We start from the raw sequence: 70716 nt of genomic DNA, 5'->3' as shown, positions 1-70716 counted from the left end.
AGGGAGGGGAGAGAGGGCAGGGCAGGGCAGTGAGGCGGAGTGCCTGCCTGGGAGGCATGCCTCTGTGCCCTGATCCCAGCCTTGCCTCCCTGCAGAATCCTCCAGGGCTCACCATCCTCGTATGGGCGGTGTCACATTCATCCCAGCCAGACACCTCAGACCTTCAGAAACGGCCCTCTCTCTCTCTCCCTCTCTCTCTCCCTCTCTCCCCCTCTCTCGCCTAATTACAGAGTCCTGGAAATACTGTTTCCAGCTCTCTCGAATCCCTTCTTCTCTCCTCTGCTTCCACCTCCCTGTTCCGAGTCATCATCTCTACAGCGACAGCAAATCCACCAGCCCCAGTCGGGTTCCCTTCAGTCCGCCCTCAACTTGGCAGCCAGAACTGGCTCTGCTGACCACTCAGCCTCGTCTTTACTGCCCCCTCAACTTCCTTCCAAGAGCCAACCCCTCCGGGCTCTTTTTGGCCCCACTCACCCCTGGGCCTTTCCCCATGCTGTTTCCTGTCAGGAATACACTTCCCCACCCCTCCACCTGTCTGACATCTATCCAACCTGCAGGTCTCACTGAGACACCATCCCCTTTGGGAAGCTGTCCTGCCTGCCCTGACCGGGTGGGGTGTTGTATGTGTGTGTGTCCCCTGCAGAATAGCCCCCAGAAGCTCCCGTCACAATGGCCTGGTTTACTAGTGTACCTTTGGTGTCTAGCGCAGTGCCGGGCACACAGTCGATTCTCAGGAAATGGCACGGGAATGAATGAATGAGTGAATGAGTGAGTGATTGGATTCGTCCACTACTGGGACAGACGTCGGCCCAGGTGACCCATGGCATGTCTGTGTTTTCCCACCTGAGATGAACGACCCTAAGCAGGATCGAGGCTCAAGGAGGAACTCTCCAAAGGCCCCTGCTCCTCCCGGGCAGGATCCCACAAACCCGGGACAGTTGCTCTGCGGGGAGTGAGAGGACAGGATCCTGTAGACGCAGGGCCTGGGGGGCGGCTGTGCGTGGCAGCCCAGCCTGTCACCAGGAAGTGTCTGCCCCTGAAACCCCAAGGGCAGTGCAAAGCTGGGCCCTTCTTGGGTGGATCTGGGTTGCCTTCCCGGGCAGTGGCCATATCCGACCCTTTGCTTTCTGGGGTTTTCTGGTGGGAGGGGCAACCCAGTTGCTGGCTCTACAGCTGGGCGCCGTGGCTTCCCTTTGTGGTCAGAATGTGTTTGTTCTTGCTGCGCATAGGTGGGGTGCGCTTAGAACACCTGGGGTGCCGATCCTTCACCCACCATATTCTGCCCCAAGCAGCCACCCCAGCCACCAGAAATCCTCGTCCAACCCATTACACATCCGGCTTGAAAAGAGGTTTTTTTGTGTGTGTGTGTTTTTAAGAGTTTTGATTCTTGTAAACCTGCCAGGATGAGTCTCCTCCTTGCCCTCCTCCACCTTCCTGCTGGCAAGGGAGGAGTGAGGTTGGAGATGTGTATGAAGGCCATCCCCCAAGGGGGGGTCCTTCCACAGACGGGAAGTTGTGAAATGGAAGAAGTATAAGCGACAAGTTGGTAAGAAGAGCAAAACCCACTGGGAAAGAAGGAAAATTGAGTTCCTAAGCGCCCCTGACCAGTCCCCGTGTGTCCGTCCCCCATGGGGAAATAGGACAGGAACCTGAGCCATTCCCTGCCAGCACCCCTCCCCAGCACACCGTCTTTTCCTCATTCTTGTTCTCTGATGGCTGGTTTCCTGGGTTTGAGCCCCAGCTCTGCCACCTACTAGATGTGTGAACTCTCTATGCCTCAGTTTTTCCATCTGTGAAGTGGGGGATAATAGCAGCTCTTTCAAAACTTGTGGTGAGGATTCAATGAGCTAATGATAACAACCACCCACCCCTCCCCCAGCCCAAACCACCCTCAGCCCACAGCCCATAAGCCTCTAGTGGTGGCTGAGCACCGGGTTCACCCTCGCTGGTACCCTCCTGGGAGTGTTATCTGAGGAAGAACGCAACGGGGGAAATGTGCACTTCTAGTCAAAGCAAGTTCTAGCTCTTTCTCGAAATGAGTGTGAAGCCAGGTGCTCAGCCCCGGCATCAGCCTGATGCTCTTTCACCTCACGGGGCCTTGGTGATCTCGTGGGAAACGGAAACACCTTTGGACTTATCGCTGAAGTTAATGCAAAATGCTTGGCAAGTGTGTTGCTATCATTGCTGCCATCCGGGACAAGCGAAGCAGCCAGAGAAGTGCCAGTCCCACCCAGATTCCCACTGTTCCTTAGAAAGAAGAAAGTACCTGTCTCACTGGGGTCCGCAGGGGCCTCGGCCATGCTGACAGCAGTTGCTGGAAGCCCCGGGTGGCTTGGTAGGGGGACTGGGGGACAGCTGTAGGCTCCTGTACTGTGGCCTTGAGAGGGTGAGTCAGATTGGGGCTGGGTGTCCTCGTGTGGTGGAGCCGGTGCTTATGGCAGCTGTGAAGGGAGGCCAGCTCCAACCAGACAGATGTCAGCTCCTCATATCACGGAAACAGAAGCCTAGCCTGCCCACATTTGTCAGCTTTGTGGAGGAAAAGAAAATGAAACGGGTGTGTGTGGCTTTTGAAAGAAACAAAACCGAAAGCAGTATTGATGAGCAAGAGGAAACCTGTGACTAGACTTTGGTGGGGTGAGATGAGCTTGGCCAGACGAGAGCATCCCCTGGGGCCCGGGGCTTCCCCGAACTTCTGGGTGCCCATTGATGCCCACCCTGACCCCCCCAACACACAGGCCAAGATTCCTGGGTGGGTGCCCGGACATTGTGTGAGTATCAAAATGACAGCTGTCCTTCATGAGCACCTACTGTGTGCTTTCCAATCTCATGTGCCCTTCTGGCTCACCTACCGAGTAAGGACTAGTACTGGCCTGTTTTCTCAGAGGGGAAACCGAGGCTCACATTGGTGAGGTCACTTGTCAAAGGCCAAGAGATTCTCGGGTTCTAACCCAGCTCCCCACCCATTTACTGGCTGTGCGACCTTGGGTGAGTTATTTAACCTCTCTGTGCCCCCGTTTACTCATCCGTAAAACTAATAAAAGCAGCTACGTGAGTGAGGAGGTCGTGGTGAGGACGAAGGGGTTAATCCAGCTGAGAAGTCAGAGCCACCAGTGCCATCTACAGTCATGAGCACAGTTGGGCACCCACATGTTTCTGGAAAAAGGACCCATTGCTTTCATAAATTTTCAAACGGGCCGGTGACCCTCAAGCAGTTCAGGGCCACTGTTCTCCTTCAGGTAATAGAAGGGGAAACAGGCCTACAGAGGAGCAGGCTTTGTGTGAGGTAGGCAAGCGGGTCAAGAACTCAGCTTCGGAAGTCCCTGGGCTCAGAGTCCCAGCGCAGTAGCCCAGGCGGGCTCGTGGATTTCCCTCCGGGGACCGTGGCTCAGCATTTCTGCAAAGGGAGGGGCTAGGAACAGCGATAGCTGCGAGGAAATAAATGGGTGCTGGACGCTCGGCTCCAAGCTGCCTTTGCTAAGCAAGCAGGGAAAGTCCTGATACCCAGGCCACAGCCAGACCACTTACATCTGAACCTCTGGGGGCGGGGCCGAGCGGCTCAGGTGCTTGTTATCAGCCTGGCGGGGGGGTCGGGGGAAGTGTTGGTCAACACAATAAAAACAGGAAACCACAATAATGCTTTTGTATCTGTCTTATGTGAAACCGAGGAAATGTGTATCTCCATGTGAACTGACGATATTAATTTTAAATGCGAGGTAGTTGCGGGTGTTGAGGAAGATTGTGGGGCCGCCGGTCCTTGGGGTGGGGGCTCCGGCTGAGCCCCACAGTGGACGCAGGGAGGCGCCGTGCTCGGCCTGGCCACCAGGTGGCGCCCACTGGCCACCCCGGCCCACCTCTGCCTGGTCCCTCTCTGCTCCCACCTGTCACCCTCCCCACCCCCGGGAAACCCCGACTCCGTCTGGCCCGACACCCGGCTTCTCCCCCTTCCTCCCCGGCCGCTCCTGCTCAGGCTTCTTGCCTCGTTCCCTGCGAGCCGCTGATCTCTTTGTGTGGAAGGGGCCTGGCCTGGTGGCTTGCAGGTCAGGCTGAGGGACTCAAGCTTGATCCTGAGGGTCAGTTCGGTTTCTGGAAATACCACTTGTGCTTCAGCGGTGAAGGCTGGCCCCCGCTTGGCCATCTGGGCAGTGTGTGGAGGGCGCCTTCCTGTCCCCAGTGTCTCTCTGTCCTGTCCTGAAACCACGCGCAGCACTGGCTGTCTGAGTGGTCCTCAGGGACCCGCAGCAGGAACCACTGTGCTGGAAAGGCCACGTACCCCGGGAGGTGCCACCTGGACAAAGATTCTGCCTCGTCGCCTTCTTCTCCAGGGCAGGTCTGGTCTGAGCTGCCACCTGCTCCTCCCTAGCTGTGGGTCGCTACCTCTCTGAGCCTCACTTTCTTTCACTATAAAAGTGAGATGGTAAAAAAGAAAAAGCATATCTAGATGACACTTAGTTGGTGCTCACAAAATTTGCATAAGTTAGAAAATGTGACGCATCTCTACAATACAACTTTAGGCCCTAGACAAAAATATATATATAAATTAATAAAAAATAAAGAGGGAGAGAAAAAATACAATTGAATGTGGGTGGGATCCCCCTCCTGGAGCATTCCACAGCTGTCTGGAATTCGTGGAAGCCATGAACCTGCTGTGAGCATCTCACCTCACTGGGGGGGACCCTCGCTTTTAAAGATTTAGATTATCTTGTGTTTCTCTTCTCAATTTAAGAGACTTTCAAGGTAATTTTGACTATAAGGATTGTTTTTAACCCAAATATCAGTGGCTTAAACAGTCCAGATGCTTCCTTCTTTCTCCTCTAACAGCCTGGTAGGTGGTCCAGTTTGGCGTGGACACCACGGGATTAAGACCCAGGCCCTTCTATTTTGTTGCTCTGCCTTTTATGGCCTTCACTCCCAGGTTGGCCTTATGCTCTAGGATGGCTGCTCAAGCTCCAGCCATCACATCTGCATTCCTTCCAGCAGGAGGGAGGAAAAGGGAAAAGGACAGGTATCTCCCCTTTAAGAATAGTTGCACGTTGCACACACATTCCGTTGACATTCCATTAGTTTCATGTCCGGGGAAGGGAGGCTGGGGAAGATGGATCCCAAGGCACCCAGCTAAGATTGGTGGTTTATTACTTAAAAAGTAGGGGAACAACAGATATTGGAGGAGACCTGACTGTCCCTGCCATTGCAAGGCTCTGTTGTTCCCCCCAGAGACAGAGTGAGGACATCTTCTTTGTGCCTTTAGGTACGGTCATTCACTGGGGCCTATGTATTGAGCAGGTTGGAGGCTGAGTTCAGAAGCACTTTCCAGGCTCTCAGAGCCTGCTGTCCAGTGTGGAAGGCAAAAGGGGAGAGGAAGGGAGGCGAGGATGCCGGTGCCTCTTACTCTGTCTGGGAAGGAGCTCAAAGGCCACAGAGGTTCCAAGATGGCATCCCTGTTTGCTGGAGCCCAAATCTCTTTTCGCTTTGGAATGCACTCCCCATTTTCATAGCTTGTGTTTTTCTGGAAACCATTAGAAGTCTCCGCCCAAACCAGATGATAATTGCATGTTACTGATCTTGAGTCTTTAAATTTCTCTCTCTCTCTCTTTTAAAAGAGAGATATTTTTACTGCACATTGTATTGGCAAACCAGTTTCCTTTCTACCAGGCAGCCTGGATGTTATTTTTGACATTTCTTCTGTGAATTCACAGGGGTGGGAGTGGAAAGGTCAGAAGGCACCAAATGTGGATAATAACGTGTCTTTGGTCAGGGGCAAAGGTCAAAGAACCAGAGGTGGCCAGAGAGACAGGGACAAAGTTGCAAAAGCCATCGGCAGAGGGAGTGAAACAGTCCAAGCGCAGCTGCTGTGCGGAAGGCAGCAGACTCTGGGGCAGCCCCAGTGGGCCTGCCCTGGCTCTGTTCACCACCTTCAAGGCAGAACTCGGCGGGCCTCCATGGGTCACCCGTGTCCACTAGAGTCAGACAGACCTAGGGCTCTGGTCCTGGCACCCCACCTTTAAGCTCTGTGTCTGGAGCGAGTCCCTACTCTTTCTGAGTCTCAGTTTCTCCCTCTGAAAAGCTTCCTTATAACAGAACCTACCTCATGGGGTTGTTGCAAAGGTTAGAAGAGGTCAGGTACCAAAGGTGCTAGCAGAGCACTGAGCATGTAGTATGTGTGCAATAAACAGGAACTAGTCTTATCATTATGTGGTCTCCAGCTGTGCCTCTCCGAGGTGACAGAGCAGTCCCACGTATTCATCTGGTCATTCACCAAATAATTCTTTGTGCCTTCTTTATCTCAGGGCGCATGCTGGGGTCTATGGACGGCGGCAAGGGGCCGGGGAGCAGGGGAACGGCCCCCTCCCTGGTTCCTGGCTCCCCTCCACTCCAGCTTCAGAAGAGGCCACACTGCCCAATCCAGGGATTGGCAGATGGCTCAGGCTGAGTCCCGGATCCACTACCACTCCCTGTAGCTCTAGCCAATAAAGGGGACCTGGGTGGGTGGAAGGTGAGTTGGGGAGATGGACAGGGGCCAGAGCATTGAAGGCTGTGGTAAAAACTTGAAATTTTCCCCAGGGGCAAAGGAAGGGCCCCTGGAGGACTTTCATCCTTGGAGAGATGGGGATTTGGAAAGGTGACCCTGTGTGCTGAAGAGCAGGTGGCAGGAGACGGTCCTCAAAGGGAGAGGGGACGTGGCCAGCGCTGGGCAGTTCTCACACTCTTCCTTCCCCACCAACTCTTTTTGAAAAGGCCTTCTCCACATCCCGACAAATATATTGAAATCAATTCACATCTAACTTTTATTTTTATAATCAAATGATTTTTTGATAATTTTGTTTGCTGAATTATTTACCTACAAGAAATTCATTTAATTACAATTGACCAAACATTCTCCACTGAGTGTCCAGGATTCTTGGGAATTCTTGCAAAGTGGGACCATTTCACCTATAAATTTGTTTCAAATATAATTAAGTGTAATGAAATTTTTATGATGACTAAACGGGACAGTTAATGAACTTGACATAATATTAGGTTTTTAGACTTTTAATTAAACATTCATTGACTCTGATTTTGCAATGCTTTTTTTCCCCCTATATGTTGGAACTCAAACATTTTCAAAGGCATCTGGAAGCCTGAGGTGCTAAGACTTCTATGCCCAGAAGGTAAAATGAGGAAATGAGGACACACACCTCATAAGACACAGGAGTCCCTCAGGATGTGGCTGGGAGTAAGTATGGGGGGGTGTTTCAGAGCTGGGGGTAGGGGTTGGGGCAAGAGCAAAACACTTTTACATTTTAACTTGTTACTTCTTTTCATTTTAAATGGGTACCCTACTCTAAAATTCAAAGCAAGGATGTTTCCTGAAGGACATAGTAACTGAACAGCAATTGACATTTATTTAGAGCTTACTATGGACCCTCTTTCCTGAGGTTTACATTATTTCATAGATTCATTCGGACAATCTTATAAGATAGGAAAGTAATATTGAATCTGCGTTTAATAGACAAGAAGCTGGAGTTCAGAGAGGTTACTAAGTAAACTGGTCAAGACGGCAGAGCTAGTGAGTAGAAGAGATGAGGTTCCAACCCAGGCTCTCAGGCTCCAGAATCTGAGCTCTTAGCACTCATCTCCATTGCCATGAGCAGGTATGTTGCCATGTCTACAGGATAAGAAGCAGTGCGTTCTCTGCTGGACGATTCTGTGCTATCTCGTATGAATTTTCAGGACTGTCCGGGTAAACGTGGATATTGAATTGTTTTCTAAGGTTTCTTGGATTGAGTGTACCTGTCTTAGTCAGTTCAGCTGTTGTCACAAATCAACACAGACCAAGTGGCTTAAACAACAAACATTTCTTCTCACAGTTCTGGAGACAGGAGGTCCAAGGCCAAGGTGCCATTTTGTGGCAGGAGGTCCAAGGTCAAGGTGCCATTTTGTGACCGCCTCCTTCGTGACCCCCACTGTACAGTTTGTTGCTATGTGAGGCTGTGTGCCCCAGAAGCACATCCGAGGCAGTAATTTGTGTTCAAGTAGTTTATTTGAGACGTGAGGGCAGGAAACACTGGAGGGCCATGGGGAGGTAGGCCAAGGGAAGTGTGGAGACTAATGAAGTGTGTGCCATCAAACAAGTGACCTCAGTGGGCAAGTGGGCTCAGTGCCTCGGGGAGTGCTGGGACCGCTGGGAGCATGTGGAGTATTATCTCAGGGTCCCTTACCAAGGACAAGGGAGCTGGGGTGTTCATCCCCCACTCCCATCACTGGAACAGCCTACTTACTGCCAGGAGCATCAATTTCCAACACTTCTAGCCTGCTGCATGGTGAGCAGAGAAGCTTCCAGAAGCCAGAGAAAGCCTCAGGTAGCAGGACACATGTGCTTCCCGCTGGAGGTTGGACCCAGGTGGACAGACATGGAAAGGGAGGGGATGTGGGTGGGATGCCCACGGCATTTGTGACAGTTCTGCACAAGTTACTCTTCTTGGAAACTGAGGCCCTGAAGGCCTCAGGAAAGACAGGGTGGTGAGGGATTCCAATCTAATCAAGTGACTACAAAGCCAGCCCCAGACCTCACATTTTGTGGCTTCCCCTGCATCTGCCACACCTATAAAGAGAAGGCAGGAGTCTAACTTCATGAATTTCAAGTGTGTTTTTGAACTTTATCAAGTTAGATGCTTTTGAGGACAAATTTATTTTGGGCTCAATAATAGACTTTTAATAAACTGAAGATCATGATTTCAGCCCTCTGCTTTCAGGGTTATCAGTCATGGCAAGAAGGGGGTGCAAAGAGGAGGGAAGGGGAGATGGGGGAAGGGATGTGTGCGAGGGGCTAAGGCAAAGAATCCCAGCACGCATGCACACACACGCACATGCACATGGGCACACACATTCACATGGATGGATATTTGTTTTAAAAATGTATTTGCACATTTAAACCCATCATTTGTTCCAAACTGTCTGATTGTGAAGCTTTTATAATATTTTGTTATATTTTTAGAAACAGTTCTTTTACTTCGAGACAACTAACTGTACAAAGTGTTAAAGAAAATGAGATGCTGATTTGGCACAGACTTCCTGTGTGTTCTGTCTCCCTCGTTGGCTCACACATTCCTCCTCACTCTGAACGTTCCATCTATGCCTGCGACAGGAAGCCAGACACACATGCTGAAATAATTTCAACAAATATCAACTCAAAACCAAATTGAAGTAGTCAAAAGCATGGCGCTGGTTCAGGTACTTCTGCCTTCCCCTCTTGGTGCAAAGGAGAAGGCATGGTCTGTACCCTGCAAGAGTGTTGCAGTGTTTATAAAAAGCTTTCTTTTCTCAGTAGTAATGCATTTACCTGTCCACTGTAATGGCATCTGCTCTTATTAGCTACCTAGCACCTAACCACTTTCTTCTGTTAAAATCACCCCAATTTTTCTTTGGAGCATCACCTCTCTCCTTTCTCAATCCATGTGAATGAGAGTGGGTAGCTGATCCCACCTCCAGGTCCAGGGCAGGGCATGTGACCCAAACGTGGCCAATCAGAGCCCTTTTTTCTTGTGGCTGCAGTGATTGGCTCAGGGATGTGCACATAACCTAAGCCAGGCCAAGGAGATTCAATTCTGGGACTTTGGGTGGAAGAATTGGGAACTCCTTTCTTCCCTCTTGATTTAGAGCTGTCAGGAAATGAAACTGGAGAGAAGATGGTACCAGGAAAGAGGAAACTGTAGACAGATGAGCAGGTTGATAGTAGAAACAGACACCGTCCTAACATCAGGTGTGCACATCTGGACTGGGTGGTGTGGAGGGTAGCTCAGCTCTAGCCTGTTGTTTTTCAGTTACAAGAGTCAACAATTTAGACCTAATAAACAAGTTCAGCAGGGTTGTAGGATACAATATGATTACATATAATAAAAATCAACTGTATTCTCATCGACCAGCAATGAAATATTCGGAAGTAAAATTTAGAAAACAATTTCATTTACGAAAGAATCAAGAAGAACAAATTACTTAGGAATAAATTTAACAAAAAAAGGTGTAAGCCTTATATACTGAAAACAACGGAACGTCACTGAAAGGAAATTAAATGTAAATAAATGGAAAGGCCTCCTGTGTTCATGGATTGAAACACTTAATACTGTGAAGACGGCAATATTCCCCAAATCAATCTACAGATTTAGTGTAATACTTTTTGAAATCCCAGCTGGCTGTTTTGACGAAATTGAAAAGCTGATCATCAAATTCCTATGAGTTCCAGAATGTGCAAAACAATCTTGAAATACAGTAACAAAATGAGGATACTTCTTAAAACTTACGGCAAATTTACAGTAACAAGGACTGTGTAGTACAGACATATAGGGATAGACATATAGATCAGGGAAATAGAATTGAGAGTCCAGAAATAAACCAATACCTTTATGGTAAATTGGTTTTTGACAAGGATGCCAAGACAATTTAATGGGGGAAAGAATAGTCTTTTCAACCAGTGAGACAAGGAAAACTGGATATCCACATGAAAAAGAATGGATTTGAACCCTTACCTTTTACCAAATACAAAAATTAACTCACAATAGATTGGAGACCTCAATAGAAGAGCTAAACTTAAAAAACGCTTAGAAGAAACAGGTGTAAATCTGTATAGCCTTGTATTTGGCTAATGCTTTCTTAAATATGGCACCAAAAAAAACACAAAACAAAACAAAAATCAAACCACCAAAGAAAAAAATAAACTGGAATTCATGAAAATTAAAAACTTTTGTGCTTCAAAAAACACTGTCAAGAAAATGAAAAGACAACACCAAAAAATGGGAGAAAATTTCCACAAACTGCATGTCTAATAGGGATCTAGTATCCAGAATACTTAAGTAAATATTGCAACTCAATAATAAAAAGACAAATCACCCAAATAAAAAAATTGGTAAAGGATTGGAATAGACATTTCTCCAAAGAGGAGCTGCACATGTTCAATAAGCGAGTGACACCATGTTCACCATCACTCGTCATTAGGGAAAGGCAAATCCAACCAAAATGAGATACTCTCACACCCATTAAGATGGCCTTAATAATCATCATTTTTCAAAAGGGAAATAGGAAATGTTGGTGAAGATATGCGGAAATCGGGGCCTTCATACAATGCTAGTAGGACGTAAAATGGTGCAGCTCGTAAGGAAAACACTTTGACAGTTCCTCCAAAAGTTAAAGTTATCATGTGACCCAGCCAATTCACTCCTCTCTGAGGTTTACAGCCAAGAGAAATGAAAACATGTGTCCACACACAAACTTGTACATGAATATTCATGGCGGTATTAGTCATAATAGACAAAAAGTGGAAACTACCCAAATGTCCATCGACAGATGGCTTGATAAACAAATGTGGTCTATCCATACAACAGGAAGTTACTCAACCAAAAAGAATGTATTGATACACGCTATAACTTGAATGAACCTTAAAAAACATTCTGCGAAGTACGAGAAACCAGACACATAACACAAGGAAAAGGTTGCATAGTGCATGACTCCACTTACATGAAATGTTTTAAGAAGGCAAATCCATCGAGACAAGAAGTAGATTCGTGGCTGCTGGGAGGTGGGGAGAGGCAATGAGGGTGAGACTAATGGGAGTGAAGTGTCATTGGGGATGATGAAAGCGTTCTGGAATTAGATAGCGGTGATGGTCGCACAACTTTGTGACTAGACTAAAAACCATTGAACTGTACGTTTAAAAAGGTGAATTTTATGGTAAATGAATCTTATCTGATTTTTTAAAAATGAGAGAGAGAGAGAGAGAGAGAGAGAGAGAGAGAGAGAGAGAGAGAGAGAGAGAGAGAGAGAGAGACAGGGAACTTGTTTTCAGTTCTGACATGCAAATAGCCTGGAAATCATCACTCTTATCCTTACAAGAAGAAAAAGGTGAACAAACTAAAAATAAACTTTTCTTTCCCACCAGAGAACTGAGACCGCAGGACAAGCCTCCACCCTGAAAGCTGCAGAGACAATTGAATCCAGACGGTCACAGCTGACCTGTGTCCCTGGAGCCGGCGTGCTGCTGGCACACAGTGGGTGTATGATACCCGCTTATCAAATTGGCTGTAGGTGGAAACTATGGCCCTTCTCCTAGTCAAGTCATGATGCGATGTTTCTAATCACTGGACTTGCCTGTGCCCCACCCCTTCTCAGGCCATGCCCACCACCCTTCCTGGCTTTTGTGCAGCGTTTAAGTGTCTCAACCTCCCCTCCATCCTTTTGCCGTGCTGGGCAGGAGCCCTGAGAGGTCCTCTCATGACCCGTGCTCATGCTGGGGCCTGGTTCACCCTCTCCCCTTCTTTTCTTCCTAGTATCTCTAAGCTCAAAATCCAGCCTTCAAAAGCCTCCCTCTCACTCCTAACAGCCCACTCTTGCCCTCACCATATTTTGTGCTGTGGTGCCAGGGCAGTTCTTTGAGGTCAAGGGTTGAGTCTGATGCCCTGCCACCTCCGGCAGCCATCCCAGCGACCAGACAGCCACCTTCAGTCAAGAGTGTGCTTGGCACCGAGTAGCTGCTCAATAAATGTTAGCCGTTCTGGTTTCAGTCATTACTCTGGACTGACACAGTTATATCTGCTTCAACTGTACTCAAAGGGGGTGGGGGGAGGTCGCCTTTCTATTAGAACCCAAGACTTTCCTGTCCTGACTACCTGGGGGAGGTATGCTCTGCCCAGGACCTGCAAATTGGTCCAGAAGCTTCCAGGGGCATTTGATTATATGAAAACCCTCCCTGGGAGCAGTTAACATTTGCATATGTCAGGCACCCTTTTGAGGACTTACAGACATTACCTAATCAGAAGCCAGGTGCAACCAGCTCACAGGCTCACCATCAATCCATTCTACAGATGAGGTGACTGAGGGTCAGCCAGGGAACAACCGCTAGTAAGAGGTACTCAGACTCCAGAGCCAGGCTGGGGCACAGCAACACAGTGCCTGCCCTGCCCTCACCACTGAAGAGAAATGAACTTCCTAGATTTCTCCCCAATTTTTTGTAATCTCTGCGGTTTTTCTGCACCAGAGAGGGAACAGATGTGTTCTGCCCAGATCCAGTGTGAGGTTTATAAGCCTCTGTGATCCAGGAGCTCATCCCTGTGGGTTAGTGACTCTGTTTAGGCTGATTTTTAAAAAGTCTTTTATCAGACATTAAAAACGTTCAGCAGAAGTAAATGTGTTCCTGTCATGGGTGCCCCACTCAGACCCTCTGGGTTCTGTGCTCCATTCCTAGTCTGTCCTCTTCCCAGCTCCAAGCTGTCTCCTCCCCTGGGACACAAGTGTGATACATCCGTTCAGACAGGGGCACAGGTCAGAGTTTACTTCTGGAAAAAACCCTACCTCAGACAGTTTCTTGCAGACCTTATCAGAGCTTTCATCATGCTATGGTGATGAATGATTTTCCAAAGAGGGAAGAAAAGGAGACAATGTTTTGGGAATTCTTTTAACCCAAATACCACCCCTCATATTAAAACCACTTACCTGGCCGAGTGTTTTCATTGGGCTCCCTGCACTCACACAGAGAGATGCGAAGAATTGCTGAAGGTCACATAGCAGCTCTGGGGGATCGCTTTCTCCCCACTAAATGAGTCCTGGGGTTGTTGCTGAGGGACATAGGGGCAGGAGAACGACCAAAGAAATAAAAAGCCTCATTCCAAAGAATTGTAAAATTTATTGTATAAGTATTGCAGCTTTTCAGAATGTCATCATTGCCACTAATGATTATTGATACACAACAAGCGATTTCATCAGGCCTGTGGATTGGCATCCAAATACAGAGTCTTACGCAGCAGCGACGTGCCACGGAAAGTTTACATAAGTTTAACAGAACTTGGGGAACAGGGCTGCAAAGGAGGGCGGTCCCAACACCAAGAACGCCACAGGAAAGCGTCTAGCCATCCTCAAAACCGCTAGGGGGTCAGGCAGGCAAACGAGAACCCAGCGTCCTTCTCAGCTCTATAGCACAGCAAAATTTAAAGCGTGGATTTCGGGGGCAAAAAAAAATTCTTTCCTTATCATCGGGATGCTTTATGGACCTGGAAGCTTTATGTTGCACAGAGGGAGAAAAAATCTGAAACGTACAATTCACAGAAAAGACAAACAAGAACAGGGAACGGCATCACTGGGTGTGGGGCGGAGAGAGGAGAGGAGTCCCTTTCAACTCTTTGACAAAACACGGGGCTTTTTGGGGAACATGGATGAAAGCTTTTAGTGGACTTTTCTAAGTCCTGCAGAGACCGGGGCTTTGCGAGCAGGGGTGGGGTGATGATTGACAAGTAGAGAAACAAGGAAGCAATGAAAGGATTAGAGAAAGCTGAGCTCTGCCTCGTGTTCTGAGCCCAACCTGGTCCCCCACTCCAACCAGCCACTTGTGAAGACCCCCCAACTTTCTACTGAATAAAGGGGGCCTCCTGAGAGGTGCTCAAAGGCTTCTCAAAGATAAGGGCATGACAGCCAACACCCAAAGGAAAGAGTGCGCCCCCAGAACTCTGGGGTCCACAGAGACACCAAGAGCTTCATTACGACATACGTTTCCAGAAATACACACCACCGCTTTTCTTGGGGTGCACCCTTGCCACTCCACCATGAACGTCTGCAATTGTCATCTGCTGGACATGAAGCAGATTGCAGCATGGTGGTCTGGGCTGCAATGCTGGGGCGTGATCAGAGAGGGGCGTGCTCTGCCCTCAAGCCAGCTGAGGTCAGTCGCACACTCCTGCTTCCTTCTCACTCGCTGCAAACAGAGCAGACACAGAGCACACCGCCAAGCAACAAGGTTCAGAGTTTGGCTCAAGAGGACCTCGGGAACGCTGTGGACTGGCTTTTGGCGGACGCTACACACAAATGAGGCCCACTTCTAGGTTTCTGAGCCAGATGGGTGTTAAACACAGTACTTGACACGGGAGGCTGGGCGGGTCACCTGACCGAGCCAGGCTCATCCAAGGTGGAGGGCAGCTGGGACGAGACACGAGAGGGTGAGGGGGTGTTTGAAAAGCAGCAGCAGCCCTTTGCTGACCAGGAGCGGGAAGGCCAGTCCCGGCTGAGCCAGGCACTGTCCAGGAACGCCTGGCCCGGTGACAAGAGAGTCGACCGCTTCCTCAGTAAGGCACTAGGGAGACGCTCCACAAAGATATGGTTCTTAAAAAGGTTATCTATAAATGTGTCCCTGTACCTTTCAGGACAAACTACATTGATTTCTCTGCATGACCTTTGAAAAGAATCCTCTTTGAGAGAGAAGTGAATTTTAGGCTGAAGACCCCACGGAGAGGCAGGTTTTATTGTTAAGGTACAAACACTTTCTGCCAGACTTGGTCAGCGGACCCTCAAATGACACGTTCATCTGTTGGTCACCACGTTCTTAAAATGTGTATATAAATAGAGTTCAAATGGTCAGAACGTCAAAACTGTTCTCGGGTTTTTGTTTTTCAAGTAATACAAAAGTTGCTTAAAAACAACAGTTATTGCCTCTTATACCTTTTTCTTACGTTAGTCTGCTAGTTGGATTCTGCCGAAAATGAAGACACCTCCATGGGGTGGCGGGGGGTGCAGGGTGGCGGGGCTGCTCTTCCAGCTGGGGGGGTGTCCCCCACCCCTGGGATACTAGCAGGAGGATCTCCTGCTCCAGCCTTTGTCCCAGTGGATGCCAAGGGACCTCCCCACTCCACTCTTCTGTCATATACTCGCACACACGAGTGCCCACTCACGTTTCTTCACCTGCACGCCACCAAGGGATCTCGCCACACCCAAAACTACTCAGTAAAATCCTGGTAAACAAGAGTTGTGTCTGAGAAAGATGCTTATGAAAACACACATAAATAAACACATCAAACATGCCTGTCTCTGGGGGGAGGGACTGAAAACGGAGAGAAGGTAGAGAATTCTGCTTTTAAAGCATCCATCACAGGCTTGCAGTGGGTTTGACCATCTTTCTCGTCTCAACCCTTTCGCGTGTCCTGGGAGAAATCTGCGCGTGTCACCTTTTCATCTCTGGTCTTCTGTTTATTGGCCTGTTAAGTGAGAATCGATACATAAAGAGAAGGACAGGGACAAGGTCATATTCCTAATACTTGCGGGCCTTTCCTACATGCCAGTGGACTGCACCAACCTTGGCTGACCAATTCTGGAGCCAGCGGACTCATCACCGAAGCACTCCACACATACAAGCTGTCTACACCCCTCCGGTGTGTCTCTGCCAACACAGCAACAGCTTAGTCCCTTCCTACGGGGAGACCTTCAAGGTTAAAAAAAAAAATAGAAGGAAAAACTAGAATTCCTTAACAGTTTATTTTCATTTTGGGAAAGGCAAAGCCACTCCACCTAGAATTTGGTGCCTCGAGTAATTTTCCTACGTTTGCGATCCAAAGGCTGTTCTGGCCCAGAGGGAAAAAAATGTATCCCCCTCGGGAGGGAATGTGTAACGAGGTAATAACCTATCACTAGACAGAAGCTTCCACTTCGTAGCAAAGCAGCCGGGCTGGAAGCCTCTCTCCAAACTTCATGTGGAACCCGCCCTCTCTGCCTGACGTCAAAATGCGACATTTCTCCCTTACAAGTCTCAACAGACATGATAGAAGTTTCCATCAAACAAGCACTGACATATTTATAATAAAAAATAGTGCAAAAGCTCAACATTTATATAAATAACTCTAAACCCCTGCTTTGTAATTCTTTTTCTTTACAAGGTAATACACACTTTCTGACTTGGCACTCAAAAATGGCCATTTTCTCTTCTAGTTCAGAAAACAACTTTTTTTCTTTAATAGGACTCTTCTAATACAAAAATACTCCTGCCCTCGCACATACAGTTTCTCTTATTTTATATATATTTATATATATAATATTGCAGATCTTTAAACAAAGGTTTTGTGCAAATATGTCTTTAAAGTTAAGTGAAATCATCATAAACAAACAAAAGAAAATAAGCATTCACGCACGCAGCTCAACTAGAAACAAAAGACTAGGGGAGGATTTTTTTTCTCTTTTGCCTTCAAGACAGGGCTCAACAAAGAAACATGTTTTTTTGTTGTTGTTGCTGTTGTTTTGCAAGCTTTCTTAGCTTGTGCATTCAGACCAGACAGAACATGTAAATATTTATACACAGAGAGGTGGGGAGAGGTTGGTGATACGCGCCATTTCCTGGGTGTCACCCCGTCCTCCTGTCTCTTCTAAGAAGTGCGGAGTAGTTCTCCTCTTTACCCACCGCTGCCCCGGCCCCGCCTCCCAGGATCCCTAGAGAGGGTGTCCTTTCTGTTTCTCCTTCTCTTGGCTCCAGGCAGCTGTGCTCTCCAGGGGTGAGATGTGTGCGTGGGGGAGACGGGGCCCCTCCAGCAAGGAGGAAGGCCCGTTGCTCTGCTGGTGTTGGAAGGAGGAAGACCCGGGGTAGTGACCGATGACCTCGCTGTAGGTGGGGGGCGGCCCCTCCATGCGACCGCCGCCCCCGTAGCACGTGGCGCTGATGCCCGAGTTACTGCTGGGGGGACAGGGACCGCCCAGCGTGGCACTGTCCATCAGGTCGCTGTCAAAGATGGTTCGGTTAGGAGGCGCACGCACCGACTCCCGGTTCAGCTCCAGCTGCTGCTCGGGGTCCCGCAGCTGGAGAGTGCAGGGGCCCTGGTAGGGTGGGGGCTCCTCCCCGTCCGACAGCGAGATGGTGGGTGGCAGGTCGATCTCATGCTGCAGGTAGGGGTAGGTGGGCTGGAAGCGGTGGAACCGGTCCCGCTGGGTGAAGGGGGGCACGGACAGGCGGTCGGTGGGCCTCGGTGGGGCATAGACCTGTGGCTGAAGGGGGCAGAGCAGAGTGAGGGCCCCCCCAGAAGCAGGGCCTGAGGCAGGGACCCCTGCGTATGACTCTATTCTCTGCAGAAAGGGAGACAGGGCAGCGAGCAGGGCCGGCAACGAGCAGAACCTGGAGCCCAGCCTCAGCCTGACCACTGGGAACCCTGACTGTGACCCCACAGCGTTGAAATAGGGCGGCCTTTGGCCTCGGCGGTAGCAGATACTGTGGGCTGCTTCCTGGGAGAGCGGGGGAAGGGGAGGATCAGGAGTATATACCATCCAGGCAGGGAGGGTCCTAGCAGCTAAGGAGTTCTTCAGAGAAGGACACAGGTGTGGCCCTTTAGCAGCCACACTGTCCAGCTGTGGGGAGGCACCTCTGTCCTGATTAAGGGGACCTGTTGGTGAAGGGCAGGGGGACTTTGGGTTCACTACAGACGGCCTGGGGGGCAGGTGGGGTCACGGGGCCAGGAGCCAGGGAGTGGGGGAGGGAAGGCAGCGCTGGGGCTCACCTCTGGGATTCCACTGCCTGACACGCTGCTCTCCGGGGGCCAGAGACATCCTTCCTGTGTGGGGAGGAGAGGGACAGGTCACTGGGATGGGTCGAGATGGGGGAGCAAAGGGTCCACCTGGAATTAGATCTTGTACCATCCACTTCTCTCCATCCCCACCCACTGCTCCGGCCTGGGCCCTGGACTCCCCCGGGACATGATTACAATCGCCTTGTCACTCGCTTAGCTCCCACATCTGTCGCTCTCCAAAACATATAGCTGATTCGTGGGGCCCTCCTTCTCCAAACCCTCCAGCAGCTTCTCGTGGGCCTTAGAATAAATTTAAATTAACTGGTGAACCGGCTGATAAGGAAGTGTGGCCCGACCTTGCCCTCCTGGCCTTGAACACCTTTTGCTCGGTGTGCCACCTTGGGCAATTTACTTAATTCTAGAGCTTAAGGAGTGGAGCATACAAAGCACCTGGAGCGCACATCGCCCTCAGGGAGCATATGAAAATGTCAGGTGCCATCACCACTCTCTCCAGCCATGCTGGCCCGCTACCTGGAGCGTCAGAAAGCTAACTGTGTACCTCAGGGCTTATGTACTGGCCACCCCACTGCGTGGCCGACTCCTTGCTTTTCAATTCCAGTGTCCCCGGAAGACTTTCGCTGACACCATTATCTAAAGGGCCCTCTCTCATGAAATATCCTGTCATCTGATTATTTCCTTCACAGTGTATCTGTTGTATCTAGAATCATCTTGTCTACGTATTTATTTGGTTCTTTACAGTCTATCTTGCCCTCCTCTTGTGAGCCCAGTTTATAGGTAAAGAAATATAGCAGAGCTACTAAGCGAAATGCCCCCACGTAGCTGCTCTGCCACGAAACGATTCAGTCAGTCAACCAGCGTGGCTGTGGCACCACTTCTGGGCCAGGCTCTGGGCCAGGCGCCGGCATGTGGCTGCTATCTCACACCCTCCGTCCTGAGATTCCAGGCGAGGCCTGTGGCTGCCCCCAGGAGTCTAGGGGCTGGTGCTGGACTTGAACCTACCCAGGCTCCGTGGGGGAATGTGCGAGTTCCAGCCACAGTACAGGCTCCCTACCCCCATTACCAGCCCTGCTCAGGCCACCCTGACCTCAGCCTGGGCCACCAGATGGAGCTTGGGGACAGTGATCCCACCTCGCAGAGGGGTCCAGGGGACAGGAATCAGCGTACTCTGCAGACATCAGGGCCCTCATTTTGCACCAAGCTGGAAACCCTTCCTGACGCTCCAGGCACCTCTCTCAACTGACGAAAAGACTGACCCCCCTCCCCTCCACTGAGATTCCCATTTCACGGGAAGAGACCTGAGGGTCAGCAAAGTGGGACTCCACACCAGGATCAGCTCATCTGAGGGGCAAACCCAAACACTGGGCCTGGGAAGAGGGCGATGTCTTCTTTTAAATATGAACATTAGCTTTATTGAGCTATAACTGATATGTAATAAGCTGAACATATTTAAAGCATACAGCTTTGGCCTATGTGTATACCAGGAACCCATCCCCACGATCAAGATAAATACATCCATCATCACATTAGTTTCCTTGGGGGCACCTTTCCTTGAGAGTTCTCAGCTACTAAGACAATTTAAGCGCCGTCTGGGGAGGAATTACTTGGCAGGCTGCAATTTCCTGTATGGCTACTAGGGGGCACTGTGTCTCAAAACGGCCCCATCAGGAATGCATTAAACCTTGAAGACTCATTGGGGTCTAGTGTGTTCCCGGCAGGGGGATGCAGAGAGCAGACGTCCATAGTTACTGGTAAGATGGTCATCAATACATCCAATGGCCTTTTGGTTACTGATATTAGTAATGCTGCGTCAATTGCCGCCTTGGTGTCAGGCACAGTGCTAAGCTCTCTGAAGCACTATCTCAAGTCCCCCGTGAGGCCAGCGGAGGTCAGTTAGCCGAGCCGAGTTGGCCCAGGAGGTAAGAGGTTGTGCTGAGATCCAAACCCTTGCCCACTTGCTTCCCGATGCACTTGGGTTCGGCTCAGGCCGGTCCTGGCAGGCTCTATGGCCCCTCACCGGGACCACGTGTGTGCCCGAAGCAGATGGGGTACATCTACCTGCTCCCCAGCGGATTCGGGAGCCCTGGGGAGGGGTACAAGCAGCCAAGGCTGGCTTGGGTGAAATGTGACCCAGCCAAGCCCCTGCCTAAATCCCTCCTTATGAGGCTCTCTGTCCCAGGCCCTACATGACATGCTCGCCAACAACCTCTTCCCACCACTGCTCACCCCATCCCTTGGGCCCCACCCAGCCCAGGGGTTCTCCGCCTGGCTGCACAGTGACACTGCAGTGGCACCACCCAGGGAGCTAAAGAAAACACCAGTCAGTGAGTGCCTGGGGGCCGCAGCATAGACCCCAGCACCATCCAGCATCCTCATCACATGACTACCTTCAACTCGCATACCTGGAGGTCACCTCCTCCTTCAGAGAGCCTTCCAGGAACCACTGACCAGGTCAGATGCCCCTCCCAAGGCTCCCACAGCATCTTGGCTCCTCTATCAGCTTGGCCCTGCCGCACAGAAACCCAACGTCCAGCTGGCTGCACTGAACTCAGTTAGAACCCTCCTCCCACAGAGGCCGTGTCCTACTCACCATATTCCCTAATTCAGTGAATGGCCCCTGACATCCTTCCAGGTGCAAATGCCAGACACCCCCCTGGTGTTCCTGACATTCCTTCTTATACCCTCCTTTCCCCGACATTCCAGGCGCCACCTGGCTCCTTCTCTAAAAGCGTTCTTGCTCATGGTAAGCTCAGCCAGCCTGCCATAGCTTCCCCATCTAGACCAGGGTCCAGGAACTGTTTCCTTACAGAGCCAGAGAATAAAATAGTGTCTACTTCGTAGGCCAGATGGTCTGTCACACCACTAACAAAGCTGCTGCAGGGCAAACGCCATGGGAATTATACCACAGAAATAGGTGTGGCTGTGTGCCAATAAAACTTTATTTACAGAAGCAGGCAGTCAGCCCCTGGTCTATACCTCGATGGCGCCCAACCTGCCTTCAACTCCAGACCTACACACCCGCTCAGCAGCTCAGACAGATGGTACTCTCAATTCGTCCCCTAAATTCCCCGGTGACACTCTTCCTCATCTCAGTGAACGGGACCGCCATCCACCAAGCTTTGCAAGCCAAACACTGCGTACTCATAAGTAGTCACTGAAAGAATGAAGTAGCGGGATACTGGTTAGGACCCAGCCTGACACAAAGGGCACGGGGGAAGCTGTGTGTCCTGGAGGCCATGGCCATAGGCCCTGTGGGAGCTGGAAACCATATAGGGATGATTTGGTGACAAAGAGGACAAATGGTTGCCCCATCCAAGGCCTGGCTAAACCTCTGGTCTGATTCTGTGCCTGCCCATGCTGAGCAAGCCTCATGCACAAACCCGTCTTCCCAGGGTGCTGCAGCCAAAGTGACCATCGCTGTTCCAGACACATAATCTTTTGGGGGAATAATTAAAAGCTGCTAGCGAGAGGAAATTCAAAGCAGGGTCTGTCCAAACTGGCGCCTGAAAGCAAAACTCAGGGTCCCAAGAGCAGCCCAGAAATAGTCAGGAGGCTTCCTGGTTGAGGCTTGGCTGCACCTGTCCACCTGTGCCCAGGTAGAACGGTACCTGTCTTTATAGGTAACACCTGCCTCACCTGCCCACCCAGAACAAGCCCCTTCAGACCCCGGGTCTGTGCCACTGCAGTGGCTAGGTCGTCGCTATAGTTACCATTATGCAGCATGTCCTTCCTGGCTTCCCTGGGGGAAGTGACACCCCAAGGCCGCAGTGTTTGCCTGTACTGGAGTCTCACCCTCCAACAGACGAGGAAACAATCTCCCAGGAAGTCAGCCTGAAAAGGGGCCATGGCAGGACAGCCATGCCAGGGGTGAGCCCAGCCCCAGGCAGACAGCAGCCTGGTTTAGGTCTCTCTGGGAGGTCACAGGGCCCTGAGACTCTTCAGATGTGCCCTGTCTGGTGGGGGTGGAGAGATCCTCAGGGAAGCTGCCACACTTAATTCAGGCCTAACAAGGCTCTGTGTTTACCCAGCCAGGCATTCCCAGGAGCCTGTGCAAGTGAGTGGGTAGATTGGGGCGGGAGAGGGGGGCTTTCTTTTAGCATCAGGTGTCGGGGAACCTGAATCCTGACCTCCGTCTGAGCACGAAGTCCCAGGTGCTGCCCACCGGGCTGCCTCCCCTACCGCAGAGGCAAGGACACCTCACGCTGGAGCCTCTGCCATCTCCCCCACACTCGCGGCTAATTCATCCTCCCGTGACCACACGAGACCATAGTGGCAGGAGAAAGGCTAGCTCCACCCATCCTACCGCTGCACACACTGAGGGTCCGAGGGGAGGAGGACCCACCGTGGAGCACGTACTATTGGGGGGTGTCTTCTCCTTGGTGCAAAGTGCCCTCACTTGCCCCAGCAGGCGGGGGAGGACAAAACTGGCCATGGGCTCTTCAAACTGCCACTTAAAAGCCAGGTGGCCTCTGGCTAGTGTTCCCGCCTCTCTGAGCCCCCATTCCCCCTATAAAATGGGGTCCCTAGGCTGCTGCAAGTGCAGACATGTGCTCGTGGCACTGCCCCTGGGCTAACAGCAGCGACAACTAAACATACGGGGGAGCCCTGGAAGTGGGCGCACGATTCCTTCAGAGCAGTTGTGCCCTCAGGATGTACGTGGAGCCTCGGGTGGGGCACCTCAGCTTGGAGGGACCAGAGTGGATGTTCCTCGCCCTGGCAACCAAGTGACATCCTGAGGCCGTTGGCCTGGCGCAAGTGGAGATGCCCGAACCTGCCAGGGACGTGGCTCAGCCCCACGGCCTGAGCTCCACCGCCAACCACAGGTGTCCCCTGGAGCGGGGAGGCCTTGCCCAGCATCACCTCCTCATCCTGTCATCATCCTCCCATTGCCCAACAAACACGGGCTCAGAGATATGTGCCTACCCACAGCCCTGGGGCCACCCACATGCCACCTTCTCCAATTCCCAACCTGCACATTAGACCACAGCTCCTGTCCCAGGCTGTTCAATTAGGCATCACGGGTGCGGAGAAGGAAACCATTTACCCCTCCCTCTGGCCCATTTGCTGAAGGAGAAAACCTAGCGCAGGGCAGGGCTCGGCCATGGAAGTGCAGGGAATCAGGAGGACCTGTGTGCTGAGCCCTGAATTGTCTGAGAGGAGGCACCATCGCCGGTCCCTTTCACACAACACACAGGGACTGAAGCCCCATTTTGTGGATCAGGGACGGGTCCCAGGGCACATGGCCAGGAACGTGGAGCCGGGATTAAACTCAGGCCCCAGGAAAGGCCTTTCCCTAGGTGACCTGCTACCTCCAAGATGCTGTGACTCTCTGGCCCAGACACCTGCAGGGCATTGTCCTGGGGGAAGGGCCCCGCCCTTCTGTCTGGGTCACGAGTGCAAGACTGGGCACCTCTCCCAGCACCCTGCCCCGTCGGGCCAGGACCTAGAACACCTCCTGGTCGCCTGCCCAGCTGCCTCCCTGCTGAGTCTCATCCCTCCCGTTTCTGAGAGCCATCGAGGACGCAGGACACCACAGCCCATGAATGAGGGGTGGCCCCCCACCCCGGGAGCGCAGGGTGCAGAGCAGAGGGGCGGGGCACTTACTGAGGAGAGGGCGTCGTCTCTCCTCCTGGCCTGGCTGTGCCGGCTGATGAAGGAGCGTGCAGACAGCTTGTAGTGGCTCAGCAGGCACGTGATCACCACCACCATCACCATCACCACCAGCACGATGATGGTGATCTCCACAAACTCCAGCTCCGCTGCAAGAGCAAGGGGCCGCGTGAGAGCTCGAGGGCACCGACGCCCAGCCCTCACCCCCCCACACACACCCGGCACATAAACACCCAACGCTCCTACACACACATACTCACCCACCCCCAGATGACACACACGACTCACACACACACACACCGCCCTCCACAGGACAGGGTGTGTGAGGACCTCCCACCTCCCCCTTGGCCCCAAGTGAAGAGGCCTCAGAAAAATCAGTCTGGGGGTTGCAGATGCTGCAATTCTCATTGCTTTTTGCTGGTTTTGTTTTTTGCTTTTCCCCTCAAAGGCGGAAAAACCCTCAAGTGCTGGAAAAGGAAGGAGGTTATTTTGATCCTGCCAGAGCTAGGGAGGTTTCTGCTGACTCAGGCGGGTCCATGCGGAAGGGCTCGACAGCTGGCCGTGGCCGGTGCCAGCAGAGCCCCCGGCAGCGGGGCCCGGGGTGGGGGGTAATATGGCAGAGGAGGCGGCCGGCAGGGGCCAGTCTACCCCAGCCCAAGCAGGGCCATGTGTCTCCCCTGACCCAGATGGGGGCAGGAAGACCCCCCAATGCAGCAGGGCACTAATGAGCAATTAGCTGAGGGCCCCACGGCACAGGTTCAACCTCAGGGCCACTGACTCAGCTCTTCCTCCTCCCAAACAGAACTGCAGGGAGCAGGGCGAGCAACAGGCAGTGTCAGGGCCCTGCCCCCCCCACCTCGCAGGACCTGCCCCTCACGCCCCTGCCTCAGTTTCCCTGAGGCTTCCAGTGGGAAAGCAATGCTGCTGCTGGTGCAGCCGTAGAAGCTTCTCCACACAGAACCCACATCCTCTCCAAAGCCCTGGCCCCCTTCTTCCCTCCCGGGCTCTCTGGGAATCGCTGTTCTCACGCCACATTCTACATTTGCCCAACTGCCAACTTTACCTGATGCCATTAGTAAGTAGGGTGAGTCTGGCCCCCAGGGGACACGTGGTAATGCCTGAGGACATGAGCAGCTGCCACAACTGGGGGCGATCCTGGCATCTAGTGGGTGAGGGCCGGCAGTGCTGCTCAGTAACCTACATGCGCAGAACACCGCACGACAAAGAATAATCTGGTCAACAGTGGCAGGCGGAGCATTCCAGTGCAGGGCTGAGTATGTACGGGGCACTTTTATTGTCCCATCTCAGAGGTCAAGTGACAGCCTCATGGAGCCCTAGGGCCCAACGCTGGTGGCTCCTCCCACCTGACCACTGGACATCTGCCTCTGCATCAGGGAATTCAGTCTGGAGCTGGGCCTTGGCTCTGGCCTCTGGGTGGGACTGTGTCCCCATTTCGCTCTGGAGAGGCCAGGAGGGAGGATGAACTGGTCAGGGACGTTAGTGAGACACTTCTGAGCCCCGAGAAAGCCAAGGCCTGGCCTGGTGGGAAATCAGGCAAGCCTCCAACTGCCCTCCAGACACCCTCGGTTTCCTAACAGGAGGGCAGGGCCTGGGTTGGGCAAAGGACAGGCCTCTGGCCTCGGACCCAGTAACTGGCCACACCTCCTGCCTCCCCAGACAGGCTGGTCCAGGGCCTGGGCAGCCTGGCCTGATTCCATAGGGCCCAGGTCCTGTGTATTAGGACCCGGGATAAAGCCACCCATTCAGGGGACACACAGGCCTGCTTTGTGCAACACCCACGCCCTCCCTCCTCAGAGGGGCCTGCAATTCCCTTCCCGCAGCCCAGTGCACTCTTCACCCCAGCCGTACGGTGGTGGTGGGCACCCCTCCGCCCCCTCCCCCTGGTCTCCAGGAGCCCTGGCCACGCCAGGCCTGGAGGGAGGGCGGTGTGGGGCTTCCTTTGTCCCTGTGCCGGGTCCCGGTGGCCTGCAGAGCCACGGCTGGGCCAGTGCCCTCCTCCTGGTGGTGTCTGGGGTGCAGATGGTGGCAGCAGGACAGTGGCTGAAGCAGCAGAGCCGATGGCGGCCCACAGGGAGCAATGGGTGAGGCCCCAGCAGGCCGAGAGGGTGTGAAGAAATCCCCCCACAGCTCCACTGACCATATCAGGCAGGGCCCAGAGGGCTGGAGGATCTGGTTTCTGGTCTGGGGTACAGAGTGAGAGCATCACCCCCAGAAATGAACACAGGCCTCCTGACAGCAAGGCTGTACCCACACAGGTCCCTGGGCCACAACCCCATGAGGACCCAGGAAACCCACATGGTGGGAGGAAGACGCAACTCTCGGAAAGAGGGAACGTGCGACTGATTTCTGGGCCACGTCCTGAAAGCCACAGAGCAGGATGGGGACTCAGGAGGGCTGCTGGGCCTCTGCTGTGGCTCAGGGACGGCACAGCCGCTATGTCACCCTGGACTTCACCGGAGTCCGTCCAGATGCCTGACGTAAAGGGAGGAGACGAAGGGCGCGTGCCCCATGCAGCTGTTGTGTAGTGACGTGCTTGGCGGTCGGGGAGCCCCTCGCTTGAGGTGACCGCGATCACGGGGGGGCTGACCCCAGCCACAGCAAAGCCAACAGCCCGAAGAGACAGGGTTAAGCACAACCATGCTGGATACTCCAGGCCACGCCCAGGCACAAAGGGCTGGAGGGTAGGAACGCTGAGGGGGGCAGGAGAGGCCCCCCACCAGCAGTTGACTCACTCAACCCACATGGCAAAGAACACACTGGGCTGAGTGTTTTGGCCTTGGCCATGGGGTAAGGGGCTATGGTCTAACGACAATAGCCCCGCTCCATGCACTTTCACAACCACTGCCTTTGGGGGACATGAACCTATTTCTTCAGAAAGTGAACCCACTTCTTCAGGAAACGCACCGTGCAAGCACCTGCTGGGATAGACTGCACACTGGAGGCCTGAGGACATCTGCATCCATAGTGGGCGGCCACCCTCTTTACACAGGCATGTGCCATGTGCTTGGGCCCCATCTGGGTCTGTCATCTGCCCGGCCTCTGTGGGCAGCCTGGCCTCAGCACCCGTGCCTGACTCCGGCTCCCACGGCAGGCATCAGCAATCGAGCAAGAGCTCCCCCTCCAGTGCACACGCCTCTACACAGTGGGCCAAACAGGATGGCGCCCCCGGCAAGCTGGCCCAGTGTGGCCACCCCGCCCGATCTTTCCGGAAGATAGACTGTGACACTGCCCGGCCTTTCACGGCGGCAACACAGTCAAGTGTTTTAAAAGCACTGGGCAGGCTACAGCACAGAGCAGGAGGCTTCCGGACTTGACCAGGAGAGGAGCCCCAGGTCACTCAGCTGCCAACTGCCGAGGTGGAGCCGTGCCTCAGTTTCCCCAATCTGACAGACCTCCCCTTTACCTGGACATGAGGCCGAGTGCCCTGCACGGTACAGTGCAGGGCTTGGGTCCTACCACTGCCCCACCTCCACCTCGGTCCCAAAATCTCCTGTGAGTACCACAATCTGGTCACAGACAAAGAGTGACGGAGTGAGAGGGGACGATGGGTGGGCTGGTCCACAGCCCAAACTCACTGTACTCATGGTAACTACTCGCCGTAACTATGGTAATGATTCTAACAGCTGCAACATTCACACCAGCACAGTTCTGAGCCCGCCTCCCCCATGGCTTCGAGGTGGGTGCCATCACCACACCCAATTTGCAGACAAGCAAACTGAGGCTCGGGGAGACACGGCCATAGATTGTGCATCTAGAAATAACAGGGCTGGGTCCTAAACCCTCAGCCTCCCTGAGGGAGCTAAGATAGGGAGAGGACCTTGCTAGCTTTCCCTCCCCACAACCCAAGCACTTCTGAGGACACCCTGTCCTGCCTGCCTGCATCTGCCAGCAACCAGGTGTGTGATCTTGGGCGTAGGCACCTCTGTGAGCTCCAGTTACAACCTGTGAGGTGCTCAGAACAGCGCAAGAAAATGCGAGTGCTCTACATCACCATTGTACAACTCCTGACGTCCCTCTGGAGACAAATGGCACCCCTCATAGGGGCTAAAGCCCTGGCAATGCTGGGTGTGCCCTGCAGGCCACTGCCCCAGGGTTGGGGATTTGGGGCAACATCAGTCAAAGAAAGGTCACCCAGGGTGGTGGCTGGATCCAAGGCCACCAGGGACACTGCTCCCTGCTCTGAGGAACTGGCTATGGCAACAGGAGCCTTTGGGAAAGAAACATCACATTTCCCTCATTTTGTTCTGGTGTCTAGTCTGCTCGCCATGGGGAAGGTGGGGGAGCAGCTCTCATTTTTCTTCATAATTTCCCCCCCGGGGTAGGTGATGGATACGGCCGGTTCTCAGGGGTGACCAAGCCCATCTTCCACATGCAAAATAAGGTCACTCTAATTTAATTTAGCATCCTCTTTCCTCGTGAATAATTTCAAATTAACAAGTCTGTCTGCCTCACTGGAGTGGCCTGACCCTCCCTTTTGTCTTCCCCACCGAAGACACACGCAGTCACTCTGAGATGTGTACACACACATCTCTGATCCTTCCCACCCCATCTGATAGAGACAGTGGAGCAGAGTGCCCCTAAATCCCTTACCGATGTCATGTTATAGAATCCTCACTGTCTTTCTGTAAAGTAGATACTAACACGACACCTTCCTCCCCCCACCCACTTTACAGATGTGGAAACTGAGGCTGAGAGAGGTAAGGTGACTGGCCAAAGGCCCAGACCCCACGCGTGCTGTCAGGGCCAGGTTAGGCTGACCGCCCCACATCCAATGGTTCTGAGGAGCTGACAATGAAGCCACTGAGCTCCAGGATATCAGAAACAGCCTGGCCACCAGTCGAGATCAGGAGAGCCTACAGTACCACCCAGCACACCAGTATCTGAGGCCAGTGGTGCCCACCTCCCCGCAAACACGGAGGAAAGTCACAGGATAGTTAGGAAGGAACCTCGCACCTGGCCCTCCGGGAAGCTGTGGGCCCTGCCCAAAGCAGTGCATAAAAGACACCGACAGCTGCCATCTCCTCTGCCATCACCTGGGTGCCAAATGTCTCACCAGGACAGGACTTCCCTCCCTTAACTGCCACAGCACCCCGAGGTACCGCATCGGCCCCACCCAAGGCCAGGAGCCGAGTTGGGGAGCGGCCCCGAACCCACGAGTCCCAGGCCCAGGTTTTTCACCACTTCCTTGCCATGGTACCCCCGGCAGCTCCCTCAGAACATGGCTTTTAAACTAAAATGAAATGAAAATAAAATTGTGGCTTAAAAAGGAAGCCAATTATTTCAAAACAGTTATGAAACACTCAACCAGATTTGGGCTGTGGGAAGAATACACAGGACTACATTTGTGTTGGGGATATTGTCGCATTACCCACGACCTGGCAGATTTCAATGCGACAGGAGACCCGTGGTTTCCATTGGAGACCACGTTGCAGGTGCCACTCTGGTTTGCAGCCTGCATGCCTGACCAGGTCAGTTGAGGTAAAGAGGGGACTTTGGCGTCCGAGGTTATAGCCCCCGGTTCTTGGTAATGGAGCTGCCAGCTGACCCAAGTGCGGGAGCCTCAGTTCAAACCCGTCTGGCCACTTCCCAGCTGTAAATGGGGAGAACACTGCTGTAGACTTCGCTAAAAAGAACAGGCCTTGTCCGTACCGGTATTTCCAGTGAGTGCAACTGCCACTGTCTTTTTGGTTAATCATCGGAGAAGCAGTCGGCGTGGAGCTCATTTCTGAGCTGGAGAGCTGGGCCAGAGTCCACCTGGCTCCTGCCAGCCCACAGGAGGTTTTCAGACCAGACGATCCCCCCCCCCCACCCCCTTTGTGTCTGCTCTCAGAGGAGCCGCCGCGCTCCCCGGTTAACAAGCAGTCCGTGCAGGCTGCCCTGTCTGGCCTCCTGGCCGCTCACTGAGGAATTAGGAATTGGCACTGTCTGAAATTTATGAAAATCTAATCTTGTTAGGCCTGCCTGGATGAGACCCGCCAAGGCAGGCCTCATTGTCATTCCGCTGAGCCCCGGCCTGCCTGGGGTTCCAGCCATTTCATTTACAGCCCCTCCTCCCCCACCCACCCCCACTGCATTTGAATGAGAACGCAGTTTCCATTCCCCCCACCCCCACCCCAGATTTTCAAATAAAATTGAACCAGATGTCAAAGGAAAAACTTTCTGATCGCTCTCCTGGTGCCATTTCAAACACCCACAACAGCACATTTACTTCTTGTGGGTGAGACCACACTTTTTATAGGTTAAAAAAAAATGGATGTCTTTCTCTAGAGGTTTGGGAGGTGGGCAGCAAATCTAGGCCAGTTTTCTCATTTTTAAAAACAGACTACACCACTTACCAAGTGCTCACTGTGCCAAGCACACAGCTGGGCGTCTGGCACCTGTTACCTGTGCTCAGAAGCCTGAGATACTATCCAGTGTTGTCCAGTGTCCGGGAGGAAAGAAGTCACATGTTGGCTAGGGAGGGGGTGGGGACCGGCCTGGCATCCCGGCCCGAGGCTCCCTGCATACATTCTGCTCATGGCAGAATGTAGGGTACAGGTTAAGAACATAAGGTTTGCCTCTAAGGTTCCTAGGTTTGAATCTCAGTTTTGCAATGTACTGTGGGACCTTAGGCAAATCATCAAGGTCCGGGGTAAGAAAAAAAAAAAAAACAAAAACAAAAACAAAAAAAAACAGGAAGGATGACCCAGTCCCCACTTCACATGATTGTGGGGAGAACTACATGAGTTCATCTGGAGCCAACGTTTCCAGGAAGGAGCCCCTGGAACGAAGAACTCCAGGCCCTGGGCCGGGGCCATTGGAATCCATAGCAACTGGAGGCAGCCCCCCAGAATGGGTGCCCTCTGCCAGGGCCGGAGCTAACAGACAGTGTGAACTGCAAGTTTGTACCTCCACAGAGCAAAATAGTCTCTCGACCCTTTCAAGTACAAAGCCTTGACCAGGCAGATGGACTTCTGGGCATTAATCTCCACATGTATTTCTCTCCCTTTCACTCCTACGTGTTCTGTAAAAGAATCAAGCACAGCCCCACCTCAGGGCCTTTGCACGTGCCTTTCCTTCTGCCAGGAATGATCTTTCCCCACAGCCACACGCTTGCTGTCCGCCTTCCTTTCAGGTCTCTGTTCCCACGTCACTTCCCCACGGTGCGTCCCTCAGCACTGTCTGAAACAGTGCTCTGCCCCCAACCCCAGGACCGTGGGCCTGTTCCATTTTCCTCCGTAGCACTAATCCAGAATGCTATTTGTGACCCATCTAACCATTCATTTCCTGCCTCTCCCTCCTAGGATGTTAGTGTCACCAGAGGTGACTCTGCTTATTCTCTGTGTCCCCAGAACCTAGGACAGCGCCTTCCCTGGAGCAGACGCACAATAAATATGTTGAATAAACGATCACACTTGTTCTCGTGTGCACACATGAGCGCCGAGAAGGCCCACCACAGTGCTGCATGAAAGAGCAAAACCACTGGGAACCACTTCAACATTCCCCCAAAGAGGCCAATACAACAAGGACAGCACAGCCAGCAGGTTTGCGTGCACTGGTGCAAAGAGACACCCCGATGAGAGAAAGAGAAGCCATCAAATGGGATGAGCCCGTTTTTGTTTTAAAAAGAACAGACGTATTTATATTTTCACACAAAAGTGAATCTTACATATATACCTATGTCTATGAGTCTGCACAGACCAGGGGCCAGCGGGCCACACACGAAACTGGCAGGCGTGGTAGCCCTGGGGAGGCCCCTGGCGGGGATGGCCCCTCCATGTAACACGCATGCGGCACACACAGCATTTCAAGCACGTATAATTACCGTCATAGTAAAAGAGACCAAAAAAGATGTAAGCAGCATGTGGCAGTATCCAAAACAGACAGCCACTTTCCAGGTGGCATCCCTGCAGAGATGTCATCGTCCTGTGTCTGGCAGCACATCTTGGGAGAATGGGGGATGGGTGAAGGCCTTTAGCCTTGTAGGTGGTGGAGTCCAGCCATCAGGTGGCCTCTGACTGGCCCTGGGGACGCCCTTAGTGGGGTAAGGAGGGGTGCTTGACCACCCCATCAGGTGTCCTTGGCTGGGGAGCCCAAGGTGAACCCAGGTGTCAGATGGTGCCCTGGGCCTGCTCTTCACTTGCCTGGAGAGGGGCAAATGCATGTGGCCAGACATGGAGCTCGCTTGTGAGACAGTGACTCAGTCTCTCCTTGACAGGGGGCTGGACTGACGACCACTCCAGGGCAGAAGGCGTCCTCTCAGTCTGCGAGGACAGGAGGACAGAAGATAGGCCATTCTCACACTGCCTGGAGGCCACTTCCAGCCTTTCCTCACCTGGCTGCCTCTCCCTCCCTTCCTCCTTCTCTCCCTTGTCACACACACACAGGTACACGTGTACACACACGTGCACACAATGCACTTCCCTGCTGGGCTTGAGCCCCGCCCCCCAGACTCCCAAGTACCTGGGCATCACCCATTGAACCCTTAACTCAGCCCCCCCTCTCTGCTCGACAGTATCTCAGGTTGGGGATGTCAGCTCTGTATTGCCCCAGCCCGAGCCTAACAGAGACGCCTCCACACTAGTGTCTCCCAGTGGAGATGGAAGCATCCAGAAGCCCAAGGGACCATACAGTCAAGGCACATGGATTGACAATAACATGGGGCCAGGTTGAAAGGATTTTGAAGATAAATCATTAACTCCACATATCCTGTTGCGTGCCTTGCCCAAGTTTGGGAAGGGCCCCTCACAACCGCCTTCTCATACCCAAGTGGCAGGTGTGAGGAGCCTCATTCACTTCTGGGGCTTCACTCGCCGCGTCCCAAGGTCATCTTTCAGGTGGGGGCCTCGGAGGGGGGTGCAGCTGTGGCCACGGGTCTGAAAGCTCGTGTGGGACGGGATGATGGAATAAGAATTCAGGGGAGTACAGAGGGCCTGTGTAATCATTTTAGAACCCATGATTAAACGCTCCTTCGATAAGAAAAGACAAAGCAGTGCCTTTTATCTTTCCTGCTATTATCCAAATGGGAAGAACTAATGGGATTTTTTTTTCTATTGTCACCGACATCGAACATCTTTAAACACCCACTGTCAGCAAAATATCAATCACCGTTCGAGAGTTATTGACAGAATGGAGTGAACTCACGGTGAGCGATCCAGTTCCATCAATGGGCCCGTTGGAGGTGCAATGGCAAGTTATTTAAAATACATCGAATGTGTTCTGTTAATTGAGGAGCATAGGGAACAAATGGGGAATGGGTGGGCACGGCTGAGCGAGTGGCCTGCTCGTGGTAGTGTGACGGCCAAAATCTTCTTGGAGGGCATTTTGGCAGTGCCTATCCAAATTAAAAATGCACGCTATCTTTCAACCCAGCAATTTTAGCCTCCATGATTATATCTAACAGAAGATTCACAGAAGGGCTGGAAAGCATCTATGCAGAAGGATGTTACGGCAGAGCTTTTATTTTTTTTTAAAAAACGTGAACAACCAGAGCGCATCGAAATCCCAAAAAACACACCCTGATACATCACATTATGGACTATAATGGGGCCACTAGAAAAAGATGCATAAATCTATAGAAGGGCCTCTCACCCTTGGCTCTACTGACATTTGGGCTGCACCGTTCTCGGTGGTGGGGCCGTCCTGTGTCTTGTGGCATGTTTAGCAACATCTCTGGTTTCTACGCACTAGATGCTAGGCACACCATCACCCCCACGTTGTGACAACGAAAAATGTCTCCAGACATTGCCCAATGACCCCTGGGCGGCAAAATCGCCCTCGCTGAGAACTACGGAGCTATAGGTCTGATGATGGATGGATGTGAGCAAATTATCACTGAGCAGAAATAATGAAGCTGGGACAGTACATCGAGTATGGACCCGTTTTTATAGTAGACATGGGGATAAATATCCAATTCTTACGGTTGAATGAGGGCTACTTCTGGAAGAGGGGGACTGTATTTTCACTTCTTGTATTTTTATATTGTTTGCATTTTTATAACAAGCACCGATCACTCTGATTTTAAAACCATTAATTAACATACCAGAAAGACTCAGGCGTGTCTGTGTGTGTGTCTGTGTGTGTCTGTGTGTGTCTGTGTGTGTTCCTGGGTGTGACTGACAGTCTGACACTCACACTGGCCCCTGCCATTCGGGAGGCACTGTGTATGCCTTGGAAACCAGCACATGTTTCTCTCCATCACCAATTTTCAAGAGCCTGGTGTTTCCCAACATGAGCGCAGACGGCAGCGCCAGGAGAGGGAGGTGACACGGGCTCCGTTTCCTCTCGGACAAAAAGCACCACTCTGAAGTGGGCGCCACAATGCAGCCGCTGTTCCCCAATAGCTCCTGGATGAACAGGCCACGTGCTGGAGAGCCTCTGAGGGTCGGCCTGCCGTGCACCGTCTGGAGGGGGCTCTGTGCTGACCCAGGGGAGCCCCTTCCTTTCAGGATGGAGAGGGGCCCAGCTACTTGCATCTCAGCCAGGACAGAGGCTGACAAGCAGATTGATGGCCAAGGTCAAGGAGAGATGGGAGAAGGCGGTGAGGGCTGGACACTTCCTTGGGCTCCAGGAATTGAATTCGATTCTGTAAATACTTGGAACAGGGCATTATTGGTCCAGGGGTTAGCACAGCCCTGGAGCTGGTCTGCCTGGATCGAAACCCCAGCTCTGCCAGCGGCCAACCATGTGACATGACAAAGTTATTTCATTCTCTGTGCCCCAGTTTCTTCATCTGGAGAAGCAAGCACCACTAGCACCCACCTCACATCGGAGGAGGAAGTGGGGTGAATACTCTCCCAACTCTGAAGGAGAGAAGGTGCCCCTTATCCACCGAGGTGTTCTGGCAGCGAAGAAACAACTAGCGGTCAATACAGGGTCAGCCAAGCAGCGAGGAGCCTGCTACACCCAGGGCAGTGCAGGGCTCAGGGTGCACAGCTGGACACAGCACGCTCCTCTCCAGCTTGTCCCCCGCCTTCAGACCCCACGGCCAAACTGCCTCGCTCATGGATCCGATGTGAAAATCCATGGAAAAATGGCTCTCCCCACCGAGCTCACGGTTAACCCTACAAGTGACAGCTACTCTGCGGGCTGTTAACTAACAGAGCAAGTTGCAGAGCTGGCAGTTGTCACCTACCTTCCCAAATCCTCCATCTGAATCAGAAGGAAAGGGGACCTTGTGTTACAGACTGAATGTCTTGTGTGTCCCCCCCTCTTCCCCCAAATTCATATTGAAGCCTTAGCCCCCAGTGTGGCTGTATTTGGAGGTGGGGCCTCCAAGGAAGTCATTAGGGTAAATGCGGTCAGAGGGTGGGGCCCGGATCCCACAGGGTGAGGGTCCTGACAAGAAGAGACTGGCACACACGTGGAGGAAAGGCCATGTGACTACCTACAAGCCAGGAAGAGAAGTCTCACCGGAAACTCAGCGTGTCAGCACCTTGAACTTGAACTTCCAGCCTTCAGAACTGTGAGAAAATTAATTTCTGTTGTTTCAGCCATGGTGGTCTGCGGTGTTCTGTTATAGCAGCCACGCACACCAATGCACCCGGAACAGACAGAAGGAACTGGATGGAGGCAGGACACCTACAGGATGGAGGCAGATGGAGGCAGGACACCTGCCCTGGCGGAAGGACCTATGGCAACACAATGCACCTCCTGGGGACAGAAAGGCAGCCAGCAGCCTGCCCTCGATCTGCATGCATGAAGCCCAGCGGTGCCTGACTTTATTTGCCACGACAGACACTCTCTTCTGTCATCATTGTCTATCCCCAGGGACTTCTCAGACCCACCATTCATTCAAGCCGCATATATCTGGTGCACTCCTACTGTGTGCCAGGCGCTGGGGGTTCTAGGCCAGCCCCAGGAACTGAGATTGCCCAGGGCAGCGGAGGCACTTTCAATCCTCCCACGATTTGTCCTCTATGGCAACAGGTTTCGAATCTGTGCCCCGGGCTGGATTTATTTCTGGGATAGCCGATGGATGACCTAAAATCTCCCAAAGCCATTCTAACAATGCACGGCCGACAGGCACACACGCACTTGCCCTGTTTCCTGCCCCGAATCGCAAGTCTCGGTCATCTCACCAAACCTTCCAAGCGGTTCTCCAGCAGGGTCCTATTCCTACTGTGCCCCTACGTTAGGCACAAGGAAGCAGGCCGTGAGAGACGAAACACACGCTGGAGCTCACACAGGTTACGTAGCCAGGCCGGGGACACTGAAGCCTGTGTCCTAACCACCATCCGCTCTTGTCGGAGTGGACAAGCGTTAATACACAGCCATAACCACTGCCCCACCGGGCCGCCCCGACGGCGAAAGCAGGCCCGACCCTCCCTCTCCTCCACCTCCTCTCATTTCTTAGAAAGAGCAACACACAGCAAGGCCTGAGTCCCTCGGACGCCAGGCTGGGCTGGAAGGTCATCTCACCGTGACACAGGTGCTACCTGCTGGTAACCATCCTGAAGCGCCGGGGGTCTTGGGCTACGGCACCGCTCATCACTTTACGTGGGACTCGGGGTGGAGCCCTGGTCCAGGAGGAGGCATTCTTTACGGCCAGTTTGACAGTTTTGTGGGGGAAGGTTCTAGGGAGCAAAACTGGACACACTGACAGGGCCACTGCAAGGTCCCCCTGGCCGGGCAGGACAGACTGCGAGGAGCCAGATGGGGTGACGTCACCCCCGCAGGGCCCCCAAGTAGGTGGGACAGAGAATGTCTATAGCGGCCTCTCTCTAGGGTCCCGAGAGTTGGGGTCTGGCTAGGGACATCTCTGTGCCTATCTCCCCCTCTGACTGTCTGTGTACGTGTGCTGTTTGTTTTTCTGAGTGTCTCACATGTGCACGGGATTGTTTGGGGTCTTTTCCTGAGACCCCGTCTGAGTCTCTTTTTGTTTTTTCAGACAACAGGCAAAATGAAGAGCCACAAGGCAGTTACAAGCCTCCCAGACACCAGCGCCTCTCCTGGTCCCCACCCCACAGGCGAGGCTTTTCCAGCCGTTGGTATCATTTCGTTTTGAAACAACACCGTCCAGAAGCAGCAAATCCCAAATGTTGGAAAGACCAAGGTTCTGACCAAGTCCTCACGGAGAAGCACAAGCTCAGCGAAGTGTCTGTTCTCTGAGCTCCAATATGGGGACCTGGCAAAGCTATGGAAAGTGAATGGTCGGCTCTGGATTCGAATCCACGCGTGGCCACTTCTGCATGTGTGACCTTGGCCCCTTGCTTGGCTTCCCCATCATAAAGCAGGGGTCAGTAACAGTATGGCCTCCCAGGATTGTGGAGCTCTCACGGAGCTGGTCGATGGCATTCACGCTCCCAGCACCAGCTGGTACACAGTAGGGGCATAATAAGTGGTGGCCATCATTAGGTTACAAAGCAGGCAGCCTCGCCTGACAGGGCAAGTCAAAGGACTACCCTACCAGGGTACCAGGACGTCAGCGCACATTTATGAATGATCTGGATTGGCTAAAACGGAGTAGCTAAGTTCAATTTATATGCTCACAACTGGTTGGGACAGAGGGAAAAGAGAGAAGCAGCAAAAAAAAATCAAGACACCAGAAACATCTACCAGGACACAGACCTACATGGGAAAATAAGGTCCAACGACAGATGTGCAAGGGAGTGGCTAGCTGGGGGTCCTTTCTCCTGCCCTCGCAGGGCAGAGCCGTGGGCGACCCACTCAGGCGGATCCAGGCATGGGGAGACCTGGCCCTTTGCTGTGTTCCAATGGGAGCTGATCACCCACATGGGGACCCTGCAGGGGTCTCCCCAGGCTGAGGCTGGGGAAAACTTAGGGGGTCGTCCCTCGAGGGCAACAGGTTTTCCTCCATGTCTTCCCCATCTCCCTGCTTCCTCCATTATACTCTAACTGCTTCTATTCTGCACTCAGCAGTCACAGCAATTTTTTAAAAAAACATCAATTGAATCACTGACTCACCCTCAGATTAAACACCTACGAGGCCCACTCAACCTCATTTCTGTGCCTCCCACCTCCTTCCCCTGCTCATCACACTCCAGCCGCACTGGCCTGTTTCCTGTTCCCACCCCAGGACCTTGGCATATGCAGCTTTGTCCTGGCCCACCTCAGGGAGGCCTTTTGGTCATCCTATCCCAAACACTCACTGGTCACCTCAGGCTCCATCTCCTGGCAGCCTGTCTTGGCCCGGACGGACAATGCAGTGTATAGTTAGCAGCCCAGATCTTCCAGGCTCTCAGGCTCTGTCCTCTTCTGGCTCTCTGTGCCTCTGCTTCTTTATCTGCACCACGGAGAAAATGCGAGCTCCACCTCCACGGCCTATGTGAGGATTGTCAAGTACCCAGAAAGCACCTGGCATGTAGGAAAGCTACATTTACGTGTATGTATCCGCTATTACGAGAAACCATTTCTTTATTAGTGTGCGTGCCTGTTTGCTGCTGATCTCACCTCATCAGCAAGAAAGTTCCATGCGAGAGCCCTTGTTTAGCTTGTTCTCACTGTGCCCCTGATGGGTAAGTTACACCCTGCCTGGCACATACGCTGCCCTCCGTTAATACCGAAGGAGGAAGGAATTCATGTTCAAGGCCCAGTTGCCAAGACTCACATCTCTACCCAGAGGTCACAGGGTACGAGGGTAGTGGTGAAAGTGAATGGCCTTTGACAAAACGAAACATGCAACGACCACATGACCCAGCCATTGCACCCCTGGGATTCACTCCAAAGAAATGAGACCAGTACGTGGATGTTCACAGCTGCTTTAGCTGTCGCAGCCCCACACTGGAAGCAACCTGATGTCTTCAATAGGTCAAAGGGTTTCTTCCATCCATATAGGAATAAAAAGGAATGAACTGGCCTGCACAGAACCGGGCAGGATCTTCAGAAAATTCTGCCAATCGCAAAAGGCTGCGTACTGTATGACTGCACTTACATAACGTTCTCAAAATGACAAAAGTGCAGAGCTGATCAGATTACTGGTCACCAGGGGTTAGGGTGGGCGTGGACATGAAAGGGTGGAATGAGGGGTCCTTGGGATGGGAAGGCTGCGTCTAGACTGTGGTGCAGTCACATAAATCTACACGTGATGAACCTGCACAGAACTAAACACACACACGCACACGTACATTCACGCACATGTATGCACTCACTCCAGTGAGTGCATGCAAACTGGGGAAATCTGAATAAGGTCTACGGATTATACCAAACGTCGATTTGCTGGCTGTGGGAGTGTACTATCGCCGTGTTAAGATGTTACCACTGGGAGCGGCTGGGTGATGTGGACAGCTCGACTATTTCTTACAACAGCATGCGAATCTACAGTAATCCCAAAATAAAGTTGTTTTTTAAAGAGTCTGGAGGGCCCTGTCCCTTGGGACCCTAGCATCCCCCTGGCAGAGGTCACTGCCAGCAGCCTCAACTGATCTGTGGGGCATGGCCCAGGCCTGGCACGGGGTGGGTGGCTTACTGTAGGGGGAGGGTAAGAGCCGAAACAGAAACTGCTCCCCCCTCTGCCAGCCTCCTCCCGTCTCCCGCTCCCAGCAGCTGCCATCTGGCTGCTGCAGCCAGCCAAATGAAACCATCTCTAGGCTGTCATCTTTCAACTTGCAGGTCTGGCTCCCAGGTTTGTTAAATTCTAAACATGCCATTTGAACTTTAGAAAAGAAGAAAGAAGATTTTAAGTAACCTCGAAGCATTGGCTCCTAGTGGCTGCCCCCTAGCAAAGAGCAAAGAACCTCCAACTTCTTTCCCAGGAGATTAGCTGGGCTTTCCCCAATATAAAGTATCATGGTATCCCAATACAATCAAATATCCTGATACAATATATCAGAGTCCTTGTATCATTGTAAAGTATCAAAGTGTCCTTGTATCATGGTAAAGTATCAATGTATCACCAATGACAAAGTGACCACAAACTCCGCGGTCAGTGGCCACCGCAGGCACAAGAGTCACGAGCTGCAGGGATCTTCGAAGGACACGGGTGTCTGAAGACACCTGAGTGTCCTCCTCTCAAACACCGCTCGCCTGTCTTCTCAGGTGAGCTGGCGTTGATCTGTGATGCGTGCTGGTCTCTCCACATCTGGGGGGGACCATAGCCAGGCCCCATGCTAGCTCAGGAGAAGCAAGTGTCAGCCCCCATGGTGCTCAGGTCTGCAGGAGGGCTGGGGCAAAACTGAAAATGCACAAATAAGCACCAAGCACCAGTAGCTCTCAGGGCTGGGAAGGTGAGGTAAGAGGGTGCTGAGCAGAGTGCCGGGAGGGGGGGCTCCTTAGGTGAGGGGTCAGGGATGGCATGTCTGAGGAGGGAGCCTTGAAGCCAAGACCTAAAAGATGAGGAAAGCTGGGGGAACACTTCTGGCCGCCCGAAGGCCAAGTGCAAGTGTCCTGAGGTAGGAACATCGTCACATTCCAGGGCAAGAAAGAAGATCGATGCCTCCGGGACACAGAATGAGGGTAGAATAAGGAGCTAGCTGCTTTGGGGGTGCGGACAATTCCTGGGAGTGCCTGGGGGAATGTATGCGAGCAGAGGCTACGCAGAAAGGTGAGTGTGAAAATGATGGCAGGTATCACTTTCCACTGTGAGTTTCCAAACAAGGCCACATGTCAGGATTGTCCTGGAAGTTCCTTAAATGCAGCTCGCTGAGCCCCCTGTCCCCTAGGTCCCACAGACTGAACTGACACCTTTCAGTCTCGGGTCCAGGAACCTGCAGGATGTGGTATTTTTTTCAAGCGCCCTTCTGTGGCTTAGCTGATCTCTACCAGGTTTCCACTCCTTTAGTGGACGAAGCACTGGTGAAAATAAACTCTTACGCCGAAGTCCCAGATGTGAACGCAAATGCTGGAGTCTAATATTTAAATTCATTATGGTGGAAGGGAGAGGAGGGGGTGGGGTGGGCGCCTGGCAGCTTGAGTGGCTCCGAGATCCCTGAGGCAACTGGGGTCATGCATGAGCCCGGGAAACGAGGAGCCAGGTCTCTGGGGGAGGCAATAGCTTGGAAGCCCCCGACATGGACCAGATGCAAAAAACGATGGGACCAGAGAGGGAAAGGGAGGTGCTCGGAGTCAGTCACCCAGACAAAGCTGGGGGCTGGTGCCACACACTGGTGTCCCTCGTCAGGGCCAGCGTGAAGCACCACCCAGAGGGTAAGGGCCATGGCCTTGCCCATCTTTGCCTGCTTCAGGCTCACCACAAGCCCCAGGAACCCTGGTTAGACGAGTGAATGGAGGACTGGCGCCTGCCCATCAGACACACAGCAGGGAGAGTCTCAGCCACTGTGGTTTGACGAGGAGGCCGTGCTGAGAGATCTAAGAGCATTCTATCATTCAAGGCTCCCAAGCAGCCACCGTGGGGAGTCCTGTCATCACCTACGTTTGACAAATGAGGACGCGCCGGCCTGCCCACACTCAAAGGCTACGTCAGGGGAAGGCCCGCGGGCTGAAAGCAGCGGTTCTCAGGGAGGACAATTCTGCCTCTCAGGGCACGTCTGGAGACATCTGTGCTTGTCCCATCTGGGAGGGAGTGCTACCGCACTAGTGGGTGGGGGCCAGGCAAGCTGCTACACCCCCTGCAGTGCCCAGGACCCCTCCCCCAACTGAACGATCCCGTCCCAAGGTCCATGGTGCCCAGGCGGAGGGCTCTGGAAGCAACAAGACAATGGAGGATATCTAAAGCAGCGCCGGGTGCTTAAAACCTGCTCCGCACGCACTAGCAGGCACAAGCGATTCCTGATGAGGCCCTAATATGAAGACAGTAGCAAAGACACGTGACTTGTTCAAAGAATAAGGACAACCCCGTCTAAAACTCTGATTAGAAAGCAGACAAATTAGGGAAAGGTGCCCGTTCATTAACCCCTTGGAGTATAAACGTCTGAAGGTTGGAGCTGCAGCCATTACTGATCGTGGAAACATCGTCTGTGCCAGGCACACAGTAGGTGCTTAAAGAATGCTTGTGAAATGAGCATGTGAGTGAGTGAAAAGTGAGGGGCAACAGCCCATGTCCCCGTAAACGTTGTTTACAGGCCCTTCTCGAGGAAGGAGAATGAAAACCAACCATTTGTGGGGCCCAGGTCAAAGAGGGAGATAAAGGATTTGTGAAACGGCGTGTCAATCTGTAGGAAAGCCAGGGTTTGTGACCGCTTCTAGCTTCCAGCTTTTGTGCACGGTCTGAGAGCCCTTCTACCCAAACACACAGTAGGTGGGAAGCTCCAGGGCCTCTAAGCAAGCAAATATCTTCACTCAGTCTTTACAGAGAGCTGCCATGGTGCTGGAGAGTGGCCTCCAAGCGGCAAAGCTGTGTCTTCTGTCTGGGGAACTCTGCGTGGCTCTCTTCATTGCCAGTCCTCCAGGTTTTCCATAAGCCCTGGGCCTGGGAACGGCTGCCCACACACCACGGTTCCACCAGAGACAGGGGACAAGGCTGTGTCCAGGCCCACAGCAAAGTACGCTGTGATTGCTTCGTGATGTCTGCCCACGGTGCAGCTATCAGATGGGTTTGTTTCTGACTTCAGCACACGTCAGCCATTTAAGTTGAACAAGCACAGGAAGTAATGGGAAAGCCTAGCCTCAAAAGAGCTGCCTGCCTGAGACCCAGGCGGCATCCTGACCCTGGCAGGCACCACAAGGGGCAGCAAGCAAGCTGCCCAGAGACTCCAGTTCTGGCGCCTACAATTTGCAGGTGAAGACGGGAGAGAAGCTCTCCAGGGTTTTCTCTTCCTGAGCTACAGTGACAGTAAGGATATGAAGGGACCGCTTGTGGCTCCTGGCCCTGTACCAGGGTGGTCCCAGCAATGAGGAGGGAAGCGGCCTTCCCAGACCTTTCATTTTTTTAAAGAACATTTGTTTATTCTGAGATAATTGTATATGTCCGTACAGTTCTGAGAAATAGGATAGACTGTACACCCTCCACTCAGTTTCCCCAATGACAGCGTCTTACAAAACTGTCCTTTATGGCTCTCCCAGGAGAGTCAGAAACTTCTGTCTTTTTTGGTTAAACCTCGTTTTACAGACGAGGAGACTGATACCTGCTCAGTCCCTCCTCCAGGTGCGACAGCCAGCAGCCCCCCCCCCCCCACACTTCTTCCCTAGGTCTCCCCGTGGCTGGTTCCACCTCATTTTCACCAGCACAGCCACAGGCATGGTCACATGACCGTGGTTTACGTCCCCTCCCTGGCACTTGAAACTACCCTGTTTCCCCGAAAATAAGACCTACCTGGACAATCAGCTCCAATGCGTCTTTTGGAGCCATCATTAACATAAGACCCAGTCTTATATTATATAAGACCTAGTTTTATATTATATTAAAATAAAGCCGGGTCTTATATTAATTTTTGCTTCAAATGATGCATTAGAGCTGACTGTCCTGCTAGGTCTTATTTCCGGGGAAACACGGTACGTCTGCCGTCTGCTCCCGCACTAGAGTCTGTGCTCCAGGAGGGCAGGCCCAGGCCCTTTCATTCACCACCATCCACCTCCAGCCGCTTCAATGGCACAGGAGCTCAAGTATTTGATGGACGAACAGGCCATGTCACCAAGCACCGGGCCCACCCTCTTTCCTGCATCAGTTGCACCCCCTGTACATACACGGCTGCATTTAGCTGGAGGTTACAGGGCATTGAGGCTGCAGCTGGAAACGAAGGCCCGAGAAGAATCTGAACAGTCAGGGTCATTTCTGGGCCCTGCCTCGAAGGCAGGAGACCAGCTCCACCATCAATTTGTCGCATAACCTCGGGCAAGCTGTTTCTTTAGGAGCCTCAGTGTTCTTATGCATAAGATGGGGCAATGACCCCTACGTTGCCTTGCAAACTGAAGCACAAATGCCCTACTGACTAGGGTTCCAGGTCCTGGGTCTTCCTGGAGTGTCAGGGGTGCCAGCTGCTTGCCCAGAGGGGTGCCCCCAAGTTCACCCTCTAACTGCCCCTCTTGACAAAGAGGTGCTAACAAGATGGGAAGATGGCTCCTTAGCCAGCACCCCACACACTCAAAAAATGAGAAGACCCACTGAGGGGTGAAGCACAACTGCTCTGTCTGCCTGGGATCCCTGTTTCTCCATTAAAAAGAAAACAACATTTAAATCCACTGCCTATCAAGAGTTCATGTCCCCACTCGCCAGCAGATACCAACTCCTCCTGGATGAAGGGAAGTTCAGTGGATGAGCTATAAATATTCTGCTAAACGCTGCTGGGGGAGCTGGGCTTTCTGCATGGGCAGGCCACACCGAGAAGTGGGGCACTCACCGGGTTTGTTTAGAATTATGAAAATAGATGTTGTCTCCCCACCACACCTGTTTTGCCTGACAAATCAGCAGCGATTCGCCTTCTAAATAAGACAGCGCACCAAGGCTGTCTTGCAACTCTGGCTTACTCCAACTCTTCAGAAAAGAAAGGCCTCCCAAATTGCAGCTTTAAAAAGGAGACGTTTTCCAGTCTCGCCGCTCAGGCTCTGGGCTCTTGGGGGCATGTGTGTTGTGCCCGGCTTTCAAAGCTCACATCTCCCTGGGGGAAACCGAAGCCACTGGATTAGAGGGAATGGGGTGGGGGGTAGGGGATGTCTCTGCTGCTCTGGGAAAAGAAAAAGAGGACCAGGAGATATATGATCAATTATTCAAAAGGCAAAAAAAAAAAGTCTCCCCAAACTCAAGCCAAGGATGCATTTTTGATGTGCTGACAGGGACCAACTTTTGGAGAAAACCCAACACTGATGCCATTCGTTTCTCTATGCCACACCGGCGTGGTGACTGGGTTAATACCATCATTTTCTTTTAATTACTCCAAGACAGACCCAATTACAGCGCAGACACGTCTGCCAGCCTGAGGATCCAATATTTAATAGCCCATCCTGTTTTAAGGACCATTCCTGCTTGGGAACTCCGTGGAGGGGGCTGGGCCAGCGGCGTGTCTGCACACACTACAAACCCGGTGATGCCATCTTGGTCTCTTTTATTTTTTCAAAAAGACCCCTTACCCTCAACATACTTCACTTTGTATTTTTCTTCTTAAAGATGGACATTATAGTAATGGGGGAGCAGGAAGAACCCTCAGTAACTATATTCACTCAAAATATTACAGACTCCATCAGCGGCCTTCTCCCTTCTGGGGAGAAGGGGATTACAGGTTTTCAGGCTAAAACGATGAAGAGGAAATGCTGAGTGCCCCACTCTCCAGCTCTCGGCCTCAGCTCCTTGTCAAGCTGCTCACACAAAGCAGGTCACAAACCCGTACCAAGCACAGTGGGAGCTGCAGTGTAACAGACCACTCTGCCTGTGGCTTTGACCGTTTGGGGGGCAGGAATCAAGCATCTCAAGAAACCCAGTGTTTCCAGACGTACCTTGTCCATCTCTATCTTGTGCGCACGGAATGTCCAGTCCACCCTCACCCCCAGGAAATCAGACAGAGATGCCGGATTTGCTTGGTCTGGCAGAAATGAGATGCAGGTTTCAGGATCCCAGGAGACATCTGGCTGGCTGCCTGCCCCCACCCTCCTCCCCACCTTTTGTGCCCCCTACCATGTAAAACCCAGAGGGTGGATTGATGACTGCAGGCAGAGAGGGGAAATTTATGGCTTTGTATCGCAGTCAACTGCAAGGACAAGTTTTCAAGAGGGGGTAAGGGTGTCTTGCTGGGGGGATGGGCAGGGCACCACAGCCTCTCCATCCCGCAGTCCCTACTTCAGAAGGAACTGGCATCTGCCCCCCTCCCAGCTTGAACATATAGTTGGACTGTAACAGCCCAGCCCACTGGTTTTGGGGCTGCCTCACAAGGGGCGGGGGGGTCAGGAAGCCTTCCCCACCCACTGCAGAGTCGGGAGAAGCCCAAAGTGGTCCCTTTCCCGGTCTTCGGCAGAATAATGCCTATTTGCAGGTTCAGTTCCTAGAGGGGTGGTGATGAGGAGTCGGGGGGCCGGGAGACCCCCACCCCTTGCCCCTTTCCACTTGGGCAACACTCACCTAGTCGCTATGGCAGTGAGGTTAATTAATGCATCTCTTTGGAATAACTCAAACCTTGGACCCATTCAAGTGGCCCTGATATTTTCATCCTTAAAAAGCCAACCTCTAGTGTTTTATGTTATTAGTTTACGTGTGCCACCCAAAAAAAAAAAAAAATAGATTGCAAGAGAGTAACAAAAAGTGGGGGAAGTTGTGGGGAGGTGATGAGGGGGGTCTCTGCTCACCCTTCAGAGAGGAGAAAACCTGGGATGTCACTTTCTCTCTCTTTTTTTTTGTGATGGTATAAAATTAGCACAGTCAAGCCAACGTGTTATAAACACAGAGGCTGCTGCCAGGAGGAGAAGCGCCTTAATTTAAGGGAGGGAAGAATCGCCGAGGAACAGTTTGGGGAAGGGGGGAGGGCAGTCAAATGGTTGGAGGGATGGCGGCTGCAATCTTTCCACTTAGTGTCCCATCACCAGAGGGAAAAGCCGTTCCCTGAGAACGTACATCTGCAGGGTGTCTAGACAGTCATAAAGAGGACAATTAGAGAAGGAAAAAAAGCTGCAAGCCGCAGTCACCCCTCGTCTCCTCCTCGCCAGGGCACCCGGCTGCAACCCGTGCGAACCGCCCAAACAGGCGAAAAATTATGAAACAAGAAACTCCAGTGTGGGCTGGGGGAGGCCAGGGCAGTCTGGGCCCAACGCAGTTTATGAGCAAGTGTTTTGAAATTCTGCTTTAAATACGCCGGTAAATGAATTCAACCCTGTCAGATCTCTCCCCTTCGTGCAGACCAAATATCCCGCTGGCCTGCTGTCTAGACACAGATAACAAAGGACTTTTTACTGCGCCCAGAGACGCGCTGACAAAGTAGCCATTTAAAGATGGAGTATTGCTTTCTCCGTCGAAAACGATTTGTCAGATGGACTTAAATGAAAATGCTGTTATCGGTCTAGTTTGGGGTCTGCCAGTGGCTGGGGCTGGCGGGGGGTGTCAGGGGGCTGGCTGCTCTGAAGAAAGGGAAAACATACTATCTCTGATTGAGCTGCACTCCAAGTTCTCTTAAAATAGGGCTGTGTGTGTAGCTGGCTGACCGGCAGATAATTCTCACTCTTGTTCTAAGAGGTCGACTGCTAAAATGCTTCCAACACCTAGTGGGGACAGCTTCTGTGTAGCGCTGTTCACTTCAAGGGTGGCACAAAGCGTTCAATTAAAATGCATGGGGGGTAAGAACTTGTCTACACCTGGCTCTGGGGGGCACCGAGAAAAATAAACGGGAGAGGGGGATTTGGTGTCACCTCCAACTTTATATTTGGTAGGAGGGGTTCCGGCCCCTGCTCCTGCTTTTACAAAGGGTCGCTGGAAAATGGGCCGTCCTCCCTTCCCAGGAAAGGACAGTGTCGGGGGTGGAGCTGGCCTAGGGCCACATCCCTGCAACATGCCCACCGTGACTCCACACATGCCCTGAACTAGGGGCTGTGCCTCTACTCAGCCAGGCCAGGCCAGGCCAAAGGGGCTCATGCACAGGGTCACAACTTGGGGTGGCCAGCAGGAGTGGGTCCCCTTGATAGGGGTCTCAGGTCTCTTCGAATCAGGATTGTCAGCTTCTAGAGCAAAGCCTAGCACCTGCCAGGTGCCCAATGAGGGGCCGTTGTTGCCACCAACCTTCACCCTTCTCTGTCAGGGGGCTGGTCACACAGCCACTTCCTTCCTGTATGTGCCCGCCCGTCACAGGCACCTTTGGCTTCTGATTCTCCCTGCCTCCCCTCCTTCCCTCAATGTTGTAGAGTCCAGACACTCGTGCCCAACACACACAGATCAAACTGCAGTTTCACCCTTCCAGGCGGCTTGGCCCAGGGCACGTCACCGCTCCGAGCCTCTGCTTCCCCAACTGTGAAACACGGTCCCAGCTATTGGCCCTGAAGGGTTGTCGTGAGGATCAAAGGCCCTGGTGGGCCTGCCACTGGCACGGCATCCTGTGGGCCCACCTGTGAAGTGGGAGGAGGCAGTGAGAGCCCACATGTGAAGAGGCGATCACGCAAACCCTCCATAAACAGGACACTGGCAAGACTGGTATTTGCACCGACAAAAGCTAGCGACGCCAGTCCCCTGGGGAGGTCAGTGTGCCGATGACACAACCCTGAGAGACCTCATTAGTGACCTCAAACTGCTCAAATAAAGGGGGGATGACAGCCTACATGTCAGAGAATCAAACACTCACGTGCTCCCCCTTTTTCCTGTTGCGTCTCACGCTCTCAATTGTAATAACTGCAGGTAAAAGGCTGCTGCTGATCTCCCCTTCTCACATGGCCCACAGCCCACAGCTCCGGGGTCTGCGGGCAGAGCCTCTGGCTTCACCCAGACACACGGAGGTCGTGGTTCACCAAGGCCGGATACACCCCCAGGATGTAGAACAGTATTCTCGCCGGTCAAGGGGTTCAACCGAGCATTGGGAAACGGAGGCCTCTCGTGGTGCCTGCACCCAGCTGGAGCTCCAGAGGCGGGCTGAATCAGCAGTGCCACCTAAGGCTACAGCCCAAGGCCAGAGGGGATGCAACGTGCCCAGGTGACCCAGCCAGGACTGGAAAGAACCCAGTTCCTTCCCGCACTTGTGATTTCCTCCTACACACACCTGCGGCAGCTTTCATCGGGCAACCACAGCAGACATTACTAATCAATGACTGCACTCTTTCTCAGAGCCCAGCTCAGGCCCGGGGAGCCGTCTCTCTCCAGCGCCCCGGGAAGTCTGCCCATCAAACAAATGAAACTCTTTTTCTCAGCTCTTTCCCAAGTATCATTGTGGGGAGTCTTTGACCTGAGAGGAAATGATAAAATACTTAGAGGAAATGTGAGAAGTCCTGCAGGACATGACCAGGGACACGTGGGGTAGCAACAGAAGAGTCTGGGCGCCAGGGACCATCCCAAACATGTACAAAAGGGTCCAGCCTCTCTGCACCTTTGCCCACACCAGGCTCCTATCCTGCCTGCCCTTCTCAATTCTGTTCTGCTTTCCCAAACTCACCCCAAACCTATCGAGCCTCCCAGACGGCTCCTGAGAGGCGTAAGCAGATCTACTTGGAGGGTTCTCTGTCCGCGGACAGAAGTCAAGTCCCCCTCATCAGGCTCCCGGACAGCCTGTGTCCCTGGCCCATCTCAGGTCCTGTCTGTCTTCCCCTCTCAGGTGCGAGCACCTTGAGGTCAACCCGAATGGTCCAAGTCCCACTGCAACCTGTCTTCATAACCTTGAATCCACTCTTCCCTCCCACCTGGTCTGGCTGTCATCACTGGTGCCCTGGACCCTGGCCGGACTGCTTCTCGCTGCTCTCCCTGCCTCCAGACCCATCTCCAAGTGGCGTCAACTGGGCCCTGTTACCCCTCCCCCACTCTACACCCCTGCAGGGCCTCCCTGTGTCAACTCCAAATGCCTCGGAACCCGACAGGACCCGAACCCGTCTTCACAGCTCTATCTCTAAAGTCTCTTCTTTGCCCATCGGCTCCAACCATCTGGTGGCTTTGAAGGTCCCAAAGGCAGTGTACACTTTCTGTGCCTCAACAGGATATCTTCATCCCTGGGAGGAACTCCTGCTTCCCCTCTCTAAGGCTGGGCCAGCAGGTACCGAGGCCTGAGTGTGCGACAAGCGCCATATGCCACCCCAATTCTGAGGGCTTCTCCCCAGCACAGCAGAGCTGGGAGGGGCCTTCTGGTGGGAACAGACCATTCAGAGAGGGCAAGTGACTGGCCACATCACAAAGCAACAAGTCCTGGGCAGAGCTGAGCCCCACCTGGCCTGACTCCCACGCTGGGCAGGGCCCCCCAACCTCCAGGCTTCATGGCTGCCCCCTGCATCTCTTCCTGGGTAGCAGCCAGTCCACCTGCAATGGCATCTGCCCCATTCCAAGACTAAACGATGTCATAATCGTCAACATCAAGAGTGATGGCATTCACTGTGCCAGGCAGGAGAGGTGGATTAGCTCATGAAATCCCCACCCTGGTTCTCCCTGTGAGGAATTACTATGGCCATCCCTGTGCCCATTTCACAGACAAGGTGACTGAGGCTCTAAGAGGTTAAGAACTGGACCTGGAACCAGAGCATCACACTGCAGAGTCTGCATTGTTCTGTGGCTAGTGCCAGCTCCTAGACGGTGACACCAGCGACCGGGGACAAGGGGTCCACACCACGGGGACGTGGCACAGTTACATCTCCTCCCACATGGTTTCCTGGGCTCGGGCCTGGCTGGGCGCTGCCTCTGGCCCAGACCTACTGGCACAGGCGGTAGGTTTTATTTAGACGCTGTCAGCTGAGCAGCTCTGGGCACAGAGGCTTGAGTGGGCGTCAACTTGATTGGGTTTCACAGCGTATTTCTGTCGGGAGCTGCCTCCGTCATTACATATCGGGGCATGTTTTGCTGGTAGGGCTGGTCACTGGCCAGGCAGGCGGAGACCGGCTGCCTCCTTTGAAACTGGTGTCCCTTCACCCACCCCCACTCCTTTCTTCTCTTGGGGAAGATTTCTTCCTGCCTCGGCCCAAATCCCACTCTCTGAGGCCGCTCCCCAACCCCTGACCCTCCAGAACAAAAGGTAGAGTGAGTGTCTAGACCGCCAGTCTGAACGTGAGAAGGGGCATTGTGTGCTGGACGGAGGCCTGGCCTCCCAGGCGGAAAGGTCGGGGCGCAGAGGCGGGAGAGGGGTGGCTCTAGCCAGGCCCACCTCTTAGGTCCCCTAAACGGCCAGCCCCTCCTGGGACAGAGACGTGGCTGGAGTCCAGCACCGGGAATCCGGCCTGGGTCGCTGCCAAGGCTGGATACGCTATCCCAAATGAAATGCGGAAATCCTCGGCGGTCACTACAGGAACGGATTCACAGGAAACCCTCAGCCAGTGCCTGAACCCAGCTGGCATCTGCGAATGTCACTGGCTTATCATGGCGATTGCTTGAGAAGCTTCATGTGCATTCTGGACTGACAAGGGTAGAGGGTCCCCAGCAGCGACCCCAGGGTCTTCCTGCATCTGGAACCAGAGCATCACACTGCAGAGTCTGCATTGTTCTGTGGCTAGTGCCAGCTCCTAGACTCCATACAGGGGAGGGGACAATCCATGGACACCTGGCATGGCCACTAGCTGTGTGGCCCAGGCCCCCACTCACCATCTCTGGGTCTCAGGGACCCCTGTCTGTAAAGAAAGGCTAGCATCAGATCTGTGGCTTTTCAGACTTGTTTACCAGCAGAAGCCTGCAATGCCAAATGCAAGTCTGATTCAGGAGGTCAAATGGATAGAGAGTGCTGCTACAGCTGATGTGGGTCCCGGCGGTTGCAGGGCACATGCTATGCGCTGGGTGCAGGCCGAGCCCCTCCAAAACCTCTTTACTCCTGACCTTGGCTCTGAGATGGGAAATGTTGGCATCAGACCATTTGACAGAAAAGAAGCTGAAGGCTCCGGGAAAGGCACCAGCTCGTTGCCCAGGTGCCGCCGGAGAGTCAGCAGACTCCGACTCACTCGTCCCAGGGAGGAGATGCCGGACAGCTGTGACAGGGCACAGACAAGCTGCTGGGGATGTCTCCTTCCCCCTCCCAAATACCACTGGGGGGCCGGCACCCATCTTCCTAGCCACCGGTACCAGCCCTTTATCAGCCTTCAATGCGAGTGCCGTGAGCCAGGCCTGAGGAAAAGTGAGCAGCAGCATATACTGATCTGTCCGGATTACAGGCATTCTGACTTTTTTCTGTCATTTATCAAATTCTTTGACTTTTGGTTAAATAAGGAGCATATATCACTTTTTACAATCAGAAGACTCACACGGCTTTCGTTGTGACCCAGAAGGGACAAATGCTAATTATCTCTTCGGGGGGGGGGGGTGTCCATGGCTCTGGGCGTGCTCAGGGGCCACTTGGAAATACAAGGCAGAAGCTTAAAAACGGACACGCGGTGGTCCTGTGATCCCACTGCTTGGAATCTGTCCTCAGGAACACAGGGGACAAAGGCTTCAAGGCTGCACCGTGTAGCTTTGTAAGCGAAAGCCGGGCCGGCGGACCCCTCAGGAACAGCTGTATCCCTGGTGCCCCAGCAGAGGGCCTAGGACCTCGAATCTGTCCTACAAGAACACCGCACCAATGCAGGTTCCTGGCCCAGCACAGGTTTCCAGATTAGCACCCCAGAGCAAAAGTCAAGAAGTCTCTGTCCCTTTGAAGTTCCCTATCCGAGTTAAGACCCACTGCAGCTGATTCGTGCACGGGCCCTGGCTCCGCTCCACAAGGCTGACAGCAAAGGGGAACGGAGAGACAGGTGGTTGCGGGTGGTCTCCTGGCCTCTCCCCGCCATCCTTCCCTGTAGCACTCTGACAGTGCTGCCGTACACGTGCTGGTCCTGCCACACCCAGTGTGTCCATCTGTTTCACGGCTGCAGACTTGCAGAACATTAGGCCCGACAGAGCAGGTGCCCAATAAACATGGGGAATGAGTTCATGAATGAAGGAGTCAAATGTTGAGGAAAATAACCCATCAGTGAAGTTCCTAAATGAGCACAAAAGTACACAACCCACCTCAGCCTCCTAGCCCCGTCCCCCATCAATCGGGGACCAGGGGACCCCCCCTCTCCAGCCTGTCTTCTCAGCACATCCAGAGCCATCTTCAGCACGAGGCTGGACAGGGCACCCCGGGCAGACACAGAAAGGGGATGACAGCAGCTTCTGGTCCCAGAACTCCTCTCCTGGTCCCTCACAAGTGCAGCCGGGGACGGAGGGACTTTTCCCCGAAAGAAATCATTTCTCTGCCATGGAAAATGAAAGGTCCAAGTGAAGACAGGCTGGAGCCAGGTCCCCTAGCTCCTGGTCTAGATTTTGTCTGTGATACGTGCACACCAGGGCTCACCCCCACCTCTAGTGACCACAGCCTCAGTCCTAACCATCCCCCTACCCACTGTGTGGCCTTGGATGACTGTGCCTCTACTTCTTCATCTGGGGAATGGGGACATTAGGGCTCTGGGAGGGGCTGGTACCTGTAATCCCACCGTAAAACCTCTCCCCAGGCAGAACTGCTGCTCATGTCTCAAGTTCCAGTTCTAACTTTTCCCACTGGAGCCAGGGGCTTGCACCCACTCTCCCCTCCCTTCTCACAGGGAGGTCCCGGGCCTACGTAGCTGTGTCTCCCTTAATACCGACCATGTCTTAGTAGCAGAACAGGTTGCATTTCCTGAGCATTTAAAAGGCACCCAGCACTGAGCCCAGCCTGTATTCTCTCATTATGATCCTATGAAGCAGTGACTCTTATGACCCCCATTTACAGATGAGAAAACAGAGGCTCAGAGGGGGAGGGAAGCAGCCCCCAGGACACTCTCCTACGTGGTGGGGATTGAGTCCAGGCTGCTGGGCTCCACACCCAGCCCCACTGCCATCCCCTTCTTGGGTCCAGGTCCTCAGTGCCCACTCTCTCCCTGCATACTGGGGCTGGTCTCTCAGAAGACTCAACAGGCTGTAGGCATCGGGGTACCGACACTTCAGGTCAGATCAGGTGTACCCAGGAAATCATGGAGAGCGGGGGGCAGATAACGGGGCTGTCAGGGCCAGAGGCAGGAAACCACGGATGGCCAGGAAAAAGGAACAGAACCCGGGTTTCATGGTCTCTGGTGCCCAGTGTGCCTCGGCCTGCCTGCTCGTCCTCCAAAAACCCCATCCTCTGCTCTGGCCACTTCTCCGTCAGAGGAGCCCAGATCTCCACCAGGCCTATAGCCGGCGGGGGACAGGCACGGCCACTCTTGGCCCCAGGAGGAATTCCTTGAGGGCGAGGCTGCCAGATGGAGAAGAGGCAGAGTGGCCTGTCCCATTTGGGCTGGCACCGCTGGCTCCGCACCCACTGGCAGGGTGGCCTGCAGAAGCAGGAGCCAGCCTGGAGCATGCGGCCCTTCCGCCCGCCACACCTCACCTGGATACTCTCAGAGTGGGCCACCACCTCTCGCAGTGGCTGACAGCTGATTTGCTAGGTTGATCAGATCCAGAAGGGGCCATAATTGTCCCTTGGCAGAGCCCATAGCCCACACTCAGATTAATGAGTGGGCATGGCAGCCAGACTGCTGGGGTTCAAGGCCTGGCTCTGCCACTCACTCACCATGAGACTAAGGCAAGTGCCCTCTAGACCTCAGTGTGCACACCTGTACAATGGGACTCATGGTAATAAGTACTGCCAGGGGTGCTGGGTGGATTCCGTACCGTAGGGAGTGTGCTGGGCAACGTTCTCAGAGTCACATGGGGCTGCCTAGGTGCTGTAATCCTCAGAACCATTTTCCAGGCTTTCACACCTCATCCTAATCAACTATTGACTCACTCCCTGCTATGGGTCGAGGTTTCTCGGGGAAAACGGTCAACGGTCAAACCAAAATCTAAGCAGAACCAACCAGGCAGAAGCAGGCCCCAGGAGACAGCACAAAGCCCAGACAGGCCCCAAAGCAGCAGGACCACAGCCGCCTGCTGGGCCAGGATCTTTCACATTCCAGCCAAGCTGCACTGCCTCTGTGGGTACAATAAAAATTCCTAGACAGGTAGTCAGGTAGGAGGCAGGCCCCGGGATGAGCAGAGGGCAGGGGAACAAGGTCGCGTACTCTCGCTTGCCCTCCAAGTAAGGCCAGTGGGTTGACGGAGGTACTTCCTTGCCTTCTCCTCTCAGTTCTGTAGGACCAGACCCACCCAGGCCAGGATCGGAGGGTCCAGGCCCAGGAAGGTCTCTGAGTCAGAAGCCCTTTCGAAGGAGCCTGCCTCACCCGAGCAGGACCAGCCTCACTGGCTGGGCCCCAGCTGGGCCCCTCAAGGGAGCTCTGAGACTTCTAAAGAGGTTCAAGTCCAGTGTCACTGTGGGGGACTTCAAACAGCTCCCTCCACTACCTGTTACATGCAAACTGTTCAGAAAATAGTAGAAATAAGCACAGCTCTGCCAAACCCCAAGCCAGACAGGAGGTGGCACTTCCCCCAACACCTCGCCATGGGGACATTTCCCAGCAGTGACCAGTGATGGTGCGGTGACACAGTGGCTGGCAGACAGCAGTGTGACATAAGGAGCCCACATACCCCAAGGAGGCCCAGAGCCAGGCCACACCTTTGCTCATTCGCTTCCCACTATGTCTCTTCTCCAGGGAGCCAAAAGGGTGCATTAGGAGGCTAGCCAATAAATCACAGATCTATTCTGCGAAATATCAAACCATGTCAGGCACTAGGCCCATTAAATGAAGGAGATTTTTTTTTCCATTACAAAAAAAGAATGTGAGATCTTAGTTAAAACACACACAGAGTCCAGAAGACACACAGCTGTGACAGGGTAGGTCACAGACGCTCCAGGTCTCAGTGTACACCCCTGCACAGCAGGGGTGGGGGAGGGCTGTGAGTCCACTGGGGCAAAGGGCTGGCTTCTCGTCGCGTCACCTGCTAGAAGCTGCTCTGAGCCGAGTGTCTGGAGGAGGTATGGCGATACGAAGCGTCTTCTCCATTCATAACTCTCCACGCATGGACTTTCCCCTTGGGTCCAGGGCAACGTGACCCCGTGACCTTGATCTCATTAGAATCGACTTGACCCTGACCTTCAAACGGCTGAGTGACCTCAGAAACAGTGCAGTGTGCCCGTTCTGCAGGAGGCCCATGTCTGTAAATGCTCATTAAAGCCCCTGAGGACACCCTGGAGGTGCCTCTTTCACGTGGCCCTCAACCAGCCTCCCGATTTCTGCCATTTCCAAAAACCCTTGAAAGGGATTAAAATTCTTCAATGATTTCATTTTAAATTTTAAATAAATATTCAATTGACTCACTTTTACTACTGAGCCCTATTTTAATAACATTCAGGAAATCAGTAAGGAGCTTGTTCCATTTTTCCTAACGTACTTAACATACATCAACCTAAGTACCTACCTATTACATTTGAAATACCCATCCACATCCATCTAGAATTTTCTCATGGGCTACCAGCTTGCTTTGGGTCTGCCGATGTCTCTAAATCCAGGACGAGAAGGGACAGCTGGTGAGGTCTGATGCAGTGTCTTCCTTCTTCTCATAGGAGCCCTGGGTTCAATTATGCCCATTTTACAGAGAAATGACAGGTGACAGCTTCAATGGGTTCCATATCCAGCACAGCCAATTACCATTCATGTGCCCTTGGGCTAGGCACTTCTGTCCTCTGAGCCTCAGTTTGCCCACCTGAAAAATGGGTCTGGTATAGTAACTCCCACAGGGGCTACATGTAATAGTCTTTGATGCCCGGTAGGCAGTCAGTAAACAAGAGTAGTAGCTGGTAAGTGATGAAGCCATGAGTTTGGACTACCACCCTGACTCTGAAGCCAGCCTGTGCTTATCATTTTCTTCTTCCAAGAATGCTCGAATGAGGGATGGGGACCATAGCCTGCCAGCTCCACTCTCTCCCAGGAGGCATGCCCCAACCCCCAGGACACACAGCTCCATTCTGAGGTCCAAGCTGCCCGTCAGCCAGCAGGAACGCGGCCCTGGTGCTCAGCGCCTCTGAGTAACCGCCTCCCCCAGACATGATTCATACCTGTCTGGAGTCACCCACATCCTCATTCCCTACAAAGGAATGCAGGCCAGGTGAGGTGGCCAGGCAGGCTGGCATGGGCGGCTGGTGGGGCTGTGCCAGGCGGTGGCCGAGGGATAGCCTGCTGAGTCTCCCAGGGCTCTGCCACCACCCTGAGACCCCCCGTCACCCACTGCCCCGGCTGGGGCTGGACAGGTGCCAGAGTCTTGAGTACCTAAGCAAGGGGTCCAGCTTCAGGTTACAAAAACCTTTCCCCCACAGAGGCGCCTGGAATTCCACCATTAGATAGTCATTCCTCTGGCTGAGATTGGCCCTTTCCCAGTCCTGTTGCCCTGTTTAAAACTGCAGCACACACTGGAGTGCTGCTCAGAAATGAAAAGGAATCACTGCTGGCACACGTGGCACAGGTGGACCTGTGTCAGGAGGCTGCGTGGAAGAGGCCAGACAGAGTGGACCACAGCAGGGCTCCACTTATGCAAATTCTATACCGGGAAAATGTGATCTCTGGTGAGTCTGCACTGAGGGCCTCAGGGGGCAGGTGCAGACTGGGAGGGCGGGGCGAGAGGAAGTCCTCCGTCTAGATCGGGACTGTTGTCCCACACATGTCTGCCACCTGTATACTTATGACTGTGCACTCTGTGTCTGTAAATTATTCCTCAATAAACCATCGCAGCAGAGGAAACACAGGTTCCAACAGGACGAGAAGGGACAGCTGGGGAGGTCTGATGCAGTGTCTTCCTTCTTCTCATAGGAGCCCTGGGTTCAATTATGCCCATTTTACAGAGAAGAAAACTGAGAAGAGAGGAAGGGGAGAAGATGACAGGAAAAAGAGAGACAAGCTCTTTTCCTCGTGTGGGGAGTCAGGGACAAGAAAACCTCGTGTCTGGAAAATTCTGCCTTCCACTGTGCCCTGTTCCCGCCTCTCTATGATTCTCTCCTGTGTCCCCTGTGCCGAGAAACCCCTGCAAAGAAGCGATGAGCCACCCCTGGTGAAGCAGAAAGCCTCCTGTAAGCTGCCAAGAACCCAGAAGGCCAACGTTGGGAGTAGCTCCAAGTGAAGCCCAGGTTCAAGGCCATGACCGTCCAGCCACAGGGAGCAGAAAAGGAAGCTGGGACGTCGAGTCTCATCCTGGTCCTGGGGGAATCGTGTGCCCACCCAGTTTGTCCCTTGCTGTTAACTGAACTAGAGACAGAAACCTACAGGCCCCAGGCCACTACTCTGCCAGCAAACCCCGGGTTACTTCCCCAGCTGGCACTGGCAGTGGGGTCTCAGCTGTTACTGCACCTGGTCCAGAACATGACAGAACGGACCAGCCTGGCTCTGGAAGATTAGGACAATGACAACGCTAACAGCCCGACACCAGGGGAAGGCATGCAAGTGTGGAGGCCGTCCTGTAGGCACAGCCCCCGTCAGTGTGGGGTGTCCTTGCGACGATGACATTATGAGGGGTTCTCCTCTGATTATCACAAGGGCTCTGGGCTATAAACTGCCCTGGGGTCTTCCTTTCCCTCATTAGACCTCAGTTTGTCCAAGTGCACGCATGGGCCTGGGGCCAGCCCGGTGGGGCTTAACCCTGCCACACCTGGAACCACCTGAGAGTTTTGAGAAGCATGGCCACTCTGCCCATCCCCAGGGACTGGCTGCATGCCAGGGTACAGAGCCTCCAGGTGACGTTCACATTCGTCCAGGACAGAAGGGCCGAGTTTAGAAGGGGCTGGAGAGGACCCCCCAGTCCTAATGTTCTCTGCATCTTCCCTTCTCCCCCTCTCAGGGAACCCAGCCCCTGCCCAGCCGCCCACAGGTGAACCCGACACTGGACAAATTCCTGCTCTCCGTGGCCTTAAGCCCTGGGATATGCCCAGGTGACCCTTCCAAGAAGGGGACTAGGGGACTAAACAGGACACAGGCCCAGCTGGAAAGCCCGAGGGCGATGGGGCAGAGATGGGGCTACATCACAACAGGGGGTTCTGAAGCCCACGGGATGGTGGACAAAGCACAGGCTTCGAGCCCCACAGCCCAAGCTCAAATGCTGATCAGGTCGTGCTGGGTAACCTCTGCAGCCAGCCGGTACGTGCCAGAGCTCTGCCTCCTCAGGCTGCAGGCTTTGCACAGTGCTCAGTGAGCTTCTGTGACTGACAGTAGAAATTGCCGACGTTTGAAAAGCCACAATGTCACCAGCAAACAGCAAGAAAACAATCAAGCAGACCAAGGTGCAGGCAATCGGTGCCCATTCCCTGAATGCTGACCGCCTCTCAGCCTCTCACTTTGCTTGTTCTTCCCCACCCGCAGTTCCACCCCCACTCACGTGAGTCTACTCTGGGGAGAGGGTCCAGGGCTCATTCTCACTAGCGTGTAAAGGAATGCTGCAATGTGCTTAGGGTAGGGCTAAGATGTCCCGGGGAAGCAGGGTAAATGGAGGCTTCTGTGACGTTTGTGTTTGCGACCCCCGATTTTAAAGAAAGAAACATGAAGTACTGCCCGGAGAGCTGAGGAGTAATGTGGGTGGGGTCTCATTCCAGATCTCACCTGGTTTGGGAGGGACCCAGGCCTGACGGCCGAAGGCGGAGGCTGTGTCACTTCCAGGTAATGGCACATCCTTAGAGCTCACAGAAAGAACCATCCCTGACTTGTTAGGTAGCCCAGAGGGCCTCCACGCGACATGAGGAGCGGACAGGAGGCCTGGTGGCTGCAAGCAGGAGCAAGTCCCTCCTTCTGCGTGACCTGCAGCCCCACCGCTCTCCTGACTGGCCATGGCTCTGCGCAGACAACTTCCGGTGTTCTCCTAAGGATCACGTACCTCACAGCGGTTTCATTGCTCGAGTACACCCTGAACCGTGACTGGGAGAGGACCCCGGAGCGCAGTGAGAGTGGATGCTGGCATGGATTAGCATGTCGGCAGGGGCAGGAAGGGGCGTGCTGGGCCCAACGCCATGCCCTGGTCCCCGAGCCACACCTTCAAAGTCACAAAGCAGCTCAATAAATCCTGGCTGGATGCCCCTCTGACTGACGAGTTATGGGAGCTAAGGGCTCACCAGTACAGGAGGCAGACCGACACTCAGTGATGCCAAGGGCAGGATACGATGGAGCCAAGTTATGCAGACGGACAGTCATCCAGAGGAGGCGGCCGGGGACAAGCGGCCACAGGACGAAACAGTCTCCAACCAAACGCAAGCAGCTTTTGGTTTACGGACTTGCAGGGAGGGCCTAGATTTCTATGGACAACTGGAAGTTGGATTCATAATTATACCTCTGGGTCATGCAGCAAGTGCGGCTAATTACCCTCTTGATGGGAAGATGGTGACAATTTTATTTCGAGCCAAAAGTAACTAATAAAATTAGGTAAAATCAGCAGCTCCACGTGTATGTCCACACACTTGACAGAATGATCCGCAGACTTGACAACAGCCTACATCGAATAATTGTCACTGTTAGAAAAGTGAGAGGGGCTGGGCAGTGGCCCCAGGGCCTTATGCCTAGATGTTCAGACGGTCCCCTGGTGGCCCCAATGGGCAGACTTTTGAGAAAGGCAACATTCTCTGCGTCTGACTTGAAACCCTGCTCCAGGTTTAATGGGGGCATTCCTACGTGTCAGCTTGCTCAGAGACCGGGGTCCATAAACGCGGGCGACACACAGCCCAGGTACAAGTGTGTTCAGCTGCGGTCGATTGTGACGATCAGCAAACAGAGTGCTGTTTAACGGGCTGCTTGGTGTGATTTAATCGGTTGTATTCACCAATGTAACTGATACCCTCTCTATCATCTCAATACACCCACCTCTTTCTCCCATACCATAAATAGATTAGAAAAAACGGTTTCCTCCGATGGCCACGACCCCATCGGCTGCCAAGCTCAGCCCCGGATGAATCATGCTTGGCTCACCGCGACGGCAATTCTGAAACGACTGAATGATAACAGAGAGGCACAGACACCAATAAATGAATCATGCCTTCCGCAAGCCCAAACCTTTGGCTTTTACAGACGCCGATTACAAAGTAGAAAGAAAAGAACAAAGAAATTACTCAGGGTGTTTGCGCAAAGCTGATTCATAGGTTTACAGAATTATTACCGGCTAAATTATTTAGGCAGTTAGAGCTGTGACCAGCCACAGCAGACATCAGCCCGCCGGTTTGGGAATTTGCAAAATGGGGTAGGGGCAGCCACCAAATTCCTGCATGGGACTGCATGGGCCCTCCTGCCCCCTTCACTTTCTACTTTCCTCTGGAGGGTTAAAGACCAAGATGAAGTCCTTACAATGTGTAGCCACGTGGTCAGTGTGAAGGGCGTAAGCATGTACATACATAGCTTCAGTGCAAGTTTTGGCATTAACTTTTATTTTTTATTCCTTACATGTAGCCGCCATAATAGAACAGATTCTCCCTTCGTGATGAGATCAAAGCGATTTTACCAGCTATGAAACTGAGGCCGAGGAAGAAATAACGTTTGTCGTGCCTACAGGCAAATGCTGCATTAGCCTTTCTAATACAAGCGTGGCCTCTGGGATGAATCGCTCCACAAGGCTTGGGATGAACCCTGGTGGGCAGTCATCTGCACCTTATCAGACGGCTTCTGCAGAGTCTGAAAGTATCTCCGTCAGGGATGTCCGGCCCTAGTGGGCAAACGACACAGGACAGAATAAAACTGAGCGTACACCTGCTTTACGCTCTAAGGCAGCGCCACACTTACCACTAACTGTCTGGACAACCATGGGCAAGGCAGGGGGAGTGCACGGCAGTCTTAGGGAATCTACTCTGGAGGAGCAGTGGGTGACCAGGTAGCCAAGACCATTGAGACTGAAAATTCTCTTCTTCGACAGGGCAGTTGGCTTGGCCCAAACTTTGCTGGAAAACTGACTCAGCTCCCCAACTTGTCTTGCTTCTGAGGACAGAGCCTGGGAACCTCGTTTCACCTGCCTCAGGAAGCCCAGGGCAAAGCCCAAAGGGAGGTTCAGGCTCAGTCCCGGTCACACCAGAGCGGGTCCCAGTGAAAGGATCTCAGAGAAGCCTCCATCCTTGGCAGGTGGAATGCACACATTTAAAAACATTCTACACATCATATACATAACACACACACGTAATTTATCTACACTGAGATACACGGTTTTATATATAAAAGCACACATTTCTATAGTCTTAATCACTTCAGCCACCCCAACACATCCACGGCTGGATTTGCCACTTTTACTCCCACCTCTCACACCAGGGGTGGAAACACCAGCTTCTGGAAACCTTAAAGGACCAAGAGACTCTCCGACCTCGGAAGCCTATGTGACCTGCATGCCAGGAATCAAGGACTCCCCATCAGAGAAGATAAAGGGTGACAGCTGCCACAGAGAGACCCCACTCAGTGCCAACAGTTTGCAGAACCCCCCTGCAAGCTCCCAGCAGCCATGAGGGAAACCGAGGAATACCGTAAGTCCACTCTTTCACCAACCATGTCACTGTTTATCAAACATCTACTTTGTGCCAAGGTCATGCAAAAAGTCTGATCAATCCTAACCAGGACCGGGCATGCTGCCCCTCCATCATCACCACCACAGTCCCTATTAGGGACAAAAGATGGAGGACAATTTCTCCAAGCTTAGAAGGCAAGGTGGTGTCGCAAACGCACGTGACTGTTCGGAGGTTTAGGCTGACCTGTCCAGCCTGGGGAGCCAGAAGCAAACTTTACACAGCATTCAGATCCCAGAGCCACTGGCGAATTTACACTTGTTACCAAATAATTAAAGTCTCTTTCCTGCCAGTAGAGCCATTTCCTAAACCCACTGATACAATAATAAATGACTGGAGTTAAAACATATATGAAGGGAAAGAAACACAGAGTCTGCACTGCCCAGGGTTTCTGACATCCTAGCAACTGTATTGCAGGGACAGGGTCTAAGCCAAGCCAGCCTGCCCTTCCCCCTCCCACCACCACCCCAGTGGAAAACAAACATATTAGAATTTGCGGGAACATCAGGGACATCTGATGACCACCTGGTACCTCCGAAGGTGAGTCACAGTAGCTGCCTAACTCCTTTCAACATGTGTCATCTCACTGTCACATTGGAGCAAACACCAGCTCCACCAGTGGGTGCCAATGGGTAGGAGAGTAACCGAAAACGCTCCAACTCTGGGGCAAGTGCATGCAGAAAAGAAATGCCCTAGATAGTCTCCTTCTGGGGTGAGGAAAGGGCCCTGGCGATGCATTTTTGTCATTTCGATGCTCTCAGCAGCCCTAAAGCGATGGCTGAGAAACCTGGACCTCTCTTGGGGCAACAGGGCTGAGGAGGGAGGCATGTCTGCCCTGGGTTTCTGCGGGGGTTCCTTACTGCAGCTCTGTGGCCTCCAGAGGCTAAAGCACAGCTTCCTGCCCAAAACAGTGGAACTGTCTTTGGAACATTCAAAAACAATACTTTTGCCCGAAGCACTTGCATTGCTCAGGAAGCTATCCTGTCAACCTGAGAAGCAGGAACCATTTTACGGAGGAGCAAGTGGAGGCTGGGGGGTGGGGGGATTCTGCACTTACCCGAAAAAGGATGGTTTTCAGAATCTATATCTGGACTATTCTCTCCTGCCTGGAATCTTCTATGAGCCTGTCCAGCTCCTTCCCTCCTCATATGCATATGAGGCACCTACTGAGCTGGGGGTGGATATAATGAACAACACAGACAGGGCCCCCAACCCCTCGGTGCTTGGTGACCAGAGGGAACAGATAAGACATAACCAATTATACGCTATTCGATACCAAGTGACAGGTCTGACAGGAGCCTCATGGGGTGCTCTTGAAGCCCAAACAGGATCCAGTCTGGGGGCCAGGAGGGGCCTCCCCGAAAAGAGATTTTGAGGGTGCCTGCCTTTCGGTTTCCTCTCAGCTCCCTTCCCTGAAATGAACTTATGTTTTCTTGTGTGTCCTCACTAGAACGGCAGCTCTCAAAGGGCAGGGTTTTGTCTGTGTTCTTCCCTGGTGGTCCCAGCACCTGGAACAGCCAGTGTGCTGCCAGAGTGGGACAGATCTGACTGCAAGCTCTGAGATTTGTAGTATTCTTCCCTGAAGGGAGGTCCATCATGGGCTCGCAGTCTTAAAGCAAAATCTGAAATGCCACTGCAATGTCAAGTCCTGCAAAGAACACACTGGGGCTCAGGGAGTTGGTGTGGCGTCATGAAGAAGAAATCACAGGAGTAGGAAGCTTAGGTGTAAATCCCAACAGAGCATCAGTTTCTGGCTGTGTGACCTGGAGCAAGTGTCTTACCCTCTCTGTTCCCATGTCTGCACCAGCCAATCAGTAATAGAGTTGTTTTGAAGATTGAGAATAATGCATCACTAGTACCTGGCACATAATAAGCTCTCTGTATCCAACTAGGAAAAGGAGTGGAAGCAAAAATCCATCAGTCACCCTGGAAACAGAAGAGAGAAGCTGTGGCTCTAGAAAAGACTGGGGCTGCCCCAAACCGTTCCAGGTCCACCCCAGGGTGCTGAAGCCCCAGCTCCTGTCGGAAAGCCATTCCAGGACTTTTTTTCCAGCGTAGTGACAGACACCTCTGCCACAGCCTGACAAAACCCTGACAAGACCCCGAGGTGTCAAGGTTCAGCTTTGCAGTGTCGCCAGAAGGGAAAGTGAGGTTGAGGAAGCTTCGTTGTCATGACTTCACGAACAGGTGTGGCTCACCTCCAGGAGGGGGTAGGGCAGGAACGCAGAGGTTTAATACTCACAACCCCTCAGCACACAAGAGCTGTTACTACCCCACTCTACAGATGAGCCAAGCGACAGCAAAAAGTGACATGGCCAGCAGGTTTGGGAACCGAACTGAGCCATGATCCCTCTGTCCACAGGTCACACTCATAACCCACGGCAGTGTGCGGGCCAAACCAGGTCTGCAGGCAGGTTGTACGGGGCCCTCGGAAAGAGGGAAAAAAAGGAATTGCCGGTACTTAAAAATCCCAGCGTTTTACAACAAAATCTAGCCGCCCAGGTGCCTGAGACCAAAAGATCTGGCCACACGGGGCCCACGTGGCAATGGTGAGCAGAGCAGCAGTAGCCACTCTGGGCCGACCCAGTTCTGTGCAGCCCACCCCAGAGAAAACTGGGACTTGCCACCCTGAAGCGCGGGGCACAGCGTGCTTCCACTCTCACTGCTCCACAGGCACACACGACGCCCACCCCTGCCCCTAACCACACGTGTGTGCATGCATACACATGCACATACACACACGCGTGTGCACACGACAGCTTTTAAAAAGCACAAAATGGGCCCCTGGCTTTGGTCTCCTTCCCTCAGCAGCACGTGCTCCGTGGAGGAGCCCAAGGCTGGCCGGAGTACAGCCTCCAAAATTCAATGTGTACGAATTACTTCTCTTTGGGCGGATCCCAGATGTCGAGGTGCCTGCTCACTTTGTCTCTGGGGGATAACACCCGAAATAAAAAGGCCACTGGACCCTCTGGTCTGGGCTCTACCCCCAGGACCCTCCTCTTGAACCTTTTCTTACATTTTAACAATTGACTGAACCACAAACGTTTAAAAACCCTGGCCCTGGGCTGAGACGAGACAGGAGGCGAAGGCAGGTAGGTGGGCACACCTGAGCCACAGCTCTGGGGCGATTGGTGGACATGTACCTTGCTGTCCTGAACACAGGCAGCCACCACTCTCCCTACAGTTTTCTCTCCTGGCAGCTTCTCACACCACTCCATTCCCCTTCTTTCTCTCCAAGGGAAAGTGCATAAGTCTGCACAACTCTCAGGGAAAGGTGTATGTGTGTGCACACTTTCCTCCCTTTTCTTTGTCTTACATGCCCTGGAAAAGCTGTAACCATTCCCCATCCAAAGGGAAGCTCGCAGGAAAAGCAGAGAGGTAGCAGTGTGTGTGTGTGTGTGTGCGCGCGCACATGTGAGTATGCATGTACGTGTGTGTCTGTGTGTGCACACACAGGAGTTATTAGTTATCCTGGGTACTGACCAACACTAAGCTTGCCCCTAACCCCGGGCCACGCTGGGCGGTGTAGCTGGCTTTAACCTGGACCTCCTGGGAAGCTGTGGCCAACTGCCTGACCTGGACCCAGTCAAAATGCAACCCCTTATTACACCTCAACCTAAAACCCAGTCGGAAAACATGGGTTGAGAGCCCCAGCTGAGAGGGCCCAGGAGGGAAACAGCGGGCCCTCAACACCCATGATTTAACCCAAATCCTGAAACACCAACTTTCACTGGTGCCCGAGTCTCGCTCCTCCAAATAAATGCAAGCCCTCGATGAAACCGGGAAACTTCACCAAGAGGGTGCCCCAATCTTTCCTGCAACGGGTGCTCAGTCAAGGCTAAGTGAATAAGTGGCAGGCGCCAGCTTAGAGGGCGACCACAGGCCGTGACAGCAACTCAACACAGACAGCATCTGTGTTCTGGCAACTCAGATATGCCCTCCTGCCCCAGCCCTCCTCCCTCCTCGTTGGAACCAATAATTGACTACAGCAGTGGTTCTCAGCCGGGGTGATGTGCCCCTCAGGGGACACTGGGCACGCCTGCAGATAGTTTTGGTTGTTCCAACTTTGGGGGGTGCAGTAGAATGCCACTCCTACTGGCATCTAGTGGGTAGAGGCCAGCGATACTGGGTTCGAGTATTAGACATGAACAGCATGTGCCAGCCAAACCCTCAGCAAACTGGGTGTCCTGTGAGTTTCTGAAAGCTGGTTTTGGACTATCTGTTTGGAACTGGCTGGACAAGAGGAATCAGAGGCTCAGTGACTCCAGTGGTGTTAAAAACCCAAACTGCCACCACGGATACTGCCCACAGGGGTGGGTCCAGAGCAGGGGAGCCCCCCAAAGCCCCCAAGAAATGCCCCAAGTGCCAACAACTGTACGGGAGCACAATTCAGTCTGTCCAGAGCACTCAGCATCCACCTGCTCCGCAAAAGCAAAAGCTGAAGAAGAAAGACGAGGGGGTCATTTCTAAGAGACGCAGCAGAACTGAAAAGAGGTCAACAAGAAAAATGTGTGCCATGAGGAATCCTTTCCTCAAAACGAGCCACAGTGAACTAAACCCCCGGCTATCATCTTGGGTGGGTTGTCACGAAAGCCGATTGTTTTTAATCCCAAGACCCCTGGCTTTTTAAAGAATGGTGTATTTTTTCATGGGGTGTGATTTGAAAACAGTGAATTCCCGTCAGACATCATCCCTCACCCCTTGACTCTCAGAAAATATGGGGGCTCCTAGAGAGTCTTGTTCAAGTCAGGCCCATTCTAGACGTCCGGCTTCCGCAGAGCCGGCCCACAGCCCACCCTCCTGGGTGCAAAAGGGATGCACTGATTTCCTCCAGCCCTCCAAGTTCAAGGAGGACCTATTCTGGGGCCCAAGCTCCAAATTCAAGAGACAGTGTGTGTGCTGATGAGAAATAACCCTGGGTTTGGTCTAGCACGGGTTGGGAACCTGGGGCAAAGCTTTCCATCGCCACCTTTCCTCATCTATAAAGTGATGACTCCGGAGCTGGCCAAGGCTCCTTCCAGATCTGAAATTTGGGGCAACCGAAGACCACACTGAAGACCCAGCACTATTGGCGAGGGGACCACTTCTGGCTCAGAAGCCTCCAGCCAGAGTTTGGAGGGCAGAGGGTCCATCGTGACAGATGGTAGAATTGAGATTTCAACCTCCATGATCTCATTTTTCAGATGAGGAAACTGAGGCCCAGGTGGCTTAAAGGTCCTGACAAGGGCAATCTCCTCTGTTGGAGAAGAGAGCCACCTGGACGCTGCTTGCTCTGCAGCCCAACTTCAGTCCACCTGTAATACACCCAGCACGTATCATGTGAACCCAGTGGTCACTATTCCTTTCTTTCCTTTCTTCAATTTTTCTTTCTCTCCTTCCTTCCTATCTTTTTGTATAAGAAACTCCGGGTCCTAAGGCTTCCTCAGCAGACCCTTTACTGAACTGATTAGCACTTGCAACAAACTGTTACATTACACCTGCCTTTTAAAACTGCTTCTTCCTGCCCTGGGCTTTCATTCCAGTAAGTAGGGGGCCTGTGTAAAAATACATGGTGACTAATGGGCCACCCCCGGGGCCAGCTGGACAGACCAGGGTTCCAGGCAATACCCTCCAGGGTCTCACTCAATACTGCCTACGGGAAGTACACAGGCCTCAGACTATGGGTTTAATGACACCTTGGTGTCGGCCGAATTATCAGGGTTGATTCGAATTATCAGGGTTGATTTGCCCAAGTGGGGACAACATTACAACAAATTTTTTTTTAAGTATTGAACCCAAAGAAAGGACAAGAGCAGAATGTCCGACAGTGCCCAGCTCTCATAATGATAAATTCAACACAACGTGGACCCCTTGGGCGGGAGGTCCCCTAAGCAGCTTTACAGGAGGGGATAAAAACAAGGTACAAAGGGGACTTAAGCAGCAACCCATTTAGCACCGGCAAGACTCTCTCCAAACATGTGCGAACATATTTTAATAATATCCTCGTGTATTTCATTAGCCTCCCGAGTTCACAAAGGGCCTTTGGGAAGCAATCTGGTTTAATGCAACTCAATTTCGCAAACGCTGGCTCTGGTCAGGTTCTCCTGGCACCTTGCTGGCCTGGCGAGGGGGGGTGTTGGAGGGGGAAGTGAGGCTTTCAATTCCAGGGCTGGAGGGAGTGGGACGAGGTGAATGGAAGGACCCACCACCCAAGCCAGCCAGCCTGCCCCAGCAGGGACGGTCATGGGTTATTTTTACCTCTTGCGCCTCACTGTACAGGCTCAGGGGCGGCAAACTGTGGCAGCCGCCTGCGGAAACTGGCTTATGAGTCACCTAGTGACTGCTTTGGCTCGGTGGCAGCTGCCTCTTGGCTCCTGCTCCCGGCTGGGAGGCTGGGCCTTGCAGGGAATGGCCGTGTGCCCCCTCGCCTGGGGTGTTTAGGAGTGAGGATGGGGACACTGAAGCTCAGAGAGGCAAGGGGTCCCCAAAAGGACACTCGGGGAGGAGGTGCAGGCTAGAAAGCAGAAGCCAGGGGGTGGCAGTCAATTCCCCGCCCCCCACACACACACCCAATTCCACCTGGGTGGGCTATGTATGCCGGAAGTAGAGGATTATTTGTCTCAAGTTCTCAATGTACAGGGCGAGTCAGCACACAGCTTCAACCCCCCCCACCACCACCACCAGCACCTCGGTCTCCTCCTTTCAGGGCAAGGCAGTTCCAAACACAGACAGCCCCAAACTTTGACTCATTTGTAACCACTGTCCCAGTCAGACTGAGCCAAGCTGTCCAGACAGAGGATATTTATAGGTGTGTCGGGGACACAGACACTCACACAATGACACACACACTCAGAATCCACGTTGGGCCAGACCCACCAGCGCTGAGCCCTGGATTCAGACACCTGGACACAAACCCCCAGGGCCCCCAGAGAGGCACACACTCAACAGAGGAACCCAGACCCAGAGACGCAAGGGGCTCAGAAACACACACTCCTGGGACAGACCCAGACCCACACAGGGAGAGACGCGCTGAGACCCAGACAGAGATACACACACGCACACTCCACAACCGCACGGAAACCCACGCACAGACCAAGACACACAGCCGGAGCCCCAGACACCTCGCAGGCCAGACAGCGTCTCACACGCCCGCCACTCCCCCACCCCCAGCCAAAGTTGATACAGAGCCGGCCTAATTGCTCCATCGCGACTGCCCCTCAGGGAAATAAAATGGAAACTTCACGCATCCGCCCGCCCCGAGCCTCTCGCGCCAGGCGCCCCGCCGCCCTCCACCACTCGGCCCCGGGTCCGAGTCCCCGCGGGCGGGGCACGGGTAGCGGGGGCCGTGCCAGGCTCGCAGCGCCGCGGGACAAAGCCGGGCCGGCCGCCAGCTGCCGCGAGCCGAGAGGGCGCGCCCGGGGCGCGGCGGGCGCAGCCAGGGCGCAGGGCGCACAGCCCGAGGGCGCGCGCACGGCCCAGGCCCCCGCCCGCAGCTGCGCTTTGACTCCGGGTCTGGGCCCGACGGGGCCTCCGGGGAGGGGGACGCGGGGTCACTCACTGATCTCCATGCTCTGGAACAAAGAGCGTTTGCAGTTGCACGTGCAGGAGACATTGGGCTGCCCGGCGGCGGCGGTGGCGGTGCTGTTGATCCCCATCAAGCGGTGCATGGACGGCGAGGCGGCGCGGCGGGCACGGGGGCGGCCGGGGGGGGCTCCGGCCGGCGCCCGGTGCTCGGGCCCCGCATGCAGGAGGCGCGCGGCGGGGAAGGCGCGCCCCGGCTCGCCGGGCTCGGGACGCCGCCAAGTTTCCGGGGCGCCGCTGGACTCAGTGCGCGGGGCCGCGCTCCCCTGCGCCCCCCGGCCGCCGCTCCGCAGCCCCGGGGGTGTCGGCAGTGCCAGTGGGTGGCGTCCGGGAAATGGGCCGGCAGCCGGGGCGCGCGCTGCCGCCGGGGCTGAGCCTCTGCTGCTGGCTTCCCCCAGCCGGGCGCCTCCTCCTCATTCAAGTCCAAGGAGATCGGGTTTCGCTCCGAGACCGCGGTCGGAGGCTGGCAGACGGTCTGACGTCAGCGCTAGACGGGGCTGCCGGTTCCCACCGCGCGGGGGCCGGGGAGGGGGCGCGCGCTGCGCCAATCCCTGCCGAGGTTCCCCCGCATCCCCTCCCCGGGCCAAGGGGCGGGGTGACCGGGAAGGGGGCGGGCCCTTAAAGGGCCAGAGTGAGGCGGCCGGCGTAGACCCGGGACCCGCGGAGCGGGGGAGCGCTAAGCACCCTTCCCAACAGACTCAGTTTGGGGCCTCTGCACTGCACACCCCCGGTCCGGCTGAGCGTCGCAGTTCCAGCCGCAGACGTCGGGATGCGTTCTCCGCCCCCTCTCTCCCCACCGAGTCCTTGACCCAGGCTTTTGGGGGAAGCCTGTACCCTCAAAGGAGCACGAGGTTCCTGGGGCTCAGGGCAGGGGAACTTAGAGAAAGGGTGGGGAAGCCCTCAAGATCACCCATTACCTGATTTCGCAGGAAACCCTCCGCCTCTAGATCTGCAGCCCCACGAGGATCCTTAGCCCACTTTGCCCCCGGCGCACTTTAACCCGGCCCAAGGAGGTCGACTGGGGAAGACTGCAGATCGCGTAGACACGCCCCGGACAGCTCCGAGAAACGCCCCGAAGACCTTGTCATGTAAATACGAGTCCCGGACTTGTGTTAAATCCCAGCCGGCAGGGCCCGGGGAGAATCCACACCCATTGTCTGCTGCCCGAGGGGCCACCGGCTGCGGGGGGCGAGGGGGGAGGGCGGCTCCCAAGTACAAAAGAGGCGGGAGAAAGTGCGGAGGCGTACTTTTATTTCATTAAGTTTTCATTTCACAAAGTGCTACAAGAACCCATTCTCCTGATTTAAAAAGATATTGAAATATTAAGTAAGAGGCCCCCTACCTCCCTGGCACATCTCCACCTCTTAGCCATTTGGTGTGTCCCCTCCTAGACCCTTCCCTAAATATTTATTTGACAGGCA

The 70716-nt window shown here is 53.4% G+C and overlaps 2 protein-coding genes across 2 annotated transcripts in view; both read right to left on the bottom strand.

Annotated features, from left to right (window-relative positions):
* ZBP1 (Z-DNA binding protein 1) overlaps nt 1–2490 on the bottom strand; it is a 9772-nt gene extending 7282 nt beyond the window's left edge. Inside the window, exon 1 of the mRNA XM_081034040.1 lies at nt 2267–2490. Coding sequence (XP_080890166.1) covers nt 2267–2300 — 34 coding nt within the window. The 5' untranslated portion in view covers nt 2301–2490. The remainder of the gene's footprint in view (nt 1–2266) is intronic.
* A 14514-nt stretch (nt 2491–17004) lies between these two features.
* On the bottom strand, nt 17005–69809 carry PMEPA1 (prostate transmembrane protein, androgen induced 1). The gene is made up of 4 exons (XM_081033206.1): nt 69273–69809; nt 23889–24043; nt 18258–18311; nt 17005–17751 (listed from the first exon to the last, which is right to left on the bottom strand). The coding sequence occupies exons 1-4, from the start codon at nt 69379–69381 to the stop codon at nt 17203–17205; spliced, it is 867 nt and encodes a 288-aa protein (XP_080889332.1). The 5' UTR covers nt 69382–69809; the 3' UTR covers nt 17005–17202.
* Between the last annotated feature and the right edge of the window lie 907 nt (nt 69810–70716).

This window comes from Rhinolophus hipposideros, assembly GCF_964194185.1.
Source record: "Rhinolophus hipposideros genome assembly, chromosome: 22".
NCBI lineage: Eukaryota > Metazoa > Chordata > Mammalia > Chiroptera > Rhinolophidae > Rhinolophus > Rhinolophus hipposideros.
This window is presented reverse-complemented; position numbering and strand designations above follow the sequence as displayed.

Excerpts from the sequence above, each read along its gene's own strand:
- PMEPA1 (XM_081033206.1), bottom strand. The coding sequence starts at position 69,381 with ATGCACCGCTTGATGGGGATCAACAGCACCGCCACCGCCGCCGCCGGG. Across the intron at positions 18,312-23,888 it reads GAGACGACGCCCTCTCCTCA|GAAGGATGTCTCTGGCCCCC; the intron begins GTAAGTGCCCCG and ends CTCCCCACACAG. Across the intron at positions 17,752-18,257 it reads CAGGCAGTGGAATCCCAGAG|CCACAGGTCTATGCCCCACC; the intron begins GTGAGCCCCAGC and ends TGCCCCCTTCAG.